At 33.2% G+C, this 72089-nt stretch overlaps 3 protein-coding genes and 1 pseudogene across 3 annotated transcripts; 2 read left to right on the top strand and 2 right to left on the bottom strand.

Annotated features, from left to right (window-relative positions):
* The first annotated feature begins 15921 nt into the window (after positions 1-15921).
* LOC125824209 (uncharacterized) lies at positions 15922-17762 on the top strand. Its single transcript, XM_049503564.1, has 2 exons — positions 15922-16156; positions 16299-17762. The coding sequence occupies exons 1-2, from the start codon at positions 15963-15965 to the stop codon at positions 17584-17586; spliced, it is 1482 nt and encodes a 493-aa protein (XP_049359521.1). The 5' UTR covers positions 15922-15962; the 3' UTR covers positions 17587-17762.
* Positions 17763-18543: 781 nt separating this feature from the next.
* Positions 18544-20066, bottom strand: LOC125824230 (uncharacterized). Its single transcript, XM_049503579.1, has 2 exons — positions 20022-20066; positions 18544-18936 (listed from the first exon to the last, which is right to left on the bottom strand). Exons 1-2 carry the CDS (start codon positions 20064-20066, stop codon positions 18544-18546), a joined length of 438 nt encoding a protein of 145 aa, XP_049359536.1.
* An 18-nt stretch (positions 20067-20084) lies between these two features.
* Positions 20085-21462, bottom strand: LOC125824211 (1-aminocyclopropane-1-carboxylate oxidase 1). Its single transcript, XM_049503566.1, has 3 exons — positions 21333-21462; positions 21020-21243; positions 20085-20873 (listed from the first exon to the last, which is right to left on the bottom strand). The coding sequence occupies exons 1-3, from the start codon at positions 21432-21434 to the stop codon at positions 20294-20296; spliced, it is 906 nt and encodes a 301-aa protein (XP_049359523.1). The 5' UTR covers positions 21435-21462; the 3' UTR covers positions 20085-20293.
* Positions 21463-31214: 9752 nt separating this feature from the next.
* Positions 31215-33616, top strand: LOC125824231 (uncharacterized; annotated as a pseudogene).
* Positions 33617-72089: the final 38473 nt, after the last annotated feature.

Consider the following 72089-nt stretch of genomic DNA (forward strand, 5'->3'; position numbering starts at 1 on the left):
GCGTCACCGCATCCTTCAGTTTTTTTTTATGTCTCGAGAAAAATGTGTAACCACATTCTTAATTGAAACCAACTTTTGAAGCGGATCATATATTTTAATATTTTACCTATTACTAGAAAGTTTAAGCGTATTATTAGTGATTAAACTACCTCTACTATTTATATTTATAAACACTATATACATAATAAAACTCTAAAATCTTAAACAAATATAAAGTTATTTCATATTAAAATTTGACATAGATGCATTTATATTTTTAGTATATTTACAGATCATGACAAAAAAAAACATTAAAAAAAATAAAAAAATAAAAATTGTGTAACTCTTCATTTCTTAATTTTCCTAGGATGAACATTTTTAATTTTAGATGAAGTTGACTAAAAAAAGAATTAGATTATTTTTTTTTTAGGTATTTGATAAATTTTGGTTGGATGCAAGAGATACTTAATTAATAATAGCATATGGTACAAGATGAAAAACAATGAGATTAAACACATAAAAAATTCGAGCGACTTCATAACATTGAAATCAAGTATTATATAATCATAAAAATTAAATTATACAATAAAAATTAAATGATACCTCTTGCGAAAATTCAAATTCACGAAAAGGAAACAATCCTAATAAGGAACCACGAACTCGAAACCACGAAATGGAACCTCAACCTCAACTTTGTTTGTGAGTGAAAGAAATATAAAGTGGGGGGGGGGGGTGTTTTTGGTTGCTGATTTTTCTTCTTTTTCATTTTTGTTGTGTGTCGTGTGTGTGTATGTATGTGTTTAGGATAGTTGCTTTTTTTTCTTGTTTATGTGCCCGTCTCTCTGTGTGTGGGTGTGTATTTGTATTGTAGTGTAGTAGTATGTATATAGGTGTAGGGGAGTGGAGTGGGGTGTGTGGGTAGTGGAGGAAAGTGTAAGTGGGTAATGGGGTAAGTGTAGGTGGGTTGGGGTAGTGGTGTAGTTTAGGCTATTATATTTTAATAATTAATATAATATAATATAATATAAGAATATGATTTACTTATTTTTTTAAACTAACAAAAATAAACTATAAATAAGAAATATTAGCTTGTTTATTAAACTAAAAATAAAACATATTTTTGTTATTTTCAAAAAATAAAAATAAAATAAACTTACTAAAATAAGACAAAATCAAAATATCTAATTTAAACATAAAAGAAATATTTAAGGAATATCAAAAATTACGTGTCTACAAAGGTTGCTCGACTTTTCCCTCTTATTTTGCTCTAAGATCGATGAATTTTGGTGAATGATTGATTTGGTTAGGTTCTAATTTTGTTTTAGGGCTAAAGCTGACAAAAACCACATAGTTTAAAGGTTAAACGATGTAGTTTAGGTGTCCAACGCATAGGGAAAAAGACCAAAATGACCCTAGTTAAAACTCTAACGCAGCTGACCACGGCCCCTCTGATAGGCCGTCAAAGGAACCACGGACCGTGGAGCTGGTTGTGGTCCTTGGTCCAGTAGTTGCTGGTTTTGGGGTGGCCTTTCATAGGCCTCACCACGGCCATCGTCAGGTCCACGCCCCGTGAAGGGTCCCGTGGTCTGACGTATGGGCCAGATGGTCTCTGCCTGGCAACCAGAGCGCCAGTACGGTTCGTGAGGTGGTCCACGGCCCATGAAGGGCTTTGTGGTCCACCTCTGCTGGGAAAGGGATGAGTCCACGGGAAGGTCAACAGATCGTGGTCCCTCACACGATCCGTGAACCGTGTCGTGGTTCACTGGATCATGTATTTTCTATTGCATATTCTAACTCTGGTTTCTTAAGTGTTACAATATCTCCCCCTTGGGAACATTCATCCTCGAATGAAGTCTAAACTAGCTGGATATGGAGGGAAAGAACTGCAAACCCTACCACTAAGTACTAGAAACTAATTTTTGAATGAACTAAGTTCCAAGAACATACAATTACGCTTAAAATGCAAGTACAAACTGAAGGAACATGATACTAAGACTGAAACTACACATGAAGAACTGGAGAGGAACTATTACCTCAAACTGGAGTGGAATCGGAAGGAAAGAGATGAGGATACTTGGCCTTCATGGTTGCTTCTGTTTCCTAAGTAGCTCCCTCTATGGACTGACTCCTCCATAAAACCTTAACTGAAGTGACTTCTTTGTTTCTCAACCTTCAAACCTGACGATCAAGAATTTCAACTGGCACATCTTCATAAGTGAGACTATCCTTCATAGCCACACTTTCTAAAGGTACTATAGATGTTGGATCACCCACACACTTTTTCAACAACTAAATGTGAAAGACCGGATGCACTGTAGCTAGTTCTGCTGGCAACTCTAACTCATAAGTCCCTTTACTAACTCGTTTCAAGATCTTGTAAGGGCCTACATATCTAGGACTGAGGTTCCCCTTCTTTCCAAATCTCATCACCCCCTTCATAGGTGACACTTTCAGGAAAACTCAATCATCAATTAGGAACTCCAAGTCCCTTCTCCTTACATTTACATAGGACTTTTGACGACTCTGAGTTGTCTTAAGTCTATCTCTGATGAGCTGAACTTTTTCCATAGCATCATGAGCCGAATCTGGCCCTATCAAGGTTGTTTCACCTACTTCAAACCAACCAACTGGAGATCTGCATCTACGCCCATACAATGCCTCATAAGGGGCCATCTGAATGCTTGAGTGGTAGCTATTATTGTAGGCGAACTCTATAAGAGGAAGGTGATTATCCCAACCATTCTTGAAGTATATCACACAAGCTCTCAACATGTCCTCTAATGTCTGAATGGTACGCTCTGCCTAACCATCTATTTGCGGATGAAATTTTGTGCTAAGATTAACCTGAGTACCAAGACCTTTTTGAAATGACTTCCAGAATTGAGAGGTAAACTGAGGACCTCTATCTAAGATGATAGACAAAAGAACCCCATGCAACCTGACTATCTCATTAATGTAAAGCTTGGCGTAGTCCTCTATCGAATCTATAGTTTTAACAGCCAAAAAGTGTGCAGACTTAGTAACTCTGTCAACTATCACCCAAATGGAGTCATGTTGTGTGCGCGTACGACGTAAACATGTAATGAAGTCCATGTTGATCACTTCCCACTCCTATGTAGGAACGTTTATCTCTTGAGTCATACCTCCTGGTTTCTGATGTTCTACCTTCACTTACTATAAATTTGGGCACTTGGTCACAAAATCTGCTATATCCCTTTTCATACCATTCCACCAAAAGACTTCCCACAGATCACGATACATCTTGGTGGCGCCTGGAAGAATAGAATACCTGGAATTATGGGCTTCTGCAAGAATCTACTGTCTCAACTCACCCACCTTAGGAACACATAAACGACCCTAGTAGCGAACCACACGATCTCCCTCTTTGGAGAAAACCTCAACTCTCTGCTGATGAACTGCACCCTTTAGTTGAAGCAATATCGGATCACTGTCTTGCTTTTCCTTAACCTCTACTACCAATGAAGATTCTGACCCATTTTGAACTGTTACACCACCATCTGGTATACTTATAAGGCGAACTCCCAAGCAAGAAATCCTATGAACATCCTTTGCCAGTTGTTTTATTTCTTCCTCAACATGTGCTACACTACCCATAGATAGCCTACTAAGAGCATTTGCTACTACATTGGCCTTACCAGGATGGTAATGCACACTCATATCATAATCATTGAGGAACTCAAGCTATCTCCTCTGGTGAAGATTCAACTCTTTCTGGGTGAACACGTATTGAAGGCTCTTATGGTCTGTGAACACATCTACGTGAACACCATACAAGTAATGTCTCCAAATCTTAAGTGCAAACACCATTGTTGCAAGCTTGAGGTCATGATTTGGATAGTTCTTCTCATGCACCTTAAGTTGTCTAGAAGCATAATCTACAAACTTACTCGTTGCATCAACAAACAACCTAGGCAGACTCTGGACGCAGCACAATAGATCACATAACCGTTTGAACCCTCTGGTAGAGTCAAAACAGGAGTTGTAGTCAACCTGGTTTTTAGCTCTGCGAAGCTTTTCTCACCATCATCTGACCACTGAAACTTAACCTTTTTTGAGTCAACTTAGTAAAATGGAGAAGTTATGGATGAAAATCCTTCCACGAGCCTTTTGTAATAACCAGCCAAACCCAAGAAACTTTTGATAATTGTATGAGAGGTAGGTCTGGGCCATTGTTTCACTGCTTCTATTTTCTAAGAATCCACTCGGATCCCTTTGCTAGACACAATATGCCCAAGGAAAGCAACAGATTGCAACCAAAACTCACACTTTCTAAATTTAGTGAATAACTGGCAATCTTTGAGAGTTTGGAGGAAAACCCTCAAATAAGTCGCATGTTCTTCCTCACTTGTGGAGTAAATGAGGATATCATCAATAAAGACGATAACGAACAAGTCCAAATACTGCTTGAACACCATGTTCATAAAATCCATGAAAGTTGCAGGAGCATTAGTTAGTCCAAAGGACATAACTACAAATTCATAATGACCATTTCAAGTTCTGAAGGTTGTTTTTGGAATGTCACTATCTGTGAATCTGAGTTGATGATAACCAGATCTGAGGTCTATTTTTGAGAAATGACTAGCACCCTAAAGTTGGTCAAACAAGTTATCAATTTTTGGGATGGGATACTTGTTCTTGATTGTGACTGTTGAACTGTCAATAGTCAATGCACATCCTAAGAGAACCATCTTTCTTTTTCACGAACAACATTGGTGCACCTCATGGGAAAGTCGATTTCCCTTTTGGGAGGAACTCCGGGAAGATCTTCTGGAAATACTTCTGGGAACTCATTCACTATTGGGACTGACTCAAGAGTTGAAGTTTCAAAGCTTGAATCCTTAACCCGAACTAGATGATAGAGATAACCCTTAGAGATCATCTTTCTAGCCTTAAGGTAAGAAATGAATCAACCCATAGGCGCTAAGTTATTACCCTTCCATTCTAAGATTGGTTCGTCTGGAAACTGAAAACGAACGATCCTAGTTCTACAATTGATTGAGGTGTAACAGGAATGTAACCAGTCCATGCCTAGAATGATATTGAAGTCTACCATTTCTAACTCTACAAGATCTATTGAGGTGACTTTATGAGAGACTGTGACATGGCAATTTTTGTATACTCGTCTAGCTATAACTGGGTCACCGACTGGAGTAGAGACTGAGAAGGGTTTTGAAAGAGTTTCTGGACTGACACGGAAGTTTACTTCTATATATGGAGTTACAAAGGAACTAGTAGCCCCTAGATCTAACAAAATATAAACATCTAAGTGAAAGACTCGTAACGTACTAGTGACCACATTAGGAGAATCTTCCTGACCTAGAAAGCCTTAAGAGCATACAACCTATTTTGGCGCTGACCACCACCTGTACCAGATGAGTTACCCTGCTGAGTTGGGTGACCTACTGGTGCTGCTGAAGTTGTAGACTGAGCTCTACCATTATTACCTCCCTGACCCTATTTAGAAGAAGGACAATCTTTCAACTTGTGACCAGTCTGACCACACCCAAAACATCATTCCTTTCCTGCAAGACACTCGCACGAATGGTTTTTACCACACTTAGGACAAGTTGGGTAGGTCCTAGTACCTGAAATACTCCCTTAAGACTTAGAGCCTAATACCCTACCTTTCTAATCATGTCGAAACCTAGAAGATGGAGCACTAGCTGATGAAGGTGCTAGGGCTGAAGACTTTTGTTGAACCTGCGATAGATTACCACCACCCGGTTTCTGTTGTGAATACTCATAGTTTCTTGTCCTAGCCTTTTTTGTTCTCCTTAGCCTGTTCCCTAAGCTTATCCCCCTCAACCTGTTGAGCATGAGTCATGAGCCTAGATATGTTCATATCTTCCAGCAACATAGTATTTCTACACTCTGTTTTCACTAAGTCGGATACCCCATACAGAAACTTGTTCATTTGAGCCCTTGGATCAGCAACTATGTGAGGAGCATACCTAGAAAGTTGGGTGAACTTGAGTCCGTACTCTTGGACTGTCATGCTGCCTTGCCTCAAATTCATGAACTCTTGAGCTTTTGCCTCCCTCAACTCTCTTGGGAAGAACCTGTCCAGAAAGGCTTCACTAAAACAATCCCAAGTAACAGGAACTACATCCATACCCATGTTTTCCTTCCACTGAGTGAACTAAATGTGAGCCACATCCTTAAGCTGGTAAGATGCCAACTCAACCCTATCATTCCCAGTTACCTGCATCACTCCAAAGATCTTTTTAACCTTATTAATGAAGTTATGTGGGTCCTCACAAACTTGCAACCCTAGAAACACAGATGGATTCATTCTAACAAAATCACGGACCCTGGCTGCAGTTGACCCATAATTAGCATTGGTAGGAACTGGGGCATGCTGATTGTGATGGTTGGTCACACTCTGAGCCAAAAGCTAAATGGCATTTTGAAACTCAGCATTCGAAACTTCCTGATTAGGGACCAGAGGAGTTGCATTAGCGTTGTGGGCATTTCTTCCATATGCTCTACAAGGAAACATGATCTAAAAGCACATGACAATGGATTAGAAAGAGATAATACCTTACACACGATAAGAATAGCAAAAAAGTGAAGTTTTCCTAAAACACTTTGTAGCCTCCCCCTCATTAGATGTGGTTCACTTTACACCCATGAAAAGGAATCTACTTAGTGCGACTTTTCAGACATCCTAGGACTCTTGAACCTAGTGCTCTGATACCAAGTTTGTCACGCCCCGAAGCTACCCCGGGACGCGGACACGGGACCTAGGATCACAAGTGACCCCAAGCTAACCCTGCTGGCATATCATAAGCATACTTAAAAATTTCAACAAAATAGACATAATATGCGGAAACTAGACACATATCATAAACTAAAAGATGGGGAATACCCAATATTGATCTAAATAAATAATCTATGAGTTCAATGACAACTGAAATATCAAACTCCATGGTAAAACTGAATCTAATTATGTCTGAAATAAAGCCTCTAACTGACTGGAAATGTTGGGACATGCCCCAGCTAAATCTAGCAAAAACTGAAACTAAAGACTAAAAATAGAAAGGAAATTGTTTGTCATCCTCGGAGAATGAGGACTCACCATTGATGTTGCTGAGCTGAAGATCGGGAACCGATCTATGCATGATCTGGAAGCTTAGGACCTGAACCTACATCACGAGAAGATGTAGCGCAGAGTATGCGTCAGTACTTGAAAGATACTGAGCATGTATGATAGAGTAAAGTTGAACAATAAACATAACTGAACAAAGCATATAATTGAGCAATGATATGAGATAATTATGATACTATACTGAGAATACTGAACATGAACTAACTGAATGCAATGACCAAGTTTATAACATGCTAAAACTGAAATCTGAAATGTAACTAATAACCTGGTTAATGTACTAGAATCTGATTGTGGGAGCTACTAATAACCGACATAAAACCACATGAGCTAAGTGTGGAGTCCGATGTATACACCCCATCGAGAGGACCCAATATACCCTACCAGAGGTATAGAGGCATGACTGGCGTGATCACTAAAATGTAATGCCCAATAGAGGGGACTTAACCACGGGGAACGTAGTTCTGGGACTTGAGGGTGACTCACCCTAGTCCACTCGATATTAAACTACTCCTAATTGATTATGTAATTAACAATGTATGACTGAATTTCTGTAATACTGGATAGCTCAAAATACTGACATGCTAACTGAAAATGCAACATTAATGTACTGATGAAACATTTGAATCTGAGGCATGTATATCTGAAATAACTGACCTAGCATGTGTAATTCATTAACTAAAAGAACTACATAACTAGGGTTCTGAGTTTATGCAAGAATCTACACAAAACGGTACAAAAATCATGATAATCTGATTAGGAACATTAAAGTAACTAATTCAAAATGATCTGCTGAAATTCTACAAACCCTAGGTCTAGATAGTATGAAGGGAATCAAGAATCTGACTGAATTCTAGGGACCTAATGGGTGAAAGGAACCCACTAGTGAAATCCCACATACCTGGTGACGAAATTCACGGAGAAATCTTTCAATTTTGGAGCTAGAACTGACGAAACCTTGTTGTGTTCTTGAACTAGGGCTGCTCAAATTTTTCCTCTTGTTTTGCTCTAAGATCAATGATTTTTTTGTGAATAATTGATTAGGTTAGGTTCTAATTTTGTTTTAGGGCTAAAACTGACCAAAACCACATAGTTGGTGTCCAATGCAGAGGGGAAAAGACCAAAATGACCCTACTTAAAAATCTGACGCAGCTGACCATGGCCCCTCTGACGGGCCATCAAAGGGACCACGGACCGTGGAGCTAGTCGTGGTCCTTGGTCCAGTAACTGCTGGTTCTGGGGTGGCCTTTCACGACCGCCACTATGGTCCGTGAAGGGTCCTGTGGTCTGATGTCTGGGCCAGGTGGTCTCAGCCTGGCAACCACGAGCGTCAGTACGGTTCATGAGGTGGTCCACGGACCGTAAAGGGCTCCGTGGTCCACCGCTGCTGGGAAGGGGCTGAGTCCATGGGCAGGTCAACGGACCGTGATCCCTCACACGATCCGTGAACCCTTTCGTAGTTCACTGGATCAAGTATTTTCTGCTGCATTTTCTATGTATGGTTTCCGAGGTGTTACACTTTTGGTCATAACACTCATCTCAAATTCAAGTTTAGTTTTTAGTTCTAAACACAATTATCAATAAGATTTCTCACATACTATATAACTTATGAATACTAGATAAAATTAAGAAACACTCGCCCACTAAAACCTCATGACAAGTAGTCAATCTTTACCTCTCAGTCTTCATACTTACAATTTACCGTCACATTCCATTTCACAACTTAAGTACTACTTATCCATTCACTACACATCATTGCTTAATTAGTTCTATAACCCTTTGAATACCACGAGGCTCTCCTTTCAAAATTATAAGCCTATTGTAGATCTCTCACCTCATGAATACGCCTACTCTTCTATTAGTACCTATAATTGGTCGTTACTAACACATTGACACATCATCATAAACTCCTTTCTAGTTAAATTATACTCTAACTCATCCATACTAGTAACTCTTACTATACCTTCTATCATGAAATCTACACAAACTCATCACTTATTAGTCTACCCATAAGAGAAAACTCCTTATTAGTGACTTACTGGTACATAGGTACAACTTAAATACTTTACTCAGTAACTATCCACATCTCTTAAGTTACTACACTTCCAAATACATACTTCTAACTCTCGGAACTTCTACTACTACTGGCTCATAACATTGTAAGTCCTACTATCTTTTGGGTGATATTACTACCCAAGCTCTAAAACATACTCCTCTCACAAGGGTCTCATCTGATACAAGGTTTAGAGAAGAGAGTCTGGGAGTACATCTCATTTTAGCTGGAACACATAATTCATATGAATAAGTATGCATTCTTTTGAATCTTTAACACTTAAGCTCACCCACGGGCTTCTCTCAAGCCCCTTTGCAGTCTCATGACTTTTTGAAGACTTTTGCCTAGAGTAAATCATCGATAAGGATCAAGCCTTTGCTTTTCAACCTTGAGTATGAGGGTTAGTCGAATGGATTTAAGAAACGCATGAGTGTGAATAAGTTCCTTAAGACACAGTTGTACTGCATGATCTAGAGTATGAAAGAAGGAAAAGTTTTCTTAAATGTCAGTAGTCCCTCATTTATATAAGTGGGGGACTCATAACCATAAATAAGATCCTACTGACACGACTTCATAGACACCGTAGGACACTTGAATTTTGTGCTCTGATACCAAGTTTGTCACGACCCGAGCCTACACCTTGGACGTGGCCGACACTCGAGAATCATTGTTGGTCCCCAAGCGAACCCTCATCCTAGCTGACTAAAAGCGGAAGACTAACTCGAGCATACATAAACATCAAACTGAAGAAACTACTAAATCAACAGTGTAATAAATATCAAAACTCTCTGAATATACTGAGTATGAAACATATGTTTTAAATAAAACATCTGAAACTGAAAGACTCTCCCAAAATGTCTATCCGTGAAGCATCTACTGTACAAAGATGAGAGTTGGGACAAGACCCACGACTCTTCAAGAGAACTACTACTAACAACTCATAAAACTGAAGTCCTGCTGAAGCAAGGAAGTCTCACTCAAAAGCTGACGAGTGGATGAAGTGATCTCAACAAAATCTTGATTTATTTCTTTTTGCAATTTTCTTTGAGTTTACCTTTATTAAAATGGAGAAGGGCCTAAAATGCCCCTCAACTTTTTGAATTGATACAAAAATTTCAGCTCCCAAATGCCCCGGGCTTCAATCTTTTGGCTCAAAAATACCCTTATTTCTAACTGTTCACACTCATAAGGTGGATGGGAGGGAAATATCGTACCAAATCCCATAGTTTATGGGTATTTTAGGTCATTCTCCATTAAAATAATTTATTTAATATATGGACTCATATTATTAACTTGATTTTGGGTTTTATAGTAAAATCACGCCCCCCCCCCCCCCTCTTCCACTACCTCTCACTTCCACTTTTTGTAATATTGGATCTTGTCCATCATTTCAAATTTTAATTTTTTTTAAACTTATGACATAATAAGGTAGAAAAAAGGAGGAAATTAATAAGGGCATTCATATAGAAATAATTAGTTCAATATTAGATACTGCCTCTGTCCCAATTTATGCGACTTACTTTCCTTTTTAATCAGTCCCAAAAAGAATGACACATTTCTATATTAGGCAACAATTTAACTATAAAATGTCTATTTTACTCTTAATGAAATGATTTACAGTCACACAAATTTCTATCATTCATTTTGGACCACAAGTTTTAAAGTCTTCATTTATTTCTTAAACTCTCTGTCGAGTCAAACTAACTCACATAAAATGAGACGGGGGAAGTAATTTAATATCATTTTGTCTTTTGTGTGTACCCAAAATTCAAAATAAACGAATAAAAGTATTCTTTTCTCCTATTTCCAACCCTACCTCGCCAAGATAATAATATAAATTAAAAGAATATGAACATGTTAGTTCATTTCATGTCTGAGTCTCTGATATCCTAAATAAGAATAAGAGACAAAAGGAATAAAATGAGGGAATGAACAAAACAGTTGGATAACCAATAGAAATTTTATATCAATAAAAATAAAAAAAATTAGATGGACATTTAGACGCAGATTTTAGATGGATCCAAAGTTATGAGTTGGATTATAATAATTGGGTATTGATTTATAATAGACCATTAAAAAGATATCATGAAATTAATAATTTTTTTAATACTATTTTTCAAGTGTATCATGTCAAAATATGAATATATGTGTTTTTTATTATTTATTTGAGAATGGTTTAAATTTGGACCAAATAGATTAGGCAACATAATAAATAAATATTAATGATTTTATTTAGGGAGGTATTAATAATAAGGGCAAATATGAGCCAAAGGGTTAATATTGTGGTATTTTAAGCCAAAAGGTTGACGTCAAGATTATTTGGGGACCAAAAGGTGGATGAAGGGTAGTTTTGTACCAATTTGAATAGTTGAGGGCCATTTTAGGCCCTTCTCAGACATTAAAATAGGCAAGAAATGCCTTCAAAATTTGCTACCAGTTTTTTCAATTGCACAAAGTTAAAGTTTGGCCAGCATATTAAATGTAACATGATTCAAGAAGGATTGATATTCAAAATAATTGGTTGCAGTTGACAAGTTCGAGATTCAATGATTGATTAGAATGGAGGAACAATATATTGATCATTGGAAATCAATTAGAGAGATCTTCAAGGATAAAAGGTTATCATAATAATCTAACTAGACAAGAAAAGCAGTCCATCCAAGATGAAATTAGCTTCACACATGGCAACAACAAGAGCAATCATCCTCAAAGCCAATGCCACAAACAAACAACCAAAAAAAAGGGGAAATGTAGTTGACATAAAGGTTAACTTGAATAATCAAGTTTGTAAACACCATTGCAAAAATAAAATAAATTTTACAAGCATGCACATTTATTTTTTTATTGTTCTCTTAGGATAAACACTTCCTAGTCTTAGATATTAATTTTATTTTTATTTTCTCCTAGCATATACACATTCTAGCTTGAGATATTTATTTTTTAAAGTATATCGATGCTAATAACTCACAAAAACTTTTCTGGTGCAAACTGGGGCAAAAATAAATGTTGTGGTTATTTTATTTGATGATTCTATTTAGCAAGATCTTTCTTAATAATGGGAATTATAGTAGAACAACCCTCATGGACAGTGAAATTTAGTATAGCAGGATTCTCCTGGGCAATGGGAATTAGTGTAGCAGGACACTCCTAGACAATGAGATTTAGTATAACGTGACCTTCTTGGACAATGGGATTTAGTGTAGCAGAACGTTCCTGCAAATGGGATTTAGTATAGGAGGACCCTCTTGGACAAAGAGATTTAGTATAGCAGGACCCTCCAGGACAATGGGAATTAGTGTAGCAAGCCCCTCCTTGACAATGGGATTTAGTATAGTAGGACCCTCCTGGATAATGGGATTTAGTGTAGCAGGACCCTCCTAGACAGTAGGACTTAGTGTAGCAGGACCCTCCGGGACAATGAAACTTAGTATTGTAGGACCCTCCTGGACAATGGGAATTAGTGTAGTAGGACCCTCGTGGATAATGAAAATTAATGTAGTAGGCCCCTCCTAGACAATGGGACATAGTATAACAGGACCCTCCTGGACAATGAGAATTAGTGTAGCAGGCCCCTTCTGGATAATTAGACATAATATAGCAGGACCCTTCTAGAAAATGGGATTTAGTATAGCAGGATCCTCTTGGACAATGGAATTTAGTGTAGCAGGACCCTCCTGGACAATGAGACTTAGTATAGCAGAACCCTCCTGGACAATGAGACTTAGTATAGCAGGAACCTCCTGAACAAAGAGAATTAGTGTAGCAGGACCCTCCTGGACAATGAGAATTAGTGTAGAAGGCCCCTCCTACATAATTAGACGTAGTATAGTAGGACCCTCATGGACAATGAGACTTAGACTAACATAATTTAATTTAACCGGATCATTATGAAAAATGGAGTTGATTTAAACATTAATATGTCATTTGAAGAATGCATCGCAACAAAGCTCAAGTCATTCAGAGTCTCCATTCAAAGCCAAGCACCATCTATTATTTTTCTCACAATTTTTTCTTTAATATAAACTGGGGCAAAATTTTGTGCTATTACTTTTGTTTGTTTTAGTTTCAGGAATCCACTTGTAGAATAAGGTCAATCCACATTTCAAGCTCAGCATCTTATCTCGAAAAGAGTCAACTTTCAAGCTCATTTGCAATTGAAGTAACATGAGCTCACCCTAAGAACAAGGTCAATATCCAAGTCTGAGTAGAAGGAGCCTACCTGGTGAAATGTGTTTACCTTCAAACTCACTCAAGATGATAATCAATATCTCACAACTCGAGAAGCATGAAGACTCAAGTCAAGATTCAAGAGAAGCTAATCAAATAGATCTTGTACTTGTAATTTTTTTTTGTCTTTCATTTTTCATCTAAAATAAAGAGCTGCAAACCGACGTCTCGATAGAACCCCACTTAACTTCCAACCCATTATTTCATCTCTTTGAACTACACGTGACATGATTTCCTTATAACCCGGGATATGTAGGTTGTCCAAAATAATGCCTCGGTCACATTCTTTTCCTTTCAAATAATAGTCCGGTCAAAAATTATCGCGTTGTCTACTTCTTTGTCTACAAACACTTTGTGTTTCCAATCAAAGAGGGGCAAACTGTAGACACGTAATTTTTTACCGAACTTAAGGTTTTAAACCATTTTTAGTGTTTAATTTTTAAAAAAAATTTAAATTAAATATTTTGATTTTTATCTTATTTTATTAAATTTATTATAAATGATTTGAAAATCACAAAAATTGAATCACATTTTAAGGTAAGTTTTTTTTTTTTCAATTGTATATAAAAAAGAAATGAAAAGTTACAAAATATATGTTTTGTTTCAAATTAGGATTAATAATAAGCTAGTATTTCTTAATTATAATTTCATATTAGCTATTTAATTATTCTTTTATTCTTATTAGTTCAAAACAATTAGCTAATATTTTTATTAATATAATTTGAAATTATATTTAATTAAAATAAATTAAACTTAACTACCCACTAATCCTAATGTCAATACTCACTCTCCTTACCCATTAACACCCCCCCTCCCTCCCCCCCCCCCCCCCATTTTCTGCACTACAATACACATGTACTAATCCTATACACACACACTCACACGGACAGAATATGAGAAAAGAAAACAACAAATACACACCAAAAAATACAAGCTACAACACACATTAGCCAAAAACCCACTCAAACAATCAACAGTCAACGCAATAAGCAAGAACACAACAACACAAAAAGAACTTACCCATACTACAACCCACTCAAGTAGAAGAGAAAAAAAAATACTCTCATTTTATTTTATTCTTCTTTCAAACAGTAACCATATATTCACATATTTTCTTCCTTTCTTATCACTATTTTCACATAAACTAATACATATACCGCCACATATAGCCAATAAAAGATTTATGGATATTTTAATTGAAATTCGGTCAAGATTTTGCGGTATTCAATTTTGTCTTATCTCTTTAATTTATTTATGGAATTTGATGTAATTAATTCTGTGATATTTTTTCTTATAGTTTTGCTTCATTCATAATTTAATTGAAATGAATATTGACATCTTGAGTTTATTTTGAGAGTTGAAATAAATTGCTCATATGATTAGGGCATCTTCAGTTATATTTATGTTATTTCTAAAAGAAAAATCCTATTATATGTAAGAATTTTATTTTTTGTTGATTTTCAATTATGTTGTGCCCAAGCTACATTGTTGTAGCTTAATGTTGACATCAATTGCCTATTTTAATTTACATATTTTTTGGATAAATGAATCATTGCCCAATAAACAAACAAATGAGTGATGTTATTGAACTTGAATTTACTTTATTTTGGGTTGGTTGAATCCTTTGATATGTGAAATAATTTAATTAAAATATCATTGATTAATATAATAATGGAACAAGAAGAGTAGTTGTCTTCAATTCACAAAAAATAAGAGTAATTTTTTTAAATATTATATGAGTTATAAGCACGTTAAAAATATTTGTTTCAATTAAGAATGTGGTTACACATTTATTTTTTTAAGACATCAAAAGAAACTTAAGAATGCGATGGCGCACCTTTCCCAAATTATTTTAATAACTAACTTTCATTAATTTATATCAAGAGGTGTAAACAAAGATTATTAGGTGTGACACACTCGAGAGAATAAAACAGTTATGCTTCGAAGCTATTAAATATCAAAATCAAGAATGCAGTTACGCATTCAGGACCAAATAAAAGTCCAACAATAAAAGTGTGAATAAGTCATGGTATGAAATAATATATCCAAAAATATTTTAAAGTAAGTATAAGTTAATAAAAACGATCGTACTAGAATCACGGGACTCGAGGGATGCCTAATATCTTCCCCTCGGTCAATAGAATTTCTTACCTGAATTTCTAGTTCGTAGACCAAAATAAAGAATCATTCCTTTTGATTAGGGATTAAAAAGAAAAAGGTGACTTGAAACATTATAACTCAATTCCAAATGTCAACTCTGAAAAAATAAAATAATTTGTAATCAATACGGTCACTTAAATTGGAAAAATACTCATTTTGCAGTCGAAAAGAGGGTGTGACATCTCGGATAAAAATCCTCGAAAAAAAAGGGGCAATCATAACTTATTTAGATAGTGATTATTAATCTCACAACAAAATATTATGAACTTATGAGTGAAATAATAAATTAAGTGATATTATAATTTAATCCCGGAGCAAACTGCCGGTTAACCTTTTCAACTTGTAACCTTTTTAGGTAAACAAACCCACACAAAATAGAGCCCTTCTTGCCAGAAATCTACGACTGTATTTCAGCAAATGGAATGTTGGGTACCATTGTTTCAGATATTCTTGAATTCCCCTTGTCCAGAAACCGAAGCATCTCTCTGGTTACAACAATCTTTCAACCAGCCTGAGGCCACCGCCATTTCAACGACCTCCTTCCTCTCACTGCTCACCAGACCCACCGAGATCACCATTACCAGTTCTACTTCTCCATCTCACACAAAACGGTAATATTGAATTCGCACTGCCTTATCTTTACTTCATTTTACCTTAATAGCTTAAAATTGAGGTATACTTGTAAATTGAAATTGAACATGGATGAATTGTTAGTTACATGATGTAAAATTTGGAGTTATGCTTGATTGGCAGGGTTGTGTGGATACAGACTCTACCAAATGCTGTTCAAGCTCGCATTTTGTCATTTCTTCTTCATGATTGCCAGAGATTTTGTGAAACAGACTTGTGTCAGCTTGCGGAAACTATGTTGAAGGAAGGGAAAGAGCTTGATTTTTGGGTTAAGCGGGCTGCACATCAGCTGCTTGACGTTGTGTCTAGGTCAACACATGAATGGTTGTCCTGCTTGAACTTGGATTCTGAAGAAGAACAAATGGAGGATGAGTTTAGGTCATTACCAGATTTCCTTAAGAAGGATGATGTCAATGACACTGATTTGATGCTTCCCTGGCTGCCTATATCACAGAAACAGTTCAACTTGGCAAGGCAATACAATAGTTGTGGTGAAAATGATGATCATATGACTGAATTTGAGGAGGATAAACGAGAAATTGTGGATGAAATCATTGAGGAGGTTGATGAAGAAGTGATTGAGGTAGATGAATACTTGAACCCTCAAGTTGAGGAAATGGCTGAGCGTTTGAAAGACTCGTTGTTGTCTCTTCAGTCTACTGCTAAGTCTGTAGAATTGGCTGGGGAAATTCGGCAACTTTGTAAAGGAGGAGGTCAGTCTTTGGCTATTTTGGGTATCGTTGAACCTTGGAGAGCTGATGATGAGACAGCTGCAGTTTTGGTGTCCAATCTTCTAGATGGGAATGAAGATGAATTTGGTTGGCCCAGTCACATTCTTTGCTCTGTTATTCTTCCCAAGCTGTTGGTTTTGAAAGAACCAGCTTCTCGTGTATTACTAACGGCAACGTTAGAGTACTCTAAGGTTCATCAGAGAGCTTCAGAGTATGCGCTGCTATTGCCGATGATACTTAGAATGGATGGCATAAATAGCCCTATCTGTGATGTAATAACAAGGATAGTTAGAGAATCTTTGCACCCAGGCCATGTTTCTTCCTTCTGCCAGAAACTTCTCAGTGACGAGGACAATCTGAAGAAATTTATCTGCCTTCCCTATCATCAATGCTTAATTGGCAATAAATTGGTATGGACAGAATCATTATTCAATTTGATGCAAAATATCCTAAATCATAACATTCATTTGACTCAGGACTCAGTTGATAGACTCATTCAGCATGCTTGGGAATCTGCTCACAGGTTTTCAAAGTCTTTGAAATTTGGAAACTTTTTATTATGTTTTGTCACCAAATGCTCTCCTATGTTGAAGTCCCAAAAGACCTTACTCATAGAAGCCACTCAGCATACTAATACTCTGGTGACCAAATCTGTGTTGTCAAAATTGTCTAGTTTGTAAGAGGCTCTATACCTTGTAAACCAAAGAGCTTTGTAAATACATTATTGTTCTTTAACTCAGACCATCTTTTTGGACCTAGTTTCCGTAGGAAGCTACTATGACAATTTCAAACAGGTTTGCTGGGGAATTATCCTGATTCTTAATACAGATGGTGTTTCTTAATAGTTTTTACTGAATCAGAATGCTGTGTTTGTGAATTGTATTTCTTCCCTGAGGGCCAGTGACGCATGGTTCAAAAGTTGGTGAATAATGGGCTCACTGCTGGACTCTCTCTTTCTAAAATATCAGGATTTTATCTGCAGCAGGGTTCAAACCTGTGACATGCGCTGCTCCCACATTTCACCCTGTACTTCTTGATACTAAACCAAAGCTAATAGTAATTATCATGATATTAATACTCTTGTGTCATGCAATACAAGAGAAATGTTCTTTCTTGTATTGGGTTTGTGTGGATTAGAAAAACTGAGGATGGATGTTGAGCAATTTGGGTAACATAAGGACATGTGAAAGTGTTTTAGAAACCCTTCACCTCTCTCTCTTTCATTCCCATTTTGTGTACCTTATTATATTTATTTGATAATGCGTTCCTTCAATTTTTTTCAGGAAGGTTTGGGTGTACATCAATCTAAACATAAGTAATTTAAAATAGGCAGAATGGTTTGATAGGCCCTTATATTTGGGTCGGATGGTAAACTCCCTTCTACTTGTGATTTTGTCAATTGAACACTTGAACTCAATGAAACACAATATTTTAAACCCTTTTCTCATTTGATCAGATATGTGTAATACAACCAAAAACGCATGGAATCCGTGTCATTTTTTAATGACACAAATAATTATTTGTTTTTAAAATGCTATTTTTTCTCTCATTGTACCTCCTTTCCCCATCCCGTTTCATTCTCTTCTGGTCACCCCCAATCCAAACCCACGCCCAACTCCCACCCTTTTCCATCTTCCTTACCTCAAAAACTTCCTTAAGCACAAAAATTCACCAACTGCCATAGCTTGAGTCTTGGATGTTCTCATTTGGCAAATCTCTAAAAAAGATGAAATTCCTCCTCTTGACCCAATTGCTCTTGCATTATTTTTTGTATAACCCACTGCTTGCAAAGCTATGCATGAATTTTCCTTCCCCAGAACACTCCCAAATTCAAGAACCCTTTGAAGATTGTTGAGAATACACAAACCTTCAGCGATCATAACATGTTTTCTTGAAGCAACCGTGGAGATTTTAGCAATGGCGGTTACAGTTTTCTCCTTGATCTCCAGCGAAGAGCTAGAATCGAGTAAACAGACCAGCACCGGAACAATTCCTTGAGCTACAACAATCAATACATTCTTGTCATCTTGCTGTAACAACCCAAGCAATAAGTCCAACACTGAGTTCTTCTACTCAGTCGTCCCGATCCATCCCGATCTGAAGATGAGTTATCAAATTCCTCGATTCAACCCGTATAGTCTTGTGATTTGAGCTTTCAGTTTTAGAGAGAAGTTTTCAATTTGAATCTTCAAACTAAAAGCTCAAATCATGTAACCCATTTTTTATTCGAAGACAAAAGAATCAGCCCAGAGAAGCATTCAAACAAAAAATGGATTTAAAATTTATTTATTTTTTATTTCAAATAACCCATTTCTTATTTGAGCTTTCAATGAGAGAAATTTTCTTTCTTCTTTCCAATTTGTATTTCCAATTTGTATGTTTGTTGTGGGATGCTTGAAGAACAAGTAATTTCCTTTAAAATGGGGTGAGATTACAAAAAGAATGGTGGAAACCTATGGGTGGAGGCGACCTAATTTTTTTTTCTACAAGAAATGAGAAGAAGAAGGGGTATTTCTACTTTTTCTTTTACATTTTTTTTCCTAATTATGTGTATTTTTGATGAAAAGCTATGTTGCTCGGACTCTTCATAAATGTCTGTGGGTGCGTGTCAGATTCTCCAAAAGTAGTGTATTTTTAGAGAATTCGACATAGATGCGGCATCGAAAGTGAAGAATCCGCACAACTTAGATGAAAAGTATCAATTCACGTTCTTAATCCGCATGTACATCACACATTTTTCCAACTCATCAATTTTATTGCCACATAAGTTTGGTCAATGGTCAGAGGTGTTTAAAATATTGTGTTTCATTGAGTTTAAGTGTTCAGTTGACAAAATCATAAGTAGAAGGGTCCACTTTACAATCCAACCCAAGTATAAAGACCTACCAGACCATTTCGCCTTTAAAATATAAGGAGTTGGCAATGGGTCTTCAGGGGGGATTTGTCTTTGACTCTGCATATGGTGCTGTCTCACTCTTATTAGATAATCATATTCAGACTATACATATTATTCTTCATTGAAGATTGTTATCCTCACTGCGAGAGGTAGTCATCAATCAGCCACTACCAAGACATGCTCTGTGGATCAGTTAGTATTTCTTTTATAGCTACAAACCAAAACATTGATCAACTTATTTTTCTTTTTCTCTATAAGAGTCATTGGTCTATATATAACAGCTTTTCAAAGCAATCCTAACTTTAACCTTAAAACTTTTAGTGCAATCTTACATGGTAAAGGAAGCTTATATACATCAGCTTCTCTTGTACTTCAACCCAAAGAATGCCCAAAATGAAAAAGAGAAAAAAGGGGAAAAGGTATCACTGAAATTATAAGTAACAGATACATAAACTTGGAAAGAATAATCCTTCTTTCTCAAGGTGAAGTCTTCAATGCCCATTGGCCAATGTTTTCGCAGACTCAAATCTAGGGCCTTTTTCAGCAAATTTGGTTTTGGAATAGAGATTCAGATAATCTTGAAAGCGGAGGTGACAGGGATACAAGAGCTTTGGCGCTGGAGAAATGATGGCCTCACCAGCAGGGTTGTAAAAGGTGGCAATGGAAAGTCTATTCCCATCCTTTTCAGCCATCACTCGGTGTCGAATACTCTTATACATCCCGTTGCTCAAAATTTCGATTTGATCACCGATGTTTACAAAAAGTCTGTTGTTCTTTGATGGTGGAATGCTCACCCAATGTCCATCTTTGAAGAATTCCAGACCCGGAACTTGTTCGTCTTGGAGTAAGAGAATGATACCACCAGCATCTGTGTGCTCGCGCAATCCCCTGACCAAATCAGGGCGAGGACATTGAGGATATATCGCTACTTTTGTTCCAACAGAAGGACCCTTGCTGCCTGAAAATGCTTCTTTGATGCAACTCTTCTCTAGGCCAAGGTTCTCACACATTAGTTCTGAAAGATTTTCTGCAAGTTCGATCAGCTGATCAATATAGTCATCTACTGCTTTGCTGCACGCAACATACTTCAAATGTGAAATTCAATAATAATGAAACATTCTTAGTGCAGGACATCGGTAAGTTGTACGTCTGTGCTCATTAATTCTAGCATATTTATTGAATTGCTGAAGCTTTATGCTGTGGTGTTGGTGACTTACCAAAGTTCCTTTGAGAGACCTTGAGTCTCATAGATATTGGAAGTTGGACGATGCCAAACAAAGAATGTGCTTTCCCAGTCTGTGTTGCTGATGTTTCCTTTCTTCTCTAAACTCATAGGTAGCTCTGATTCATAAAATCGCTTCTTCATGTTGGCTTCGTAGTGCTGATTCACGAGCTGCTTCACATTGTCCATCAAGTAAGTGTCAATTCGATGATTCTCTATCTGCATTAGTTTCTTATCAATATTAGCATCTTATCAAAAGTGCTTAGTACTACTTAAAAAACAGAACTATACATGCGTTCATTCATTACCATAAAAAAGCCCCATTTCTCACAAGCCTGATGGAGTAGTGACATGGTTGCACTTCTCTCCTCACCTTCAAGCTTACTGAAGTCGATAACTGGAATCTCCATCTTCTTCTGTTTTTTTTAAGTTCAGTATGAAGAAAAGGAAGGTAATTGCCGGACTATATATAGCCGTAGTAGTAGAATATTATTTACATGGTGGGACAATTTTATTTTTCTTTTTTTAAAAAAAGCAGTTAGATTTGAATATCAGGTAGTTGCAGTTGTAACTTAATTAATTACCTCTTTTGAAGGAGAAAGGATCGGAATAGTAGTGAGTCCAAATTCACTTAATATCAAGAGCCATGTGATTGGTTCTATTATTTTTATGTTTTGACAAATCTATAGTCAATTTATGTCTTACAAAGAGCAACATACAAAACACCCCTAAATTTGGTGTGATTTATTAGTTTATCTCTGAATTATTAGTTTAGCTTTGATATGTAGGTAAGAATTTTCCTGATAGAATGCTTACATGTCACATAAAAGTTCATTGCATGCATGTGTTTTTCTCTTTTCTATTATCCTAATGAGTCAACTTGGACTTGTTTATGTTCTTTTGGCAACGTACGTTAGTTTGGTATTTCCTTATAAATTGCAGTTCGTTGTTTTGAAGAAACCATGGGCAGTGGGTGATGGAAATATGAATAGTAATACTACATTCCAATGGGCGGTTGTGGTTTTAAAACTTATTCGATATGACTCGTTCAAACTAGCTCTGTCTTAATCATTTCTTTTTAGAGATAGATCGAGGCCACTTACACCATTATTTTTAACCAAAATCCTAAGTGAAATTCATCTTTGTTATTTGTTATTTTTAGTGTTTACCAAATGGTTGTGTCATTGCTTACATGTATGTTGGGATGTAATGTTGACATACTTTCCTTGCCTATCTGTTCATTTGAAAATAGGAACGTCCTTGTTTTGTTTAAATCAGAAAAGATGGTTTTCTAGTCCTTCACAAACTGTTTTTCGCCTTTAAGTTGTTTTTACGAGAGATCTTCATTTTTACAATGAGAGATGTGAAAAGATTATTTTCTTCTATTCAATTTCTAAGAGGGCAAGAAATCATATTTACTCACTACGTAAGGGGAAAATGAGAATGGTAAGATTAATTGTTTTCAAAGAGCAAGGACCCTTCGGGGTGGCCCAGTGGTTTGGGCTTGGGACTTTCATGTTGGAGGTCAACCCCTTGCCAGCGAAAGCAAGGGGTTTGTCTTCTGGGTCGAGCTCGTCACACCAGGCTTGCTTGGTGTGGGTTATCTCTCCTATGTGGTTAGCGAGCTATTGCATAGGAGCAGAGGTTTTACCCTGTGCGCACCCAAAGGGTAGCGGCTATGGGTTTTCCTTGTCATAAAATAAAAAAAAAGAGCAAGGTATTTTTTTTTAGATTTAAAAAAAAAAAGTGTATCAAACAAAACATGAAATGAAGGTGTGGCAATTTCTTACTTGGCGACGAGCTATAATTTTCTATATATGTTCGGAATGATTAGTTGAACGAACGGGTGTTTAGCATTTCAAATGCCCTACACGCACACACCATAGATATTAAATAGAAAAGGGTTATATTTGTCCTTATACTCTTACAAGTCACAAATAAGTCATATATGCCCTTCATTATACTTTAAAAATATATTTGTCATTTTTGTTTAATTTTAAAATCATATTTATCTTTGTATTAAAAAAGAATCATATTTATTCCTTCGATGTTAAATCTTCATGTCCTTAATATATTTGCCTTTTTATTCAACTTTTGGATCATATTTATCCTTGTACTTTCAAAAAGGTCATATTTATGCTTACGAATTACGATGTTAAATTCGCATGTCCTTAACATATTTGTCCTCTTCGTTCAAATTAGGGGTTATATTTACTTTTATACTCTAATAATCATATTTATTTCTATTGCGTTAAATTCTCATGGCTCACTTTAATTTTCCTATGTGGATCCTCTTGGACATATTTTTCCCTTAATTAATTTACTAACTTAGTTAAACTCTTTTAGCTAGCGTTTGTCCCCAAGTTTCCAAGTATTTTTGTCAAATAATACTTGAGCCAAGTTTTTTCCAAGTTAATAGCCTGTGCTTGGCCCCAAGTTTTCCAAAAATATTTGACTATTTCAAAAAAATATGATTTATACACATAAGTTTTAAAAACTATTAAAAATATCCATAAATTTGTATTATCTATTTATAATGAATATGTTATGTTAAAAATAATCTTATAACATAATTGATAACAATCAACAACAACAAAATAACAATATATACAAGAGCAATACATTAATGCATATTCAAACTTGTCATTGATTCGGTTATAATTATAACAACCTCCGAAGGATGTAATAACAAACTATTCCTTTAGATTTGACCTCTATATGAATATTCCATCAACATGTGGAATTTTCGAGATGCCCTTTAAGGGAATTTAGTACCCTTTATATAGGCATGAACTAGAGTTTAGGGTTGAGTAGACTCCGAGAATTTTAATTGAATCTGAACACACCTTCTAGAGTTCCAATTCGAATTGAACACGTCTTGTAGTCCACAAAATTTTAATGTCTACAACAATCTCCTCCCAACAAGCTTTTAGATGACTGAGAAGACGAAATAATATTGTTACTTTGAGTTGATTGTTCGTCATCTTCATCAGTAACCATATCATCACGTTCATGTTCATTAAATATTTCATCATTGCTTTGATTTTCACGCAAAAAATTATGTAATACAGCACAAGCAACTACTATTTTCACTTGCATGTCTAATTCATAGTTGTTCATGCCTTGTCACAGTATTCTGAATCTACTTTACCACGCACCAAATGTTCTTTCAATTACATTACGCAAAGAGACATGTCCTTAGTTAAATAACTCTGTCATTCTTAGGCTCTCTTTCACTTCCCATGTAGTCCTACAAATTATGTCGCATTCCTTTGTATGGAGCTAGAAATCGTTTCGTGTTCCGAAGATCAGCATCAACAGCATAATAATTTTCTACAAAATTTTAAAAAACACAATTCAAATTATACTTTTGCTTTAATTTTTATTATTATTTTCCTTCTTTCTAAAAGACTATAAAAAATGAAATTCATAATTTACATACCATAACCATGTGGTGGATAAATATTAGTTCGATTCGGTTGTAATTACAATCTATTAAAAATATAAAAGTTTGAGGTAAATTTTGAATTTCTTAAAGTTCCCAAATATTTTTCAAGTTTCCAAAAACTAATTTTTCTAATATTTGAGAACTTGGGATTCTTGGCAAAAAATTCACTAAGTTATGTGGTCAAACGCCAACGATTAAATTTTTCCCATGTTTTTCCTAAATATTCCCAAATAAAACTTGGGGCCAACCGGGTCCTTACCACTAAAAAATTAAAACTCAACAATTTCATTGTTTATTTATGGCCGATATGATTTCACCAATCAAATCTTGTTAAAATTAAATCCAACTTCTTTTATTGTAATAGATAATTGTTGCTCCTACCCGTTTTATTTATTACATTGATTTTCTAAATAAAAAAATTACACTTATTCCAAATAAAAGATAATTATCTCAAATTAAGAAACGTCGATCAATACTACATTCTCTCTAGATTTTTGCTTAGCAGAATACTCACGATCATTCGATCACTATGTTTCTACATAGTTCCTTTTCAGCTGCAAGCCATTTGTGCAGCAGATTATATTTATTGAATCACATCCAAATTTGTAATCGGGAAAATTATCATTTCATTAATTGATTCAAAGTTTATTTCCTATATATATATATATATACTTGAATTTATCAATAGAAAATCATAGGAGAAAAAGTACAAAAATAAAATAAAATAAATAATCCTATTGAGCACCTTTATCAGTTTACATGTAAATGGGCAAATAGATTTAATTGAAAAAAAAAACTCATAAATCACATAAGAAAATAAAGGTGGGACATGAGGATTTAACGTTATATGGGTAAATATGATCTTTTTCTAGAGTATAAGGGTAGATATGACAAATTGTTTTGAAGAAACTGGACAATATATTAAGAAGACGAAGATTTAATGTCGTAAGGATAAATATGACCCTAAAATTGAATGAAAAGGGCAAATATATTGAAAAAGTATATCAAAGAGCAAATGTGACTTATTTGTGATAGTGCAAGGCCAAATATAGGGATGGTAATAAAGCAGGACAAGGGTTTAACAGGGCAAGATAGGACACTACTTAAATGGGGCGGGGTAGGACGGAGCGGGTCAAATCTAATATTTTTAAAACTTTAAAGGGGAACTTTCACATATAGCCACTCAAAAATAGTCTAATTACTCTCCATAGCTATAGTTTGATAATTACAATTCGTAGCCACATGTTATATGGAGGAGAGAGGCAAGCGAGACTGGGAGAGAGAGGAGAGAGGCGAGCGAGACTAGGAGAGAGAGGAGAGAGGAGAGAGGCGAGAGAGAGGGGGCAAAGAGTGGAGAAAGGTGAATTGTATATGTATATAGGTTAGATAATTGTATATTATACATATATATTTGTATATATGGCAAGAGAGATTGGGAGAGGGAGGAGAGAGGCGAGAGAGAGAGGGCAGAGAGGGGGAGAGATGTGAATTGTATATGTATATATGTTAGATAATTGTATATTATACATATGCAATTGTATATATAGCAAGCGAGATTGGGAGAGGGAGGAGAGAGGCGAGCGATATTGGGAGAGAGAGGAGAGAGGCGAGCGAGAGAGGGCAGAGAGTGGGAGAGAGGTGAATTGTATATGTATATAGGTTAGATAATTGTATATTATACATATGTATTTGTATATTTTGACGAATTATACATATACAAACATGACTAATTATACAAACTCGAAGTCAGCCCGCGTAATTAATGTATAATGTTAGTCGTGAGTGGTAATTGTAGCAAACTATAGCTATGATGAGTAATTAAGTAGTATAAGTTTGCTTAACCGCGTAATTTTCCCAACTTTAAAAGGGCAGGGCAGGGATGAGTTGTGTTGGGCCATAAGGCCCATTATTTCAGCTGAGCTTTGGTTGATCCCAAAAGCAAAATGAAATAATGCGGATTAACATTATTAATTGGTGACATTTTTTTTTGTTCTCCTCTTTCATTTTCATATTTAATTGAAAATTTTATAAATGACAATTATTAGACTAATATTTTCAAGTTATAGCAGTAGAATATAACTTTCAAGTTGTAACAATAAAAAAATTCAGATTGTAACATCTATCTATATATAATAGGAGAAGAAAAAATGCCTACATGTCAGCACCACAAAAAAAGAGAATTTAAGAATTATTAAAATTTAAAATCTAAAAGTAAAAAACTAAAAGTTGAAAACACTACAAAAATAATGAAAAATTCAATAGGCAGTTTTTACAGCTTTTTTTTAAAAAAAATAAAAAATTTACAGTTACCTTAATTGTATATATCTAGGAGAAGAAAAGATGACACATGTCAAAAGAAAATAAAAAAAGAAAAGAAGATTAAAATTTTTAAAAGAAAAAGATTACGAAAACTGCAAATAAGAATAAATTTGCAATTCAAATTTACGTGAAACTTTAACTGCCATTTTTGAATAATTAAATAATTCAAAAAAAATTATCAAAGAAAAAAAAGTTACTGTTTCAGTTTTTTTTAAAAAAAAATTAAATGTATAAAACGGATGGAAAAAAAAGGTACTTATCTATATATATATATTACTATATTTATTATCTATAAAAATAAAATTACTATTTTGTTTTTATAAAGATTTTAAAGTAATTTTTACAATTAAACTTTTTTATTCAAAGAAAAAAGTTACTGTTTCAGTTTTTTTTTTTTTTTTAAAAAAAAATGTATAAAACGGATGAACAAAAAAAGTAGTTATCTATCTATATATATTACAATATTTATATATAAAAAAAACTAACCTACCAACATGATAAGTATTGTTTTAAAGTTTAAATTGAAATCAGTTATTTTGCTCTATTTTGCCTCCTCCTTTGTAGCAAATACACGTACATGCCTCCCTTTAAATAGCATAAAAAAATAAAATATTATATCAACGGAAAAATTGTAGGCAATAAATCCATATTTTTTAAAATTTGAAATCAATTATAACTGCTCAATACAGTTTTAAATTTCATCATTATAGAAAATTATTATATATATATATATATATATAGATATATATATATTCCTGCAGATCTTTTACACAACAAAGAAGCAGTAGGAATATTTGTAGGTTAAATTCACCTAAGAACAAATCATGGATTCAGTTAGTATATGCTACGGAAAGAGAATTGACCGTTAACCATTCTTCAAATTCTTGATCATTTATTTCACATACAATTTGGTAAAGTATATGTACATCGATTGATATTTTTCATGCTTGAAGTGTTTGCACATGTATTATAAGGTACATTAAATTAAATTTTACTTAATTTTCAATACTTTTTAATCCGTAATCATCTTGAAATTGCTCTAAACTCACAAATATGCCAACTCCTATTTCTTATTGGCAACCATCTTAGAATTTATCTAATGCTATGAAAAAATTTAGTAGAACGCATACAATTTTTATATATAAATTTGGTTGGAATTTTTTTTTTTTTTTTTGCTTTTTATTTAGCTAAATGAAAAAAATATCATGTTAGAGATGCTATTACTTGGTTTTGATTTCTTCTCTTAAGAGTTAAAGATCATGATTCAAATTCTATTCATACATTTGAATTAAATATTTTAAGAAAATATAAAAAAAAATTATGACTTTGAATTATGAAATAAGTTTAACTTTTAACTGTTCTTCACATTTACAACTTTTACATATATAATAACTTTCTTTTCAACACAGATTTTTAATGCAATAAATCATAAATTTCAGGAAATTATAGTAATTGAACTCTAAAATTTTGAATTACTCTTAATAGAGTGGATTGAGTTTTAAAATTTTGGAATGATAATGTTTACTAATCAATATACTATATTGTATTTCTGATAAGTCTATTGCATTTTGATGTTGAGAAATAGGCCTCTTGATATGACAGAAGAAGAAATATCTGAATTAGAATTGACCAATTATGTAGACTTTAAATATTACATGTTCCAAAGTGATTACAATAAATTTCTAACTTTATCCTTAGATATTCATTAATTTGTATATTAATTTGTTTAAAATATGAATTGGTCCCAATTAAAATTTTGAAATAACATATACACTATTGTTAAAAGAGTATAATGTATTTGAATTTTTTACCTATTCCTAAAAGTAAATTTTCTCGGGATTAGAAGAGATTACTGAAAAAAGAAACATAAATAAATAAATAAATATATATATATATATATAGGCTTTCAAGCACATTTTTCTAATTAAATCTATCTATCTATATATAATAGGAGAAGAAAATATGCCTGCGTGTCAGCGCCACAAAAAAAGAGAATTTAAGAATTATTAAAATCTATCTATATATAAAAGGAGAAAGCGCCACAAAAAAAGAGAATTTAAGAATTATTAAAATTAATTTAAAATCTAAAAAAAAAATTAAAAAAAATAGAAAACACTACAAAAATAATGAAAAATTCAACAAGCAGTTTTTACAGTTTTTTTTAAAAAATAAAAAAATAAAAAATATACCGTTACCTTAACTGTATATATCTAGGAGAAGAAAAGATGACACATGTCAAAAGAAAAAAAAAAGAAGATTAAAATTTTTAAAAGAAAAAGATTACGGAAAACTGTAAATAAGGATAAATTTGCAATTCAAATTTACGTGAAACTTTAACTGCCATTTTTGACTAATTAAATAATTCAAATTTTTTTATCAAAGAAAAAAACGTTACTGTTTCAGTTTTTTTAAAATAATTTAAATGTATAAAACGGATGAAAAAAAATATATTTATCTATCTATATATATTACCATAATTATTATCTTTAAAAGAATTACTATTTTTTTTTCAAAAAGATTTTAAAGTAATTTTTACAATTAATTTTTTTATCAAAGAAAAAAAGTTACTGTTTCAGATTTTTTTTTAAAAATAATTAAATGTGTAAAACGGATGAACAAATAAAGTACTTATCTATCTATATATATTACCATATTTATTATCTATATATTATCTATTAAAAAAAATTACTATTTTGTTTCTAAAAAGATTTTAAAGTAATTTTTACAATTAAATGAGAAACAATTTGAAAACAGTTCTAAAAAATAGGGTGTCTGATTCCTTTTTTTGGGGCGAAGGTTATCATAATTTTAATTTGAATTATAATAATAATAAAATTTAAAATTAAATAAAAGATGACACATGTCAAAAGAAAAGAAGATTAAAATTTTTAAAAGAAAAAGATTAGGAAAACTGTAAATAAGGATAAATTTGCAATTCAAATTTACGTGAAACCTTAATTGCCATTTTTGAATAATTAAATAATTCAATTTTTTTATCAAAGAAAAAAAGTTACTTTTTCAGTTTTTTTTTAAAAAAAATTAAATGTATAAAACGGATGAACCAAAAAAGTACTTATCTATCTATATATATTACCATATTTATTATCTATAAAAAATAATTGCTATTTTGTTTTTATAAAGATTTTAAAGTAATTTTTATAATTAAACTTTTTTATCAAAGAAAAAAAAGTTACTGTTTCAGTTTTTTTCTTTTAAAAATTAAATGTATAAAACGGATGAACGAAAAAAGTACTTATCTATCTATATATATTACCATATTTATTATCTATATATTATCTATAAAAAAACCAATTACTATTTTGTTTTTAAAAAGATTTTAAAGTAATTTTTACAATTAAATGAGAAACAATTTTAAAACAGTTCTATAAAATAGGGTGTCTGATTCCTTTTTTGGGGGAGGTTATCATAATTTTAATTTGAATAATACTAATAATTAAATTAAAATTAAAATTAAATACATATCTGCACACAAAAAAGATGAAAAATACGACCCCCCCCCCTCCCACTTCCTTGATAACACAACATTTTAAAATTTTAAATTTTATTTTCAGTTTTTAATAATAATAATAATAATAATAAAAAAAAATTTATTTTTGTAATGCCTAAATTTTTCGTATTCCTTGATACTATCTATGTATTACGCGGATATATATGAGGAGGTTGAACATTATATTCACTATATCGAAACATGTGAATAATAAAATATAAAAATACAATAACTTAATAATAAAATTTATAAAATAATTTTGGTTTTAAAATTATAACTTTTAAAATATCCGCGCAACGCGCGGGAGCGAATACTAGTTTTATTAAAAAAAAAAAGAGTTTTTTTAATTAATTGTAATTCTGTTTTGAAAAAAATAAAAAGATAAAAAAGAAAAATAAATCGATTTTGAAGAAAAAAAAGAAAAAAAAACGGAAATAGGTGTATTAATTAATTTTGAATTGATTGATGATAATTGTTAATTAGCATAAATTTAGGAGATTCAAACTAATTAGGAATATTTATCTTCCTTAATTCACTCTAATCTGTTAAAATTAATTAAAAAATCTGATTTTATCCATTTTCTTCAACGTTTCTCTCTCTTCATTTTTTTTCGAGAATTATTGTCATTGACGAGTAAATTCAATTTTTTTTGTTTGAAAAATCTTCATTTTGTTGTGATGGAGGACTTTTTATCAGTATTAATTAAACATGGTGGTAGATGGGATCCTTCAAGTTAGTATTCTTAATGATTTGTATTTGTATATTACTGAAATGTAAAAAAAAAAAAAAGAGCAATGAAACTGTAAATCACATTTTGTGATTTTGTTTATGTATACTAGATTTAAGTTGTGATTTTTTTGTATAAACCATCCATTTTGTTGATAATACGTACTAATTTTTGTGAAGCTGTAGTTAATGACATTCTCTGATTTTGTTGGTACGTTTCTTTTTTTTTGTTATTTTGTATACTTTCTATAACATGATTTTGTGTGAAATTGGCTTAATATATGAATGATTTGAATATAAATGTATCGAATATTAATAGTCTGTCGTTGTAAAGTTATGAAATTTGTGGAAAAAAAGTATGAAATTTGTTGTAACATTGTTATGAAACTGTTATTCTTTAGTCAATTTGACAATAATAATGAGATAGATTCGATATACAGATTAAAATTATAATATGGATTATTATAATTTTTCCTGAAAATATAAATAAAATGTATATGTTGGAATGAATTTGGTAGTGTAACTAGAATGATATTGATATGAAAATGTATTTACTATTGTGTAAAGAATATGAGTAAAAAGTATGATGATTTGTATGAAAAGTGTATTAAGTTGGTATGAAATGTTAAATGTTATTTTTTATATAATGTGTTTTATGGTGTGAATTCTGGTAGACTGATTGAAATGATATTGGTATGAATAATTAGCGGCATTTGTGTATAAATTTGTGTGAGAAGAATGAAATTGGTATGAAAAATAATTCAGTATTGTGTAAAAAATATAAGTAAGAAGTATAATGATTTGTATGAAATGTGTATTAAGTTAGTATGAAATGTGTATTAAGTTAGTATGAAATGTGTATTATTTGGTATGAAATGTGAAATGTTATTTTTTTATGAAATGTATTTTATGGTATGAATTTTGGATACTGTTTGGAATGATATTTGTATGAATAAGTAATGACGATTGTGTATAATTTTGTGTGAGTAGAATGAAGTTTTGGATGAAATTTATATTATCTTTGGTAGGAAAAGTTAATATAAATACAACATATTTATTATTGCTTTGTATTATATAAGACTAATTGTTATTTTTTAATGAAACAGGGGAATATGTTGATTTTCAGATGGAGGGGGATTATATATGAATTTTCTAGTTTGTATAGTGGTCTAGTAAGTGCGATAGCATCGTAGCTTAAGATAGATGTTAATATTAATAATATAGAGATAAAATATATAGTTAGTGATCGATGTCCACCTGTAAGTATCCATAATGATGTGGGTGTGCAGGTTTTTTTAGATCAAAATAAAGCTAATGTAGATTTCTTTACGAAATATCCATTGTGCATGACTCTGAAGAATATAGCAATGGATAATCAGGATTCTATAGTTGTTGTGGATAGGAGACATTTTGATGTTAGTAGACCACTAACTAATTTTATTTGTACTCAAATAACTCCATCCGCTTGGTAGGGATGAATTTGGGTGGAGTTGTTGACGAAAATAATGATGAACAAAATGAAGTAATTAGTGACCTTTCTAATTTGTTTATAGCTAGAAATCAGATTTACAAGGATAAAGAAACACTTATGGAGGTGATGCAACATTATGGAGTTGTTGAAAAATTCAGATTTCTTGTATCTCGTTCTAGTTCTTCTTGGTAATAATTTCATTGATTGTTTGTATGTGTATTTATTTTTGTATAAATTTGGTATATAAATTTTTGATTGATCTTTTTTTTTGTTTTCTGAAACAGTTATAACCTGAAGTGTCCTTCTGAGAATTGTTCATGGTTGATGAATTCAACAAGTTTGAATCAATCGGGGCTATTCAAAATAAAAAAATACTATGCGGATCACACTTGTTCTGTTCGAGATAGAGTGTATGCAAGGCGTCATGGAATCATTGACGTTGTAGCTGTTTTGATAATGGATAAATTTATTGATCCAGTAACTGTATACACTCCGAAAGATATAGCTGAAGACATGTTGAAAGTACATGATGTTTCACTTAAATACATGCAAGCCTAACAAGTTAAAGAAAAGGCAATAAAATTGGTGCGTAGAGATCCGACTGAGTCATATGCTAAACTATCAGATTTTTATTCGAAATAACTTCTATATTTTAATTTATGAACTAAGTTGGTATGAATTTTAGCAAAGCAACAATTTGATAGCTATTTGGCATGCAGTTTGTTTTTAGACAGATATCCATTATTCAATTGGTTTTCATTGTGTATCCAATTGATATTCATGTTGTGTCCAATTTGAATCTAATTGGTATCCAGTTTGCATTTAGTTAATATACTGTTGTGTTGTGATATTCAGATATCAAATTGTAAAAAGAATTGTCACAATGGAAAATCTTTCAGGTTATCTGTATATATTGGAGCAGACCTGTCCTGGTTCTGTTTTAAGCTTGGAAAGAAAGGAATGTGAGAGCTTTTTATATGCATTTGTTGTATTAGAAGCATGTATTAGAGGTTGGGAGTGTTGTAGGCCAATTGTAGTGGTTGATGGTGCAGTCTTAAGAGGCGCATATGGTGGTACAATGTTGACTCCATGCACTATGGATCCAGGAGGTATTATTTGAATCTTTTATATTTATATGCAAGAATAATTATGATATAAGGTGTGTTTTCAAACTGTATAACGAGAGCATATGGAAAAGAACTGCAAGAGTATATCCGAGTATATCCTGGATTGAAACATTATGCTTGCATATGAAACTTATGCTGTAATGTTTTGAAGAACTTCCATAAGAATATTGAAGATTTGAAGAAGCTTTCTTTTACGATGACAAAGGCTTATACAATACAACAATTTGAGGCGATTATGAAAAGAATAGACCAGATAGACCCAAAAATAAGAGGTTATTTATTCAATATCGGGTATAGCAAGTGGTCAAGGACTTATTCAAAATGTAAGCGAACATGGACCATGACTTCAAACATAGCCGAATCTTTAAATAATGTTAACATGATAGCAAGGAGGTTACCAGTGATTTCACTTCTTGAATTTATGAGGATAACAATTCAAACATGGATTCATAAGCACAACGAGGAGGCTGCAAAAACTAGATCAGAGCTGACAAAAAGATATGATCTTAAGCTCCAGAAAACTATTGTTTTATCTACCAGTATGAGGGTATAATTTTTCCTTTATTTATTTATATTCAAATGTATTCATGTATGCAATTGGTATGAATACTGAATGAATTTAGTATAAACTGCCAACTTACATGAACAGTACATTACACAAGTAGCTGGAATGAATTTGATATCCATTATGTATATAGTTGACACCTTTTTTGTGGCTTGTTTTTATGTAACAACATTTTAATGACCAATATTTTTGTGTGTTAGGTAATACCATCAACAATTCATTTGCATGTTGTTGTTGATGGACCAAAGCGGTACATAGTATATGCTTAAACACCAAGAAATGTAGTTGCAGAAGATTTCAAAATGATGAGATATCACGCGGACATGGAATGACAGTTCTTAGGTACAAAAGACTGCATGAAATAGATTACTGCTCTCCTTTTTATAGCTTGAAGAATTTTCAAGATGCATATGCGAGAGTACATGGGATATACCAAGTTATGTTTCAGAGCCTAAATTGATGTCGCCTGGTTCAAAGAGAACGGTAGGAAGACTGCAACTTGAACGCTAGAAGGGATTTGCTAATATGAAATTCAAAATGTCTAAAGTTACTTGCAGTAGATGTCAAGTGGGCCACAACAGGAAGACATGTTCAAATTATCCTGCGCCATAAAAATGATAGTTTATTTGTTTAGACTATACAAAAATTTTATTTTATTTTATCTTTTAGACTCATGTTTTGTTTGATTGTTACAATGTATTCATTTGTTTTCTAATAATATTTATTGACTATGCATTCCACCTAAGAGTTTAATATATTGTTCATGTTTTATACAAGGTTCATTCATTAATCATACCAATTGCATACTGCTAAATATAAAATTCATTATATAAGGTAATTATGGTATGCATTTGGTATCCATTTGGTATGCAACCTAATAACGACTGATATTAGTTAATGTAATTAGCATGAGTATTAATTTGGTTTCCAACTGGTGTCCTACTCTAAATCAAAATAAAATCAGATGTAATTGATGTTGATCCAAAATTTAATGATCTTTGTTTTAAATTGTAAGATTCGTTTCTTTCAGAATTCATACAGATTGTATACCAACTTCATACATCTTTAAAATACTTAATTTGTTAAGACAATATAATTTACAATTAGTATTAATTTGGTATTCATAAGGTGTCCAAGTTAGAATATGAAGTAAAAAAAATTCAATCATGTATGAATTTGGATGTCAAAGGTGTACAGTTTGGATACCAATTATAAGACATTGTAAGATCATGAACTCTAAATGTTGAATCCAATTTGTATGCATTTTATATATAAATGTTATCCCAAAAATTATTATACTCAATGTGTAATTTATCTTTAGAATGGTATATCCATTTGAAATGCAGTATGTATATAACTAGTATCCTGAAATTACAATAGTCAATATGTAATTCATGTGTAGTTGGTATCTTTACATTGGCATAATCGTTTCTACAAGGTATTTATATAGGTTGGATACCAACTTCATTCTCTCTTTTTTTGTGTTAGAATATGAATTAAAAAAATCCAATCATGTATGAATTTAGATGCCAAAAGTGTACAATTTGGATACCAATTATAAGACACTGTAAGATCATGAACTCTAAATATTGAATCCAATTTGTATATAACTGTTAACCCGAAAATTATTATACTCAATGTGTAATTTATCTTTAGAATGATGTATCCATTTGGAATGCAGTTTGTATATAACTAGTATCCTGAAATTACAATAGTTAATCTGTAATTCATATGTAGTTTGGTATCTTTTTGGAATAAAACAAAAAATATTATATATATCAAATACTTAAAGCTGTAACAAACACAAAAATATCATCTAAAGTTAAAAAAAACTTGTAATTCTAAAAGGTCTAAGGTGCAATCAACTATCTCAAATTTGATTTTCGTGATCTTGGTGTATGATAATTGCTGATATCCGGAGCATGTTCTTTTGCTATGCGGGGTCCACCAAATTTGCTAGCAACAGTATCAGTTACTTCACTCTCACTGATCGCGCCATCATCATTCTTTGTTTTTCCATAATGCCATATGATTGTGGCATACCTTTGACGATGGTACTTTGCATCGATATCAACAGAACACAAATCAAAAACTCCATTGCTGATGTATTCAACAAATAGACATGTGTACAAATCTCAATCACTTAAAAAAATTGAAAGAAAAATCATTTTATACTTGGAACTTTCTTCTTGTTCAGGCAGATGCGTCATATGTTTGACTTCAAGTGGGTCGGATTGAGACTTGTCAACATAATTGGGGAGTTTATTGACATACAGATCAAGCATTTTACCATAAAATTTCCTGCTAGTTAAAACAAGTGGTATCATTGTGGCAAGTTTACCAACAACTATATTGATATTCTTGCTGTGAAGAGCTCCTCCCATCATCGAATCGTATACATGTAGACATCTAAGCTTGATTCGGAAGACAACAAAAAATCAATGAAATGATTTACTAACATTGACAGGAATAATGATAACGTCAACTCTGTCCCAAGGAATGTTGGCAAGCAGTTTGAAACCTCTAATGCACTGTCCAACATCGTGGTCAGGAGAAATGGAACTCATGTCATAATTGGAATCTCTCCACTGTTTCTCAATGTTATCAACCCACGTCATAAATCAATAGTCAACCATACTGTATGATAGTGGTAGTGGAGAATACTTTGCCTTCTTCCGCAGATAATACATAATGATATCAACATGTTGTTACCAAATAAAAAGCCATTAAAAAAGGTTTCAAATATATATAGAATGGATATCAAATTCAATCCAGCTATTTGTTTAATGTATTATTAATGTCAGTGGGTTTATTATACCAAATTCATTCATTAATCATACCAATTGCATACATGAATACTGTTGGATATCAAATTCATGCAAGTTTAATATATAATGTACTGTTCATATTAGTGAACATTTTATACCATCCTCATTCAGAAATCATTCAAAATGCATACATGTTGGCTATTGTATAAGAAAATTATACACAAATCATTCAAAATGGATACATAATGGATATCAACACTGATTTTAAACAAAACTCCAAAAAATAATTACAAAAATTTGGAGTATGAGTTACAAATTAACTATTAAAAAATTTGATAGATATGACTTACCCCGACTTTCCAAGGCCTGCCAGTTTTGACCATTATGTTGAAAAAATTCATTTTTGAAACTTTGACAACACCAAAGTTCATTTGAGGTTCAAATTTATCTTTGATCTTTGAATAAGCAGATTTTCTGTGTACATTAAAAATATATGGAAAAAAACATTATAAACGCATTGTTTGGATAGTATACAAGAAAAAATTATCTTTATTTATACATATACCTGCAACCTCAAACCCATTGTGACTTTCAAATGGATGTTTGATACGACAGAAAATAGGACCTCTTCTAACACTGCTATCGCCTTTCGACAACCGAATGTACTGAGATGTGTCATACTTGTCGGGGTTTCTATTTCTTGGTTGCACATCTGGAGTAGTATTAGCATTGAGAATTAGATCAAGTTCAACAATCTGTGTCATGGTTAAATCGGGATAATCATCCAGTGTTGGTGGTTTTGAAGTTGATGATCCAAGTATGTCAGCATTAAAAACCCCACCAACTATTTGGTCAATTGAATTCTAAGCTTCAGTTATATATTCAAAAAATAAAATTTAATGTTAAAAAAACTTTGTAATTGAATATACATATTACATTAGGATTGGTTCTCATACCATCAGTGTTTGAAATATCTACGTATTCCCTCATTGAAATTGATGGCTGATCCATTCGAGCTTTTTTCAGTTTATTCAACATGTTGATGGGCATCATCCTAATGTATGAAGTAAAATAAAGTTCATTCAGACAATCATGCATAAAAACTGTCTCTTACAACTTTTATACAAGATTAATACAAATTTTAAACCAACAAAAATAACCTGTCATAAATATTGCCTTTCACAAATTTAATACTATATTAATACCTAATTTGAACCAACATAAAATAATGTACAATACCAGTTCATACATTATTCATACAAAGCTAATACAAATTTTATACTACCACTTTCAACCAACAACAAAAAACATGCATAATAACTACTTCATTCAATATTCATACCAACATAATACCAATATCAAACAAACATACAACTGGAAAAACAATGCATAACATTTGCTCATATAAAATTCATACCAATAGAGTACTAACTTCAATTCAAAATCATAATTTTCATAATTACTGGCACATACACAATTCATACCATGATACTATCAATTTCAGATAAAAATTAGAGATACAACAATTGATTAGTTCTTAACTTTCTCAAACCCTTTAATATCATTTAATACCTCTTGGTGTGATGTTTGTGTTGGTTGACCTCTTGAAGACTTAATCTCATCGATTATCAATTTTGTCGAATTATGAACATATGTTTTCAAGTCGATCATGTGCTTGTCAACCTTGTCAATAGATATAAACATATATGTTAAACATTAAAAGATTACATAATAATATGTAGTATTAAGTAATTGAAAAGGGATTGAGAAAATAACATTATCCTTCCGTTCTTTCAACGCCTTCCGAACTTGTCATTAAACATTAATGAGTGAATAAATTCTTTGTAATATGTAAAAAAAAAAATTAAATGATAATTTTTTCTTGTATACCTCTGCAGTTTCCTTTTTTAACTCTACATAATTTTCATCGAAGTCAACATCGTTCCTTTCTGATGTTGCTTGATTTTCTGTCTCATGGTGACTAGAAGATTCATGTAAATTGTTCTGATCAATGACATTTATCTCTTCATCCGTAAGCACTATGTTTTTAAATTTATGCTGTAATAACAAAATAAGATGGAAGAATTAAAAATTATAAAACAAAGGTAATAAATGATAATTATTAAAGGACAATAACTAAAAAGTGACATGGTTGTCATATGTTCTAAAAATTGTATTGTTTAAGTCCTTGAAGAAAATACTCTCATTTGATGTATTTCAGTTGAGAATACGAGGTGTGCCAGTTGAAACACAGATAGCAACTGTGTTGTCAAATGGATGACAACACTCATAAAATTAAATCTGCAAGGCTAAGTGGAATTGGGTAAATTTGAATGATGTAAGATTATTTCCCAACCTACGATTGCAAGCTTTAAGAGTCAGTCTGAAACATTCATTACCTCATAGGAAGTTGACATACTGATCAGACTCAACCAAATCAAAATACAATTTAGGTATGATTTTTTTGGAGGCCTCAGAACCAGTCAGAAATGTACTAATGAAGTACAGAACACCAATTTTAAAACGGTCTTTGAGCTCAAAGAAGCTAGCCTCTTTAAACTTATTAGAAGTCTAACTTAGGGACTTTGGTCATTTCACCAAAATACTTTTGGATAAGTCTATTTGGAAAAGACGGATCTGAAACAAAGTCGTTAAGAAGTCCACATTTGAGACCAGTTACTGCTGCGAATTCTTTAATCTCAAAACGTAGTACTGTAACATTTATTTTGACAATAAATATGTCGTCTCTGACGTTTTCAGTTTCAAGAAGTAACAAATGGCACAATAACTGACATTGAATCTTTATGTGGTGTATCTCATAAAATACACCAAATGGAGTTTGTTCCAAAAATTGATGAAATTTCTCTTGCCCGAGGAAAGTCAACAGATCGCCAAAAACATTCATGTTTGTGCATGAAGACCAGTGTGTGGATAGCTTCCTTGCCTATAAAATAAAACTGTTTATACAAAATTAAAACATACTTCATACCAATATTATTAATGTTTCATTCCAACACCAACTTCAGTTTATAAGTAGTTATAATTAAATTATATCACATAAATTATATCAAAAATAAATCAATTTCATATAAACATTCATAAAACATATATAAAAGTAAGTTCATACCTATATTATTCATATTTCATTCACATGAATATACATAAATTTTAGTAATACATGATGACATATTTGAAACAAATTCACACAAATATTATTCAAATATCATACCAGATTCATGTGCACTGTGACATTTAACAAGCTACTTTCATAAATTTATCCAACTACAATAAAACAATATTTAATATCAATTTATACCACTTTCATACCAATGTTTAAAATTTAAATACATTAATGGAGAAATTGAAAAAGAAACCTTCCTATTAGGAAAAATTTCAATTTCATATCAATATTAGTCATAATTCATACAAAACAGAGTAATTTAACAAACTGTACTAAAATCAACAAATTGGGCTATTGATATAATTTCATTCCAATGTCAAAATACATTTCATACAATATTCAAAAATAATATATTATAGTCAGATTCATACAAATATTATTCACATTTCATACAAGTTTCACCAAAATAAAAGTTTCGTAACAACAATAAACATAATGTAATTTTTTAGCAAAAAAAATCACTAATTTGAATAATGTGAAAATAAATTAAATATAATACTTATTCTAACAATTTTTTTTGTCTTTTTTTTTTATATTGGGATTTCTGATTCCTTCTTTTTTGTTGTTCTTCTTGTTGTTCTTGTCTTGTTGATGGTTTTGAAGATTGAGCAACTTCGACATTTGTTCCTTTTTTTTTCTCACTTACAAAATCTGAATCTGAATCAGAATGGGATTCTACAATTTCTCCCTTCCTCTTTTTTCCCTTTTGATTTTGGGGACTTACCCTTTTCTTTGCTTCATATTGTTTTCTCCTTTTGATTTTTCAATTGAGAGGAACCACCCTTTGTCAGAATTTCGCATTTTTTGATGGCGGGGTTTGAGTCAATATGTTGAATGTTGGAGCATGTACTTCATGCATAGAAATTGATTTAACTAATCGAGGACTCTTTCGAGGCATTACAATCATTTTCTTCAACATGATGATGATGAGAAACAGAATGGAAGGGGCGGTTGTGAAGTTGGGATAGTGGAGGTGGTGAGATAGATGGGAGGGACGATTGTGAAGGTGGGGTAGTGGGGTGGTGGCGTGTAGTATTGGATAGGCGTGGGGGGGTGGGGGATTAACGTGAATGGATGGTTTGGAGTGTAATGGTAATCAAGGAACTGTAATCAATGTAAATCCCTAAATTTGTTTAATTGATAATTACTGATTTTAAAAAAGGAACTGCAATCAAATTGATTAACTATTAATAATTAGTAATATAAAAATATAACGAGATTAAATATTTTTAAAATTTAATTTTAATTGATTTTTAAATAAAGTTAAATTTAATTGATATGTTATAATCCGTAAATAAACTTTTATAAGTAAGATTTTTTTAAGAGTAAGTTTAAAACCCGTAATATTGTCTCTTAAATATGTATATGGTGTGGTTTTTCCTTTATTAAATATACTTGGACTTTAAAAATAATTAAGATGTAGATATACAATAATGATTGACAATGACTTATTGTTAAAATGATTAAGTCACGTACTTTATTAAAGTTTTTACTTCTATTTTCCGTTGAAGAAATGCTAACAACAAAGATATAGAACAAAATACATTGAATTTTATAACTTAAGATAAAAATACAGACTCCAGAAGTTTTTTTATTCCCTTTTTGGTTGATTTTCTGAAGATGAAATCTTTTTGGGTGTATTTGTGTAGGTGGAGGATAGTTTGCTTTGGACAATTTAAATAGTACAATATTTTAGTGGTAAATTTTTCTTTGATGATTTTTTTGTATTGACGGTTATTCTCCTTTGCCATTAAGAACAAGTATAAATAATTAATATAACATATAAAAAGTGCAAATTAAAACTTAAACGGGGCAGGGTGTAGCGGGGCAGGCAAGGCGGGTTACAACATTGAAAAAAATTCTAAATGGGGTGGGGTAGGGCGGGTTAAATCTTAGCAGGTCGAGGCTTGCCCTATCCTATTGCCATTCCTAGCCAAATATGACCGTTTTTCTGATTATTAAAAGTAGGAAGCCCAAAAGTTTAAAGTTAAATTACCATTTTACTACTACACTAAACAAAAATATTATAAAATATTTAATTCAACAATAGTAAATATTAAAGAATTTATTTAACAACGTAATGTCAATTTAAATGAAATTGACTATTGGATTGAGATCATTTAAAATACGTAGTAAATTATGCTTGCACATCAAATTTTGAAGAAGTAATCACAATATGAATCTTTTAAGCAAGAGAGTATATGCGTTTATCTATTAAGAAATTAAGTTATCAGTTACAAAATTTAATTGCTAATAAATTATATGACAAATAAAACTAATTAGATCATCATCACTTCCCAATCAAATGAGTAATTTTAATTACACATTAGTGCAAAGATTCTTTCACTTTCTTATCCTATTGAATTTTAATTTAGATGAACTTTTTCACATCTCATATTTACTTCTTCTTCATTTAACTTCTAGCCGTTTAAACTTTTGATATACTTTAAAAGAAGATGCATCAAATTACTTCTGAATTAAGTAGTAAAATTTACTTTAACACTGTAACTTGATGGACATTTAAATACTTTCCTTAACAATATTGAAGTGATTTAAATATCACCCTGAGATTATAGCACCATCTCCACTGGCCACATATAACCATGTAAGTGCCACAACATATTTTTTTTTTTACTTCTTCACCATTTTTTTCTCAAACATGTTTTAAAATTAATTACATCAATTAATTAATTTAAAAGTACATACCCCCTCCACTCTCTTCTTCTTCCTTGCTCTTTTCATTATTTCAACCTTCAATATTTTTTTTCTTGACTATTCAACAATTTTTTTTAAAAATAACTTCAAAGAAAAAAATGTACTACAATATTCACATTATCTTCTTCGAACCCTTCCCACGAATTTTCTCTCTTGGAGAATGATTATTTTTGAAAGCCCATTTTTTCTTGACAACTCAAATAATAAGTGAAGATTGCATAAGAAAGTTGATAAAAAAAATATAAATTCTATGAGAAATTCTAAACAAATCTAGACATGTTGTCTTTGGGCCATTGTCGATTTGTGTTTTGTTTTGTTATTGTTTTTGAACCAGCTATGCTTTGTTCTTTTAATTTATATTATAAAAATGTGACTAGTTTGGTCACACTTCGATTATAAAAAGAGAGAGAGAGAAAAGAAGATATATTCATATTTTTTGGATTAAAATAAGAGAATCAAAATGGATCACTCAAAATTCAAGAAAGTTTACGTTTCTAAAATCGTAATCAATAATATAGAGTGAAATCAACGACAATAAAATGATGTTGAATTTTACGGATAATTGAAAGACTAGTGAAATGAAAATAGTGAATAGAGATGGAGATGAAGATAGAGTAAGAGGTGTTTCAATGGAGAAAAAAATGTATTAGTGAAGATAACAAAATAAAAAGATAAAATTTAAAGAGATTAAAAAGGGGACCTACAAATTTCAGTTACCTCTAAATACATTTTTTTACATATTTTTTAAAGAATTAATATATCAAAAAAACGGTTAAAACTTGTAACACCCCGCATCTGAAAGAGGGAAGCCTAGCAAATTGCAACAGTAGCAGGTGTCATCCACGATGGCCAACCACGACCTTTGGATTGAACCACGGACCGTAGGTCGGTCCGTGGATTGGTCATTCCAAAATTGGTCTAGACCATGGACCACGGTGGGACCTACGGACTGTAGGTGGGCCCATAAAATTATGAAACTTATGAAGCATCTGAAGCCTTTGAAAAGCATGTTGGGACTTCACTAATCTAATATTCCAAATAAAGGACTTCATCATTAACAAGACACTGATTAATTCCTCTTTGGCTGCGCTCTGATGGGTTGAGTATTCTCTTCATTGCCTTGTTTTTTTCCTTTCCTTGTTGTCTTCATCACCCTAGGTGATAGGTCTCCTTCCTTAGCTATCTGATCTATTAAAGAGTCTGAAAATTCTGCTTCTTTTATTGGAATAACACATTGATATGCACCATATTTGCCTACCTCGCTGTGTTCCCCCACCTTGTGATTGATAATATCATGAAGGATTTTATTAGGAGACTTTGGCTTCACCATTATAACTGGTGAATCATATGTTTGTATCGCTGTAGGAACCTTCATAATAGCAAGGGATTGATTAGTGTAGGAAACCTTATTTGTAAGAGAAATAAACTCTTCAGATGCATTCATTATCAACTATTGTGACTGAGAACTATTGTTATTGCTGGCTTTCTTCACATTCTCAATTTTCTTTATCTCATTATCAGTCATTAGTTGATTGCTACTACTTTTTGACTCTGAATTGTACTCATCTACCTTATTTACAATTGCCAATTGATTCTCAGTTGAAGGAACACCTGATTCAGTAGACTTGTAATCAATCTTGGAAGAAGAATCACCTTGCATAAATTTTCCAAAAGATTTATTGATCCAATCCTTAGTTGTAAGAATTTCATTATCATTCTCCGTCTTCTTTGTAGTTTCCTTCTCTTCCCCTTTCTGCTAATCTAGTAGTTGTACATTTTCTCTCATTTTTTGAGAATTATCTTTTGCGATAGTCTCCTTTGTGATAGTCATTTCCTCACTAAGAGCATTTAATTTGTTCTCTACTAATATCTCTTGCTTCTCTGTACTCTGCTTCTCTGTACGCTGATTGCTGCCCCTGTTGAAATTCTTATTCTTTACCACATTCCAGTTGCCTAGATCACCAACTACCTTACCACTTGATAAAATTCTTGACTTTCCTTTTTGAAAAGGATGCACCTTTGGCATCGGAATAGCAGCAGTCCTCTGCTCTCTACAACTTTCTTTCACCTTTGATTGCCTTAGCAATAGACATTCCTCCATGTCATTCCCTTGCATTTTGCATCCACTACAATATTTAGGGAGATAGTCATACTTAATAAGAACTATTTCTGATTGAATATCTATCGTGGCTTTATTTTCAATATCCATCTGGACCGCTTTAGGAAAAGTACCTTTTAGGTCAACCAATACCTTTACTCGAGCACAACTAGGTCTAGTCTTATTGATCGTAGCCAAGTCTAGATGAACTGGAATCCCTACAACAGAAGCTAGTGAGTAGAGGCATTCTTTAACAAAAAAGTTGGGTATAAGGTTAGGTAAAGAAATCCAAGCTACTGCTTTTGTCGTCTCTTCACTAATTTTAAACTTATCATCATGTATCAATGTGCGCATAGATAAGAGTACCCATCTTTGCACATAATATAAAATGCTCCCTTAGAGATAAGATTAATGAAATCTTCATGAAGATTGAGACGAATAAGGATGTGTCGATTGTGAAATAAACCAATCTGACACCTCCCTTTTTATCCCACATTGTTGTGGAATACTTCTTCGCAGTTCCTCCAGGTCTGACCATTCGTATGAAACATTTCCAATAACAGCAAATTGAAGACTTTCAATTTTATTCATCCTACTGATATCCTCTTCTATCCACCTTATGTAAGGTACTCCTTCCTTTATGGAAACCTCTTTCTGTGTGATATAATCATATGTGCGATATGCTCCGAAAGGATTAATCGAACTAGCAAACGACACTTCCTTAGGCAAACTAGGTTTACTAGTCCCCTTATTAGGACTAGTAGTTGCCTCATAATTGCCAATTGAGATATTAGTTGTAGTAGGGGTCTAGGAAATCTGTCGGGACGTCAAAGGAGGAAAATGCGTAGTGGAGGCTGTAGGAAGGAATTGGCCTATGTAGTTGATGTTTCCTCCTTATTTATGTGCATTGCATGCATAATGGGCTGATAGAGTTAGTTTCACCCCTCGTGTGATTTTTTGAGAATGTCCTAGCTTGGAGTTGATAGTTCCTTCTTGGTTTCATGAATTGCATTGTTAGGTTGGGTTCTTAGTTCTTCTCCTACTCATTTTGAACCAATTTAAATCTCATTCGAGAAGAATGATACCAAGGGGAGATATTGTAACACCCCGAATTCGAAAGAGGGAAGCCCAACAAATTGCAGCAGTAGCAGGTGCCATCCATGACCCGTGGGTTGAACCATGAACCGTAGGTTGGTCCGTGGATTGGTCATTCCAAAATTGGTCCAGACCATAGACCATGGTGGGACCTATGGACCGTAGGTGGGTCCATGATCCATGGTCCAGGGGCCATGGGTCAGGCCAAAAGTCTCTGAACTTAGTGACAGGCGTGCAGGACAGATATGATTTATAATCGGGAAAGATTAAACCCAAGAAAAATTTGCAGTAACATTCTCTGTAGGTCCATCCACGGTCCGTCGGTGGGGTTTCGTCGGTGGCAGTTGACAGTTAATTTTCAGTGTTAGTTGGGTCTTTTCTTAATTAATTAGTTTCAATACTATGTCGTTTTGGCTAGTTTAGAATCCCTATAAAAGCCTTTTAACCCCCAAATTCACCCCATTTACTTCATTCTTCCAAATTCCCAAGAGAAATCCAATTCCTCTCAAATATTCTCTCTCTAGAAACTTGAAGAAGAAGAAGAAGATTTCACCTAGGGTTTCAAGCTAAGGGTCAAATTCCTCCATTGAAGGATAGCAATTGCAGTCAAGGTATGATAGTTTTCATCCATGTATTCCTTTCATCCATGGAGTTCCTAAATCTCTCTATTTCAAATGGTAGAATTGCCCAATTGAGTTAGGGTTTTTTTCAATTAGCATGGGTTCTTATCATTATTGAATTAAATGCTTTAATTATGATCTTCTATGCATGAATTGATGAATTGCAATGCTTTTATGTGATCCTTATGTTTTCAAATTATGAACTATATGTTGAGGGATTATGATCTTCAAGGAAAATTTTTATGAAATTGAGCATGTATTACTATTTTTACATGTATATATGATGAAATCCATATCTAACCCATGTTTTCTAAGTGTTGATGATTGAAATTGGGTTTTGACCTAAAGGATGTAAACTATGGACTTGTGCATATGTTTATGAATCTATGCAAATGTTTTTAAGGGTGCTTTGAGAGTAAAGTACCAATGATGATTCTGTTGTGTTGTGGAAGGACATTCTCACTAAAACACTTACTGGCATGATGTGAAAGACTTTTCTCACATAGAAAGGGATTCTTAGGTTGAAAGGCTTTCTTACCTAATTGAATCAAAGACTAGGAGCTATCTTAATGAAACAAGCTTGAATTGGTTGTCCAAGGTCACCTTTTCATGAGTAATGAAGTCAAGTAAGAAATGACTGTTTCATGGGAATTTATGCTTAGCACTGAGTAGATATTGATAATGAGATGCAAGCTCTCCCGTTGGTAGAGGCCAGGTTTCCAAATTAATCTTATGAGATGGAAGCTCTCCCATTAGTAGAGGCCGGGTTTCTAGTAGCGATCTCCTTATCCCATAAACTATGTCCTCCCATAGGTTGATTAGCTAGTGGATCCACTTAAACTAGAAGTTCAAGGTTTTACCTTAGGCAAGTAGAACAATGGGGGAGACACCGGATTCCATGTTATAGCTCAAATGAACTAAGGTTACTCAAGGAGTATCACATATGAGTTGAAAGATGTTAAAGAAGAAGTTAGATTGCATTGACCATGACTATTATGACTTATGTTTTAGAAAGCTTTATATCATGTTTTAGATTTGTCAATTGCATGTCATGAAAGGAAATGTTCCTTTTTAGCATGTTTTAAATGTTTTATGCATGGCTATCATATTTGGTACATTGTTTTGTACTAACGCATACTCTTGCCTATATTTTCTCAAATGTAGGGTCCGATATTCAAGGTGCTTAGTTTCGTGGCTAGTTGGTGATTTGATTGATTTCCGACCTTTGGTGAGTCCTCATGCTTCGAGGACGAACTTTTAGTGTCTTAGTTTCTTTCTTGTATTTCAATTTTGAACATGATGTATGGGATAGGCCCAATTTCATTGGATTGTATTAGATGGCTATGATGAGACATGAGTTTAGACTTCCGCTTTTTTCGTTTAATAAAATGACTTAGACTTGGACTATTGTTTTAATATTATTGTTATATTTCTTATGTTATGAGAGCTAAGTGGCTTGTACGGAGTCCTTCGGGGTTCTATACGCCATGTTACATATAGAGGGTACCCTTGGGTCGTGACAAACTTGGTATTAGAGCACAAGATTTAGAATGGTCCTAGGATGTCTCATAAGCCACGTCTAGTAGAGTCTTGTTCATGAGTGTGAAGCGCGCCACGTTAATGAATAAGAGGCTACAAGATGAGTAGGAAACTCCACTTCTTTAATTACTCTTAAGTCGTGCGATAGAGTTTAACTCTATAAAGTCTCTCTCCTAATCCTTATCCTATGTTCTTAAATATATGGCTACCCGAAGAGCTTATGCTAGAAGGAATGTGAGGGAGAATGTGGAACAAGAAGATCCTCCCCAAGCTCCTCAAGTTTTGGTTGATCCTTTGGCCGAGCATGTTTCTAATGTGGAGTTTAGGGCTGTTTTTCAAGTTTTGTCTCAAGCGGTGACGGCCCAAGACAATAGGGAGGTTGTGGTTCCCGTAAACTAAAATGCGAATTCGGCGGCTTTAAGAGTGAGAGACTTCACGAGGATGAATCCTCCGGAGTTTCATGGGCCCAAAGTTGAGGAAGATCCTCAAGAGTTTATCGATGAAGTCTATAAGATTTTGATGATCATGGGAGTTACACCATTGGAAAAGGCGGAGTTGGCCGCTTATCAATTGAAAGGTATGGCTCAAGTGTGGTATAACCAATAGAAAGAAGGGAGGCCAAAAGATGCAGGTCCTCTCGATTGGGAGAAGTTTAAGGCTGTGTTTCTTGATAGATTCTTTTCCCTTGAGATGAGGGAAGCCAAGGTGCTAGAGTTCATTAACCACCGGCAAAGGAGTATGAGTGTGACGGAGTATGCTCTAAAGTTCACTCAATTGTCAAAATATACTCTAACAATGGTTGCGAATTCAAGGTCTAGAATGAGTAAGTTCATTTCAGGGTTGTCCGAAATGGTAGTTTACGAGTGCCGAACCTCTATGCTCACTCATGACATGCATATCTCTCATCTCATGGTACATGCACAACAAATTGAGGAGGAAAAACTCAAGGAAAATTCTAGAGAGGTAAAAAGGGCAAAGACCGGTGATGGTAATTTCTCTCTTGCAAGGTCCGATGGGCAAGGTCGTCTTAGATTCCGACAAAAGTTTTCGGGCTGAGATTCTTCAAATGCTCGTCCAAAGTTCAACCAAGATAGGGTGTCTAACCCTAAGCCTCAAGGAGGTAATGGTAGTGGATCTTCATTGTCTGGGCCTAATTGTACTAAGTGCGGAAGGAAGCACGATGGTAAGTGCCTAGCTGGCACGGACGGTTGCTTCGGTTGTGGTAAGACTGGTCATAAAATGAGGGATTGCCCAATGCTTATGGCTAAGGGAAGAGAGGCAAGCAAGCTACCCCTAGTGGTTCCGATTCCAATGCTCCTAAGCAAAACCGCTTTTATACTCTCCAAACTAGAGATGAACAAGACAATTCTCCGAATGTGGTCACCGGTATGTTGAAAGTTTTCCAACTTGATATACATGCTTTACTTGATCTCGGAGCTACTTTGTCGTTTTTGACTCTATATAGGGCTGGGCATTCATAATTCGGCTCAGTTTCAATTTTTTTTTGAGTTTTTTGGTTTTTGGTTCTTGTACCTCGTGTACTGAACACTGGACCAAATTATTTTTGTTCGGTTTAATTTTTTTTTTCGGTTTGATTTATGTTATTTTGGTTTGGTTTTGGTTAGTTCGGTTTTTTTATGGGTATGCTTAATGTGCGGTGGTCGCCGGTCGTCGCTGGAAAGTGGTTGCTACGTACTGGTCGCTGCTGCCTGCTGGTCGACTGCAGACTGGCGGCTGCTGCGTGGGAAAGTGGTGCTGCTGATGGTGGTAGCTTGTCACCGAAAGTGAAAAGTGTCAAAGTGGGAGGGAAAGATGAAAGTGGGAAAGTGTTGCACTGCTGCTGCTATACGGCTGTACTGTTGTAATATGTAAAGACTAAAGTGTAAAGAAACTTAGAAAAATAGAAAGGTTTGACCTAATTTTGCTTTTAAATTTAAATTATTACATTTATTATTTAATATTAATATATATTATAATATAATATATTTTGATAAACCAAAATACCGAATAATATAAAAATTACATACTAAAAACCGAACCGAAATACCGAAAAATACAAAAACATATACCGAATACCAAACCAAAAATCGAAATACCGAAACTAAAATACTAAAATTATTCGGTTCGGTTCGGTTCGGTATTTCGGTGTTTATGCCCAGCCCTAACGCCATATGTGGCTATAAGGTTTGATGTTCTTCCCAATGTGTTGTTAGAACCTTTTTCTGTCTCTACTCCTGTTGGTGATACTGTGGTGGCTAAGAGGGTATATAGAAGGTGTCCCGTCTTCTTGTCCCATAGAGTTACTCTTGTTGACTTGGTAGAGCTTGACATGTTAAACTTTGATGTTATCTTAGGCATGGATTGGATGCATTCTTGATATGCTTCCATTGATTGTAGAACCCGTGTAGTCAAGTTTCAGTTCCCGAATAAGCCTATCATAGAGTGGAAGGGGGGAAATTCTATGCCTAAGGGTCAGTTTGTCTCTTGTCTAAAATCTAGAAAGATTATTTCTAAGGGTTGCATTAACTATCTAGTAAAGGTGAGGGATGTAGATTTCGAAACCCCTTCTCTTGAGTCGGTCCCCGTTGTAAATGAGTTTCCAGAAGTGTTCCCAGATGACTTACCCGGTATTTCTCTCTCGAGGGAAATAGACATCGGCATTGAACTTCTCCCAAATATGCAACGTATCTCTATTCCTTCTTACCATATGACTCCGGCAGAACTTAAGGAGTTGAAATATCAATTGAAGGATCTATTAGATAAGGGTTTGATCCGATCGAGTATCTCTACATGGGGTGCTCTGATTTTGTTCGTTAAAAATAAAATGGTTCTCTTCGTATGTGTATCGACTATCACAGTTGAACAAGGTGACCATTCAGAACAAGTATTCTCTCCCAAGGATAGATGAATTGTTTGACCAACTCAAAGGGGCAAGTTATTTCTCTAAGATTGATCTTCGATCGCGTTATCACCAATTAAGGGTGAAAGATGATGACATTTCGAAGATGGCTTTTCGAACTCGGTATGGTCACTATGAGTTTCTAGTAATGTCATTTGGTTTGACTAACGCTCCGGCGACGTTTATGGACTTGATGAATAGTGTGTTTAGGCAATACCTAGACATGTTTGTGATCGTGTTTATTGATGATATTTTGATCTACTCAAGAAGTGAGAATGAGCATATTGATCATTGAGGATCGTGTTGCAAGTTCTTAAGGACCAACAACTTTTTGCAAAGTTTAGCAAATGTGAATTTTGGTTGAGATCTGTAGCTTTCCTTGGTCATATTGTCTCTATTAAGGGTATTGAGGTATATCCTCATAAGACGGATGAGGTCAAGAGTTGGCCTAGACCTCTAACTCCTTCGGATATTAGAAGCTTTTTGGGCTTGGCTGGTTATTATAGAAGGTTTGTTGAAGGTTTCTCTTCAATTGCCTTTCCTTTGACGGCCTTGACTCAAAAGAAGGCTAATTTCATATGGTCGGAAGCATGTGATGAGAGTTTCCAAGAGTTCAAAGATAGACTTACTTCTGCTCCGGTGTTGATCTTACCGGAAGGAACATATGATTTTGAGGTTTATTGTGATGCCTCGAGAATTGGGCTAGGATGAGTGCTAATGAAAAATGGGAAAGTTATTGTCTATGCCTCAAGACAACTTAAAATCCATGAGAAGAATTATCCTACTCAAGACCTTGAGTTAGCGGCGATCGTATTCTCCCTAATGATTTGGAGACACTATTTGTATGGGGTTCATGTTGATGTATTTACCGATCACAAGAGTTTGCAATATGTGTTTAATCAAAATGATTTGAATTTTCGCCAAAGAAGGTGGCTTGAGTTATTGAAGGATTATGACATGAGTGTCCTTTATAACCCCGGTAAAGCTAATGTGGTACCGGATGCTCTTAGTCGGTTATCTATGGTTAGTGGGGCTTATATTGATAAAGAAAAGAAAGAGTTGGTTCGAGATATTCATAGGTTGGCGTGGTTAGGTGTTCAACTAGTGGACTCCACCAAAGGTGGTGTTATGGTTCACAATGGTTCCGAATCATCTTTTGTAGCGGATGTGAAAGCCAAACAAGGTCTTGATACAATTTTGGTAGAGTTGAAAGATGTGGTGCTTAAGAAATCCGTTGAGGCTTTCTCCCAAGGGGGAGATGGTGTACTTAGATACCAAGGTCGATTATGTGTTCCAAATGTTGATGACTTAAGGGAACAAATTTTGACAGAAGCCCATAGTTCGCAGTATTCCATTCACCCGGGAGCCACCAAGATGTAATGGGATTTGCAGGAAGTCTATTGATGGAATGGGATAAAAAAGGATATTGCGAGATTTGTGGCTAAGTGTCCAAATTGCCAACAAGTGAAGGTTGAGCATTAGAAACCGAGAGGTTTGTCCCAAGATATTTGCATTCCTACTTGGAAATGGGAAGACTTGAATATGGACTTTATTGTTGGTTTGCCTTGCACCCGGCGACAACATGACTCTATTTGGGTTATAATAGATCGGATGAAGAAATTGGTTCATTTCCTTCCCGTTAAGGTTTCCATTCGGTGGAGAACTATGTCAAGTTATATTTGAGAGAAATGGTAAGGCTACATGGAGTGATTTTGTCCATTATTTCCGATCGAGGTACCCAATTCACTTCTCAGTTTTGGAAGTCATTCCAAAAGGGACTTGGTACTAAAGTTAGCTTAGTACGACTTTTCATCCCCAAATCGATGGGCAAGTGGAGTGTACTATTAGGACTTTGGAAGATATGCTAAGAGCTTGTGTGATTTAATTTAAGGGTAATTGGGATGACCATTTGCCATTGATAGAGTTTGCCTATAATAATAGCTATCACTCAACTATCGATATGGCTCCATTCGAGGCCTTGTATGGTAGGAGGTATAGGTCTCCCATAGGTAGGTTTGATATGGGTGAAATTTTTCTAATAGGTCCCGAGCTAGTTCATGAGGCTATTGAGAAGGTTTGACTCATTAGAGAGAGATTGAGGACGACCCAAAGTCAGCAAAAGTCTTATGCCATTGTGAGAAGAAGGGATCTAGAGTTTGATGTTAACGATTGGGTTTACTTGAAATCTCAACCATGAAGAGTGTGATGAGGTTTGGAAATAAGGGGAAGTTTAGTCCCGATATGTATGTCCATATCAGATTTTGAGACGTATTGGTAAGGTTGATTATGAGTTAGATTTGCCAAATGAGTTGGCAACCGTGCCTCCCATTTTCCATGTCTCTATTCTTAAGAAGTGTGTTGGAGATCCGACATCCATAGTTTCCCTAGAAGGGTTGGGAGTTGATGAGAGCCTTTTATATGAGGAATTTTCGATCGAGAATTTGGACCGGCAAGCTAAGAGGTTGAGAAACAAGGAAATAGCTTCTGTGAAGGTTTTGTGGAGGAATCAATTAGTTGAGGGTGCCACTTGGGAGGCCGAGGCTGATATGATGTCCCGATATCCTCATATCTTTCCTTCTACTCCTATTCTAGCTTGAGGTAATGAGTTTCCTCTTGAATTGTCCTTGTGTTGGGAGTCAAGTGTTTTTATGTGTTTCCATGATTTCCTTATGATTATGCATGTTCGTGAAAACTTGTGTTTTGAAAGAAAATGAGTTTATATATGATTGATTTTTCTCATGTTGTTGTGCATTGAGTATGAGTTGCCTATTGACTTCAGGAGTTGAATTGATGAACATGCATTAACTATGCTTTTTGAGAGTAAAATGCACAGAGGCTTCATGAGATTGTGTTGAGCATGTTTTTAGCTTGGAGCAGGTAGTTCCTCCTTGAACATGAGAAATTTTGAGAATTCATGCATATTGGATTAATAAATGTAGTTCCTACTTCCTTATGATGCATTTGAGTATATTGTTTTTTTTTTAAATTAAAAGTGGGCTTGGAGCCCATTTATTAAAAAATAATACTTTGTACAAATAATAAAAAGATCCCGTATGGCTCATTTTCTAAAAGAAGTTAAGACATCAAAAAAAATAAAACAAAAGAAAAAATCAGAATGAAAAGCAGAATAGACAGCATTCTCACTGCAGCAGCTGGAACTCTGCTCCGGCAAGGTTCCCTGTCGTCTTCTCCGGTGAACTCCGATGTAAGTTTTCATTATCTTCATATATGGGTGTTGTAACTCTAGACCTGCAACTTTTTTATCATATGCAACTGAGCTATTAGAACCTCATTCTCTTCATCTTTCCATTTCCTTTCACCATTGATGATTTGTGCCTCCTTGCTCTCTAACTCGCCAAAGTAGTACTTAGTAGATAGTATGCTTTAAATTTCGATAGGCTAAGTCTCGAAGAGGCTAAAACCACTTATCGGAAAGTAAACACAAAAGATAAATTAAAAACAGACCATGGACCACGGTGGGACCTACGGACTGTAGGTGGGCCCATAAAATTATGAAACTTATGAAGCATCTGAACCCTTTGAAAAACATGTTGGGACTTCACTGATCTAATATTCCAAATAAAGGACTTCATCATTAACAAGACACTGATTTATTCCTTTTTGGTTGCACTCTAATGGGTTGAGTATTCTCTTCATTGCCTTATTTTTTCTCCTTTAATTGTTGTCTTCATCACCGTAGGTGATAAGTCTCCTTTCTTAGCTATCCGATCTATTAAAGAGTCTGAAAATTCTGCTTCTTTTTATTGGAATAGCACATTGATATGCACCACATTTACCTACCTCGCTGTGTTCCCCCACCTTGTGAGTGATAATATCATGAAGAATTTTATTAAGAGACTCTAGCTTCACCATTATAACTTGTGAATCATATGTTTGTATCGCTGTAGGAACCTCCATAATAGCAAGGTATTGATTAGTGTAGGAAACCATATCTGTAAGAGAAATAAACTCTTCAGATGCATTCATTATCAACTCTTGTGACTGAGAACTATTGTTATTGCTGGCTTTCTTGACATTCTCAATTTCCTTTATTTCCTTATCAGTCATTAGTTGATTGCTACTACTTTCTAACTCTGAATTGTGCTCATCTACCTTATTTACAATAGCCAATTGATTCTCAGATAAAGGAACACCTGGTTCAGTAGACTTGTGATCACTCTTAGAAGATGAATCTCCTTGCATAAATTTTCCGAAAGCTTTATTGATCCAATCCTTAGTTGTAAGAATTTCATTATCATTCTCCGTCTTCTTTGTAGTTTCCCTCTCTTCCCCTTTCTGCTTATCTAGTAGCTGTACATTTTCTCTCATTTTTTGAGAATTATCTTTTGCGATAGTCTCCTTTGTGATAGTCATTTCCTCACTAAGAGCATTAAATTTGTTCTCTACTAATATCTACTACTTCTCTGTACTCTGCTTCTCTATACTCTGATTGATGTCCCTGTTGAAATTCTTATTCTTTACCACATTCCAGTTGCCCGAATCACCAACTACCTTACCACTTGATAAAATTCTTGCCTTCCCATTTTGAGAAGGATGCACCTTTTGCATCGGAATAGCAGCCATCCTCTGCTCTCAACAACTTTCTTGGACCTTTGATTGCCTTAGCAATAGACATGCCTCCATGTCATTCCCTTGCATTTTGCATCCACTACAATATTTAGGGAGATAGTCATACTTAATAAGAACTATTTCTGATTGAATATCTATCGTGGCTTTATTTTCAATATCCATCTGGACCGCTTTAGGAAAAGTACCTTTTAGGTCAACCAATACCTTTACTCGAGCACAACTAGGTCTAGTCTTATTGATCGTAGCCAAGTCTAGATGAACTGGAATCCCTACAACAGAAGCTAGTGAGTAGAGGCATTCTTTAACAAAAAAGTTGGGTATAAGGTTAGGTAAAGAAATCCAAGCTACTGCTTTTGTCGTCTCTTCACTAATTTTAAACTTATCATCATGTATCAATGTGCGCATAGATAAGAGTACCCATCTTTGCACATAATATAAAATGCTCCCTTAGAGATAAGATTAATGAAATCTTTATGAAGATTGAGACAAATAAGAATGTATCGATTGTGAAATAAACCAATCTGACACCCCCCTTTTATCCCATATTGTTGTGGAATACTTCTTCGCAGTTCCTCCAGGTCTGACCATTTGTATGAACATTTTCCAATAACAGCAAATTGAAGATTTTCAATTTTATTTGTCCTACCGACCTCCTCTTCTGTCCACCTTATGTAAGGTACTTCTTCTTTTATGGAAACCTCTTTCTGTGTGATACAATCAGATGTGCGATATGCTTCGAAAGGATTAATCGAACTAGCAAACGACACTTCCTTAGGAAAACTAGGATTACTGGTCCCCTTGTTAGGACTAGTAGCTGCCTCATAATTGCCAATTGAGATATTAGTTGTAGTAGGGGTCTGGGAAATCTGTCGGGATGTCAAAGGAGGAAAATACGTAGTGGAGGTTACAGGAAGGAATTGGCCTATGGAGTTGATGTTTCCTCCTTATTTATATGCATTGCATGCATAATGGGCTGATAGAGTTAGTTTCACCCCTCGTGTGATTTTTTGAGAACGTCCTAGCTTGGAGTTAATAGTTCCTTCTTGGTTTCATGAATTGCATTGTTAGGTTGGGTTCTTAGTTCCTCTCCTACTCATTTTGAACCAATTTAAATCTCATTCTAAGACGAATGATCCCAAGGGGGAGATATTGTAACACCCCGGATCCGAAAGAGGGAAGCCCAACAAATTGTAGCATTAGCAGGTGCCATCCACAACCCGTGGGTTGAACCACGAACCGTAGGTTGGTCCATGGATTGGTCATTCCAAAATTGGTCTAGACCATGGATCATGGTGGGACCTATGGACCGTAGGTGGCTCCACAGTCCGTGGTCCAGGGGCCATGGGTCAGGCCAAAAGTTTCTAAACTTAGTGATGGATGTGCAGGACGGACCGTAGGTCCATCCACTGTCCGTCAGTGAGGTTTCGTCGATGGCAGCTGTTAGTTAATTTTTAGGTTAGGTGGGTCTTTTCCTAATTAATTAGTTTCAATACTATGTCGTTTTGGCTATGTTTAGAACCCTTATAAAATCCTTTTAACCCCCAAATTCACCCCATTTACTTCATTCTTCCAAATTCCCAAAAGAAATCCAATTCCTCTCAAATATTCTCTCTCTAGAAACTTGAAGAAGAAGAAGATTTCACCTAGGGTTTCAAGCTAAGGGTCAAATTCCTCCATTGAAGTCTAGCAATTGGAGTCAAGGTATGATAGTTTTCATCCATGGATTCCTTTCATCCATGGAGTTCCTAAATCTCTCTATTTCAAATGGTAGAATTCCTCAATTAAGTTAGGGTTTTCTTCAATTAGCATGGGTTCTTATCATTATTGAATTAAATGCTCTAATTATGATCTTCTATGCCTGAATTGCTGAATTGTAATGCTTTTATTACGAATTCCCATATGAACCCATGTGATCCCTATGTTTTCAAGTTGTGAACTATATGTTGAGGGATTATGATCTTCAAGGAAGAGTTTTATGAAAATGAGCATGTATTACTAGTTTTACATGTATGTATGATGAAATCCATATCTAACCCATGTTTTCTAAGAGTTGATAATTGAAATTGGGTTTTGACCTCAAGGAGGTAAACTATGGACTTGTGCATTGGTTTATGAATCTATGAAAATATTTTTAAGGGTGCTTTGAGAGTAAAGTACCAATGATGATTGATACAAGAAATCTCACTTTTAACGACCACTTCTTAACGAAGGGTCATAAATACTGTCGTTAGAAGTGTATTTATAACGAAAAAAATTATTTCTGTTCGTTAAAAGTAATTTATTAATTAAAAAAAATTAAAGGATAAATTCTGGTTTCTAAAAATAGTGATAGTGGTGGTTAAAACTAGACTTATATTTAAAAGAGGGTCAGATCTATTATTTTGCTATAATTTACTTGTTAAAGTTTATTTGTTATCTCCTACTTGTGGTAACCCTATCCCTTCTCCTTCAAAGAAGAATTTTTCTTTTAGCCCTAACCTTCAATACATCTCCATCTTGCTCATGTAAATTGGGTGACCGACATTTTCATGTTTCTCTCTAGCCCTAATTCACATATTTTTACATATTTGGGCATCACTATTTTATATGTAAAATTGTATCGATGGTCAGTTTAAATATAAAAGCATTGCTTTTTGGATAATTAACAGGCTTGAGTTTGGAAGGTATTGCTAAGGGCCGCCCTTGTGACAACAGATTTCCGTAATCGTTGTTGAGTGAAAAATTAAAAACAAAAGAGGTAACATCCACGCACTTCTCCTTTGTCTTTCAATTATCAAAGCATTTAATAAAAAATATGGGCTTATCTTATAAGAATTTCAAGTCAGATGTCTAGCCAATTTCTAAAAGAGTAACCGTTACCTCTCCTTTGAACTTAAAATTGTTGTCAAAAGTTTCAAATCTGTTTATTTTATATTTTTGACTTGGAATTACCTATGTATATCTTTTTTGTAATTAGAAGGTTAGAATTGGAGTATGTCGTGATTGGACCGATGGTATTGCATTTTATGGAGGCAATTAAGTTTACATGTGTCATTGGCTAAGTTACTGAGTCATCTTTTTTTATTTTTATAGGAGTACATCAAATGTTTATAATTTCATTAGCTCTCTGGTAAGTGTATTTATGCATGCATATATCTTTTTTTTAGTTTCTGGTTATATCATGTAGTAATACTTATAAAAAATAAGTAGTAATAGTAGTAGGAGATATATGACATCTTTGCTATTTAAGTCATCTAGGATCTAGCATGTGTAATTTTGGAGGCAGAGATTAGCCATTCCATATTTTAATTTGTTATCACTAGCCTGTTAAGCTCACATAGTATAATTATGTACCTGAGATTTTTTTACTTAGGTAAGTGATACTTGTATTTCACTTCTTTTTGTTCTTTTTCTTTTTATCTGGTCCTTGGATAATTATATCTTTCCCATTTAGTGAAAGTTTAAAGGAATATTTCTTCCACCATGTTACAGTGGATAGGTAGGTGTAAGTGTCAAAGGAAATTACTTATTATTCTGGAAATTTACTTGCATATTTCTAAATTTGGAGAATGGATTTTTAGTTTTAACATTTATTCTTTTTAACTTGGAGGCAATTCATTTGTTGTTGCCTCTAGAAATCAAAGTATAAATGGGTATACATTTTTATTATTGGTGATTTATGATATTCTAGATTTTGAGATCCATATATATGTTCTGGACTTCTTGTAGTTTGCATACTATTTTGTATAATTTTTTATATTGAAATGAAAAATATAGGTTAATTTTTTATTTGAGTCTTAGAAGTGATACTATTGTGCTTCTCAATTATGTGGTGTTAGTTGCTAGTTTTTATTTCTTTTACATTACTGGAGCTTTTAGGATAACACATCTCAAAAGGCCACTCACTTTAGGAAATTTATCTAACAAAGTCATTAAACTTTGTTTTGTATTAATGAGATAGCTCAACTTAGATTGTTGTGTCAATGATATCACTCAACTAAATTTATCATTGAAAAGACATTTGCACACAACTAAATTGTAGGAAAAGAATGTACAAGCTGGCCATGAATATTTTGTACTAACTCTTGCAGAAATGCAACTATACAAGTAATGATTTTACCTTTAAACACAACAAAATAAGCTACAACAACAATTACACCTCTAACACAAATAAGTTGGGATTGGCTAAATGAATCCTCACTTCTTCAATTTCATTTCATAACTTGTCATACTAAAGAAAATTAAAGTGAAAATAAGTTAAATCTATCCTCAGCTTATAGTTATCATTGTATCTTTTTCTTTCATCTACATTGATACCAAGAATTTGTGGATGTTTCAAGATAACATTTTACATGTAATTTAAGGTCCTCCTCTGTTAACCTTCACTTATCATACTTTTTCACCTACTGACTGATGCATCTACATGTCGATACAAAACAAGCTAGCAAATCTCAATCGGATGACCCAAACTATGAAAAACATGGTCCTTCAAGTGTTGTATGAGTTCTTGTGACCATAGCAACAAACATTTTGCTTCTACCAACCATAACACTAATTTCCAAAAACTCACCCTTCTTTGCTTTTGTTTTCATTTCACATGCTTTCTTGGATTTAGAAATTTCCAGCACTATCCTTCCTACAACAGCCACCAATGCCACTAAATAGTCCAATAATAATTTTAGTTGAGTGATTTAATTAATACAATGACCTAAGTTGAGAAACTTTTTTTTATACAAGTCAAAGTTCAATGACTTTGCTATATAGAAAACTTTTCAATGTTGAGTGCCCTTTTGAGATATTTACTCAGCTTTTAGTTGTCTACATATTTTCTTAGTCTGTCATATGACTTCCAACCTTTTTGGAATAAGGTTGAGAAATTTCTTATACCATAATATGTTATCAAGTGCAGCTTCTAAATAGGTTTTTGTAGCCCACCCAATATTTGATTTTGATCTCAAATTTCTTATTCTAAATTTGTTAACTTTCATTATTTGACATTATCATGTTTAATGTCCACTATATCTTCAAAATTTTATGGAGTCATGAGTATATTATCATTAATTATATGAACCTTCATGGTATTTACTGCCTAAGATACCTTAAGGTTTTATTTGATAGATTAGAAATCATTATTCTAGAAAGTTTGTTCTATTTAAGAAATGCACATTTTCTTCAATATGATACTTCATGGCTTTAGTAGTTAGAAATTGTACGCTTATGTTTCAGGATGATTTAAAAACCCATAGCTAATAGAGAACAATTTTTATATACCATTTTTCGTAGCGGAACTGGTAGTTGGGGGATTCATGAAAGTGGTAGTGTGGTAGGTGAGTATTTTATTTTAAAGATTTTATTGTAGTGTTCTTTTGCTAAGTGTCTTAATCTTGATATATTTTTAATGTTAATTTTTGGTAGTGTGAAATTCATGGTAAAATGTAATAATATTTATTGTAATATTCTTCCAATAGTTGTTTTAATCTGAATATTTCTTTAATATTATTTATGATATATTCTAGATATAACATATCTTCGGTTCTTTGGTATATATATAAATTTTTCTCCATTAATTGTTCTAATAATTTTATATCCTCCATAGATTTTATCCAATATTGTAAATATTCGTAGTTTATTTTAATTTGAATTTATTTCTAAATCATACCATTCTATTCTTTCGAAGTCTAAATCATGTAGGTCTATTTCATACCATTCTTGATTTAATATATCTTTTGATTCGTAATCATTAAATATTTTTTCCCATATTATTTTTCTTAATTCGATTATTTCTATATTTTTAAGTACATATAAGATTAAAGTTTCGTAGTTTTTTATCATTTCATCATGCATGTATGTAGTCATGTTCTTTATTATGCAGGTTTTTTATTTCAAATTATTCCTTCCTATCATATTCATAATTGATTAAATTCATATTAGATCATTATGAACTAGATTATCTTTATCATGTTTTCCTGTCACTACTAGCATCGTACTTTAGCGGATACTTTCTTCTTATCAGCGCCTCAACTTTGTTTACTCCCCTAAACGGCTTTCATCGCCTACCGGTTTCAACAATAGGATGACATAGTATAGAAGTTTTCTCCCTGTTTCCAGTGTGCTAATAAACTAGAAATCATGATTCAAATAATTCTAATACATAATAACTAACATAAATTTATTCAATCATATATATATGATATTCAGGAATATATGAAATTAGTTCCGCATATTTTTTGAACAATATACCTTTGCCTCTTGCTTAGCCATGCTATCTGAAATATCTGACTGGATTTCAGATTTATCCATTAACTTTTAAGTATTTTAGTATCTTTAAGAGAGTTTTTTTGAAAGGAGAGTTTTTATTTATCAGGCATTGCCTCTCTACAATGTTTACTACTAAGTCTATATATAGACATACAAATTTACTATTCTAAATACTTATCCTAACACATTTTTTACACATGTCCATTACTATTTACTACTATTCATGAATAGTTCTTATTTTGTCTACCACTATCCTCTTTACGACTTATTTTCACATATTAATAATGTACACTATCTACCACATACACTTGTCATATTTTGTACAAAAGACCCATACCTACTTTATGACAACTATAATGACTTTTACATTTACATTATTTTACACATAGCTTTTTCCGTTCATATCTCTTTCTCCTTTTTGTTTTCTTCCTCGTTGATTATTCTAGCTCGACGTCTGGAATTATATTATCTTCTCCGTTGCACTTTGAACATATATGGTCCGGGTATTTATGACCAATTAGCTTGCAATATCTGATTAATAATTCTGCTGAAATAAATCCTTCTTTTAGTGCTCGTGTCGTAGGCCGTTCTTCTGGCTTTAGTAGTGATAAAATCCATCTTTGAACTTCATCCATATCTGCTTTCCTTAGCTCCCTTGAATTGGAATAAATCATTAGCTGGTCTCTTGCATAGTAGCTCCATATAGCGTTTCTGTTTAAATAATTATTTGTTAACTCTTGTATAATTGTTGATATACCAATTATCCTTTTGTTGGCATAAAAACTTGGTATCTCTATTTTGCATATCTCTTCTTGTTGTCCGATATCCTCGGGTATAATCATATCTTTAGTTAATCCTATCTTGATAACCTGTATTGGAGGTTTTATTTCCTCGTATAATATCTCCGCTGGTGCTGTATAGAATTTTATATAAAATAAATTTCCTTTCGTAACTCTTTTGTATGTGATGAATGCTTTGTGTAGTTCTGGTATTCCACTAACTTCTTCTCCGTCATATGTGTATACGACATTTAACAGTCCGTAGTTGTAACATGTTCTTACAAAATTAGCGTTAGTTTTCGGTTGTGCAATTAACTTGTTATATCCTTGTAACTTTTGTGTCAAATAATCTTGGTTTGGTTCTTTTGTAGTTGATCTGGGGTTGCGGTTTAAATAGGTTTGGATTTTGTGGATATTTTCAATATAGGTTCGTGTAATGTAGTTATATGTCTTTTTCTCATTTTGGTTTTGCAAACTATCTGCGTATGTAGATGTTTGTGGTTCTATGGACACATGTCTAGGTGTCCTTTGGGTAAATGGTTTTGCAAATAGCTGGTTTAAGTTCACATTTTTATGTTGTTTATCGCTAACTTGTTTGCTTGTACCTGCAGCTGTATTTAAACAAACATTATGGGTTTTAAGGAGTTTCCCATCGTCTCCTTTTAGCTCTGGCTTTTTTCCGTCTTCCGCTCGACGTAGCTCCACATTTTTATAGTCATGCTGCTGACTAGCTTTAGACTTCAGATTATCTTCATTAGTCTTTAGCTTTTGTATCTCGTTGTCCATACTATCCACTTTTGTACAAAGTGTAGTAATAGCTTTGAGTATTTTTTCGATTGTATCTTCTTCCTCAGTCTCAGTCTGAGTAGCTTTGTCGTGATAGGTAATCTGCAATAACATTCTTATCAGTTTTTATTACTTCAATTATAAATGTAAAATTTAATATATTTAATACCAATCTCCTTATTTCTTTTGTTGTTACCAAATCTTGTATTTTTCTTGTTAGCCACCATTTTACTTGTGTATTATCTGTTCTTATAATAAATTTGTTATATACAATATATGGTTCAAATGATAATAAACACTTATATACTGAATATAATTCTTTTCTATTTATTTCCCATTTTATTTCTGTATTATTAAATGTTCCTGAATAATACCTGCAATGATGTTCTATCGTAGTGTCATCATACCTGTATTTTAATATTCCTCCATAACTTTTTTCACTCGCATCTGATTCTATTATATAAGTAAATTTTTTGTTTTCATCTGGAAAGTATAGTTTAAGTAAGTTTTTACATAATAATATTACCTTTTGTATTTGTATTTGGTCTTTTTTATCAAAATGATATTTTATATCTTTCTTTAATTTTTGTTGTAATGGTTTTAAATTTTCTGCTAATTTTGGTATGTATTCTCTTACTTGATTTACTAGTCCTAAGAATAATTGTAATTTCTTTTTTGTGTCTAGTTGTTCATTTGAGTTAATTATTTTTTGTACTATATGTGTTTGCATTTTTATTCCGTTTTTATCAATTTGTATTCCTAAGAATTCTATTTGATTTTTCATTATATCAACTTTCTTTTTACTTAGACTTATACCTGAATATTCTATGATGTGTATAAATTTTTCTAATAATCTTATATGTTCATCTTGTGTCTTAGAATATAATAATATATCATCGATGTACACTACACAATTTTCTATTTGTTTAAAGTAATTGTCCATAAAGTGTTGATATCTACCTGGTGTATTTTTATATCCAAATGGTAATACATTCCATTCATAAAATCCTTGTGGTACAGTGAATGATGTTAGTTTTTTAGATTCTTCTTCTAGTTTTAAGTGATAAAATCCTGATTTACAATCAAATTTGCTAAAATAATTATATCCTTGTATTTGTCTTATCTTTAGTATTTTATTTGGTATCGGATAATTATATGTTTTAGTTTTTGCATTTAAATTTCTATAATCAATAACCATTCTACTTTTTCCTCTTTTTTTTTCACTATGTTTATTTACGATAAATGCCGGGCTTGTATGCTTACTATTGCTTTCTTGTATATATCCTTTTTCTAGTAATTCATCTATATGTATCTTAAATTCGGTTAAATCATTAAAATTATACTTTAATGGTTTTTGGGTTATTATACTGTTATTATCAATTAGCTCAATTTTTACTTTTGTTTTATGTTTTTCCCATCCTTGTAAAGGATCTTCACTATATAATAATTCTAACTTATCTTGAATTATTTTTACTTTATCTATAGAGAATATAATTAATTCTATTTTAGGGTCTTCTTCTTTTATATTTTCTAATTTTTGTGTAATTTTTTCACTTCCTTTTATCCATTCTGTTGTTTTTCGTTTTTTATTATTTACTCTATTTGCTCCTATTTTTTGTTTACACGGTGTTGTGAACCACCAGTGTGTTTTTGTTATTATATGTGGGTATAATTTTTCTAAAAATGGCATTCCTAATAGCATATCTTTTGTAGTTAATTCAAAGTTATATATTTCTTCTATAGTTAATATCTTATCCCATATTTGTACTTTTATATTTTTTGCCTTATATGTGATCATGCTTCCTTCATTATTAAATCCCGTTACTACTATCGGTGTTTTTAATTTTTCCCATTTATCTTCTGGTAAACAATTGCATTTACATATATTAGCTTCTGCTCCCGTATCTATCATTGGTATATAATATCGGTTGTAATATCCTTCTATTATTATCTTTGCAAGTATATATATTTTCATATTTTTATTTTCATATTTTTATCATACCAAAGTCCTTTTTATTATTACTCTTTTATTTTCATAATTTATTGTTAACTGTTTGTCTTCTAGATTATATGGTTTTACTTGTTCCAACCATTTTATTCCTAAAATGATATTTTCATTTCCTTGATATATTTTGAATTTTATTACTATTGGTACTCCTCCGATGATTATTTCCTTTTCTGTAGTTTCTTCGGTATACATTAATGCTTTTGGTAGTTCGGAGCATGATTGTTCAATAGTTATTATTTCATCTTCCGTCACTAATTCTCTTGTAATATAGTTTTCTTCTCGTCCTGTATCTATTAATATTAAATATTTTCGTTGTTCCATTATTCCCGTTATGTAGTAATGATGTGGTTTTATATCTTCTTCTATTGATTTTTGTGGGGTTTTATCTATTCTCCTTGAGGTACTCATTTTTGATGATATTTGGGGTATCTCATTGTTTATCCTTTTCGATGTGCTTAGTCTTTCTTTTACTATTTCTAAATCTTCTTCTATATCAATTTCATTATAACTATAATCGTTTTTATCTATGACTGTAACTATTCTTTCAAAGGGATCTTCTATTTTTATTTTATCTATTTTATTGTTTGCTGTTATTTTATGTTTTGTTGTTAGAACATATAAGTTTTTACATCTAGCTGTAAATATTTTACTTCCTGGGGCTAGTTCTATCCCTGACATTCGCCAGTATAATACTAGTGATTTATCTATATTCCTGTCATTTATTGCTATTGAGTAGTTAACACTTATTATAAACTTAAATTTTTGGTATATGAGGTTACCACTTACTGCACTTATTATACTTTTTTCTATGAGTTGTATAATTCTATCATCCACTAAGTATATTTCTATGGGTATATCTATTCCTTCTCTAAAACATGCTTTTATTAATATTTCTGTTCCTCCTAAATGTACATATTTAATTGGATTTTTAGCCTTAATATCTTGTATTTCTTTATTTATTATTCGTTTATTTATTATTGGTATTTTGGCCTTTCCTTTAGTGTATTTGCAATCTATGATATGTTCTCTTTGACTTACTACATAATATTCTTCTTTTTGTCGTTTAAACCAGTTTCTTACTGTTGGTATTTCGAATATTTTTGCTACGCTTAGGTCTAATTCTTTTCCTTTTATTTGTTCAAATATACTATTATCAAATATTATTTTCTGTTCTAAATATTCTTCGTCTTGATGTTCTTCTTTATTTATTGTTTGTATATCTGCTTCAGTCATTTGTTATATTATAGAATTCATTTCTCTATTTCTATGTCATTATCTATTTCATTTTCCGATAATTCATATATACTATCATTGCTTTCTAATTCATAATCTACGTATTCTATTTGTGTATATTTTTCATCGTCTATTATTATTTCTGGTATTTGTTTTTTCTTTGGATTTTTAGGTAATTTACAATCTCTAGCTATATGTCCTAATTTTCCACAATTATAACAAGTACATTCCGTTAGTTTTCTTTTTGGTCTATATGGTCTTTTGGTTTTGTAATTTTTTACATAGTACCTTCTTCTTGGTTTTTTATATTTATATTTTGATCTGTATTTTTTATTATATTTCTTTTTATTTTTATAATACCTATCCGTACAACCAAATTGAGGTGTTGTCTTATTTTTGCAACATGCCAAGTTTTTTACTAATATTTTTTCCATTTTTATTTCTTCTTTATGTTTTTCACTAGTTCCATAAACCATCGTTGTAAGAATTTTATTCTAGCTCCTAAGGTATCTGTTAATTCTGCTTCATTCCAACTTTTTATTACTTTTGAATTAAAAGGTTCTGGTAATTTTGTAAAATATAATTTTCTTATTTCTTTACTTTCTTCTATGCTATATGTTCCTTTATAATAATATTCTCTAAATGCACATGTATATTCATCTATGTAACACATATTACATATTGCTAATTTTGTCATTAGATTCCGATTTATGATTTTTTCTTTATTTTGTTCTTCTACTTCTGTTGTCATACTACTAAATTCATTTCTTATAACTATTTCATATTTATATAATATTTCCATGGTTGTAGTGGTTATTCCACCATCAAATTTCTTATTATTTCTTAAAGTTGTTAAGCTTTCACTTGTTAAATTTTGTAGCCATAATTTTACTGTTCCTATAAGTGTTCTTTCTATATATCCTGGTGCCTCTGCTATTACTATCTTGTTATCTATTAATTGTTTTGATATGTATCCTATCCATAATTGGATTGTTTTATTTATATCTGCTACACAGTCTAAATCTAAAAAATCATGTTGTCCAGGTATTGGTTTAGGCGTCCATTTTCTACTTAATCTTTTATCCCATGTAGTTTTTTCTTTATCATATTGTTCATAATTTTCATTATAATATTTTAGATTAAAATTTTTTGGGTTTTTTACTCCTGATGTGCTAGGTTTTTCGTCTATGTCTACGTCTTCTGTATTTACTTCTAAATTCTTTGTATTATCTATGTTTGCTAAAAGTTCCGTATATGTTTCGCTTGTTTCCGAATGTTGTTCTAGATCATCATCGTTTATTTCATCAATTCTTATTTCGGGGAGATTATCTTGGTTATTTTCTTCTTTTTCTTCTAATTCATTTTCTAGTTGCAATTTTTCTTTAAATTTAATTATCTCATTTGCTAATCTTGTTTTTTGTTCTTTTTCTTTTTGTTTAATTTCATACATTTCTTTTAATATTGCTAGCTCTTTTTCTAGCTCTATTATCTTAGTATTTTTTACTTCTTCTAATTGTTGTACTTCCTTTTTTGCTTGTTGTTTTATTTTTTCATTTTCTATTTTTCTATCTATTTCGTCATTTTCTTTTGTTATTCTTATCATAGCAGTTAAACTATCTTCTAGTTTTACCGTTTCTTTTTCTAACATTAAACTTATATTGTCACCTATTTTCTTATATCCTTCCTAGATTAGAAAATATTATCTTTATTTTTAACCCGTCATAATTTTCATATGTGTTTTCATCTATTGCGTATTCTTCTTTATTCATTTATAAATTATGTTGTAGTTTATATTCTAAGTTATTTATTTGTATTTCTATATATAAAATAGTCTTTCTTTGTGCTATTATAGATTTGTGACAAATTTCTGCGAATATATTATTGTTAAGTCTAATTTGCCTATGTTCTAATTCTTGTCGTTTTTCTATAATTATTTCATTAAGTTTTTGTCTATATTCGTTATTCTTGTTATTCATTGTCTTTTTAAATATTGAATATATTTATATTCTATTTTAGATATATTATCTATTAATTGATTTAATTTTTCGTTATCAGTTTTTGTGATATTAAGTTGTTTATATTCCGGATATAATTTGTTTAATTTTCTTCTTATTTTTCTTAATTTTCTACTTGTATGTTTCTTACCGTGTTTCTTATTATCCATAGCTCTGATACCATTTTTCGAATATTACAGCTTTGGATTGGAACCCATATTATTCTTCTTAATAGCATATCTTTTGTAGTTAATTCAAAGTTATATATTTCTTCTATAGTTAATATCTTATCCATATTTGTACTTTTATATTTTTTGCCTTATATGTGATCATGCTTCCTTCATTATTAAATCCCATTACTACTATCGGTGTTTTTAATTTTTCCCATTTATCTTCTGGTAAACAATTGTATTTACATATATTAGCTTCTGCTCTAGCTAATAGAGAATAATTTTTATGTACATCCTTCATGTGTTGTTAGAAATTGTGTTTTAGCTGTAGTGGTATCCTGACTAATTGAGTGTGCTAAGAACGTATAGACTCTATGTTATCACATCATACATTAGCTGATAGACATTTCACGTATAGACATGCGGTATTTGAATTTGCTCACAAGAGTTCTTTCACTTATCATGATTTTCATGTCCTCATCTGTCCTATCAGTAGTAAACAAGAAAATATAAAATAGTTGGCATAAATAAACGTCTCTAGGTCAAAAGATAGTCTTGTCCTAGTATAAGGCACATAATGTAGAAGTGATAACACTAGCTAAATGTTTCGAGTTGTTGTGATAACAAAATTTTCCAAGAATACATCCTTTTAATTTAGTATGAAGTAAAGGTTTTTAATTGTATTATTAATCATATATATTCAATATCTCATGTTCACTGTGATAATGTTGCCACATGAATAACTATAATTGTGTTTGCTTGCTATTGCTAGTTAACCTAACTCCCAATTTGGCCAACCGATGGACCTCCTTAGCCAACTCTTTACTACCTTCCTCCACATGAGCCAAGCTACCCATGGACACTCTACTCAATGCATCCGCCACCACATTAGCTTTCCCCGGATGATAGTGAACACTCATATCATAATCCTTAAGGAATTCTAACCACCTCCTTTGTCTCAAGTTAAGATCTTTTTGCGTGAACACATATTGGAGATTCTTATGGTCGGTGAAGATATCAACATGCACCCCATACAAATAATGACGCCAAATCTTTAAAGCAAAAACCACGGCGGCCAATTCAAGATCATGGGTTGGGTAATTTTTTTCATGAACCTTAAGTTGCCTAGAAGCATAGGCTATAACCTTACCACTTTGCATCAACACACAACCCAAACCAATATGGGAAGCATCACAATAAACAACAAAACCTTCTAACCCATCCGGAAGTGACAAAATAGGAGCGGACACAAGCCTTTATTTCAAAGTTTGGAAGCTTTCCTCACACTCATCCGACCACACAAATTTAGCCTTCTTTTAAGTCAATTTAGTCATAGGAGAAGCAAGAGAAGAAAACCCTTCCACAAATCTCCTATAATAACCCGCTAAACCCAAGAAACTCCTTATATCCGACGGGGTCAAAGGTCTAGGCCAATTCCTAATAACATCGGTCTTCTTAGGATCCACCTTAATACCATCCCCCGACACCACATGGCCTAGGAAAGCAACTTCCTTTAACCAAAACTCACACTTTTCATATTTAGCGTACAACTTCTCTTCCCTTAATCTTTGGAGTACAACCCTCAAGTGACCCTTGTGCTCTTCCTCACCCCGAGAATAGATCAAGATGTCATCTATAAACACCACCACAAAAGAATCAAGGTAGGGTTTGAAAACCCTATTCATCAAATCCATAAAGAGAGTCGGAGCATTAGTCAACCCGAAAGACATCACCATAAACTCATAGTGCCCATACCTAGTACGAAAGGCCGTCTTGAGAATATCACACTCCCTCACCTTCACTTGATGATACCCTGACCGAAGATCAATCTTAGAGAAGTGACTAGCCCCATGCAATTGGTCAAATAAATCGTCAATCCTTGGAAGAGGATACCTATTCTTGACGGTGACCCTATTAAATTGTCGATAATTAATACACATTCTAAGAGACCCATCTCTTTCTTCTTCACAAACAAAACCGGAGCACCCCAGGGAGAATGACTAGGTCTAATAAACCCCTTCTCTAACAAATCTTTTAATTGCTCTTTCAACTCTTTCAACTCCGTCGGGGCCATACGGTAAGGGGGGATAGAAATAGGTTGAGTATCGGGAAGGAGGTCTATACCAAGATCTATCTCCCTTTCGGGAGGGACACCGGGAAGGTCTTTTGGGAAGACATCTAGAAACTCATTAACAACCGGAATAGACTCAATAAGAGGGACTTTAGACTCCACATCATTGACTCTCACAATATGGTACAAGCACCCTTTGGAAATCAACCTATGGGCTTTAATGCAAGAAATGAATTTCCCCTTCACCACAACATCCCGGCTCTCCCACTCAAGGACGGGTTCATTAGGAAATCGGAACTTGACTTTACGAGTCCTACAATCAATAGAAGCATAATATGCATGCAACCAATCCATCCCAAGAATAACATCAAAATCCACCATGTTCAACTCAACAAGATCACAAGGCAACAACTTATTTAATATGCAAACCGGACAATTTCTATACACTTTTCTAGCAACAATAGAGACACCAATGGGAGTGGATACTTCATATGACTCATGCAACAATTCCGACTCGACATGAAATTTTCAAGCAACTAAGGGGGTAACAAAGGAAAGGGTGGCACCCGGATCAATCAAAGTATAAACATCAAGATCAAAGATTTGCAACATACCGATCACCACATCCGGAGTCTCATTAACATCTTGTCTACCATGCAAAGCATAAACTCGATTGTCCCTTGGGGCACCACTTTGAGAAGCACCTCTACCCAAAGGAGTAGTGTTAGCACTTCGGACCTTGTTGTGGATCTTGGGACATTCAAACCTCTTATGACCCACTTCTCCACATTCGAAGCAAGCACCCGAACCCTTCATGTAAGGACCACCATGCTTCCTCCCACACTTAGGGCATACATCCATAGAACCCACTTCACCTCCCCCTTGAGGTCTAGGAACATTGATAGCAAATCCCCGGTTGACATGAGGGTTTCCTCGGCCTTGATGAAATCTAGCACCCTTAGGGAACCTATTCTTCAATCGGGACCTCTTGGCCTCATGCCCCCTTCTGTTCCTCAATTTCTCCTCCTCCATTTGCTCGGTATAAGTAATCAACCGAGACAAATCCATATCTCCAATGAGCATAGCGGACCGACACTCCTCGCTAACCAAGTCGGATA

The sequence above is a fragment of the Solanum verrucosum genome, unplaced genomic scaffold (genome assembly GCF_900185275.1).
Source record: "Solanum verrucosum unplaced genomic scaffold, falcon-dt-bn FXZP01000017.1, whole genome shotgun sequence".
Lineage (NCBI taxonomy): Eukaryota > Viridiplantae > Streptophyta > Magnoliopsida > Solanales > Solanaceae > Solanum > Solanum verrucosum.

What these genes read in the sequence shown, in the direction of transcription:
- LOC125824209 (XM_049503564.1), top strand. Translation starts at nt 15,963, where the DNA reads ATGGAATGTTGGGTACCATTGTTTCAGATATTCTTGAATTCCCCTTGT. An exon ending in TCTCCATCTCACACAAAACG is followed by an intron (nt 16,157 to 16,298) that starts GTAATATTGAAT and finishes CTTGATTGGCAG; the next exon opens with GGTTGTGTGGATACAGACTC.
- LOC125824211 (XM_049503566.1), bottom strand. Translation starts at nt 21,434, where the DNA reads ATGGAGATTCCAGTTATCGACTTCAGTAAGCTTGAAGGTGAGGAGAGA. An exon ending in AGAAATGGGGCTTTTTTATG is followed by an intron (nt 21,244 to 21,332) that starts GTAATGAATGAA and finishes AAACTAATGCAG; the next exon opens with ATAGAGAATCATCGAATTGA. An exon ending in GGTCTCTCAAAGGAACTTTG is followed by an intron (nt 20,874 to 21,019) that starts GTAAGTCACCAA and finishes TGTTGCGTGCAG; the next exon opens with CAAAGCAGTAGATGACTATA.
- LOC125824230 (XM_049503579.1), bottom strand. Translation starts at nt 20,066, where the DNA reads ATGACTCTTATAGAGAAAAAGAAAAATAAGTTGATCAATGTTTTG. An exon ending in ATAAGTTGATCAATGTTTTG is followed by an intron (nt 18,937 to 20,021) that starts GTTTGTAGCTAT and finishes GGGTTGTTACAG; the next exon opens with CAAGATGACAAGAATGTATT.